General features: G+C 34.8%; 3 protein-coding genes and 1 long non-coding RNA gene across 4 annotated transcripts; 3 read left to right on the top strand and 1 right to left on the bottom strand.

Moving 5' to 3' along the window:
• Positions 1-18,789: 18,789 nt before the first annotated feature.
• On the top strand, positions 18,790-25,448 carry LOC139490963 (basic phospholipase A2-like). Its single transcript, XM_071278130.1, has 5 exons — positions 18,790-18,896; positions 19,321-19,400; positions 22,250-22,412; positions 23,482-23,600; positions 25,041-25,448. Exons 2-5 carry the CDS (start codon positions 19,325-19,327, stop codon positions 25,157-25,159), a joined length of 477 nt encoding a protein of 158 aa, XP_071134231.1. The 5' UTR covers positions 18,790-18,896; positions 19,321-19,324; the 3' UTR covers positions 25,160-25,448.
• Positions 25,449-33,376: 7,928 nt separating this feature from the next.
• On the bottom strand, positions 33,377-40,865 carry LOC139492717 (uncharacterized). Its single transcript, XM_071280869.1, has 2 exons — positions 40,669-40,865; positions 33,377-33,914 (listed from the first exon to the last, which is right to left on the bottom strand). The coding sequence occupies exons 1-2, from the start codon at positions 40,800-40,802 to the stop codon at positions 33,377-33,379; spliced, it is 672 nt and encodes a 223-aa protein (XP_071136970.1). The 5' UTR covers positions 40,803-40,865.
• Positions 40,866-43,140: 2,275 nt separating this feature from the next.
• On the top strand, positions 43,141-47,910 carry LOC139490962 (uncharacterized). The gene is made up of 6 exons (XM_071278128.1): positions 43,141-43,444; positions 43,896-44,907; positions 45,286-45,350; positions 45,829-46,020; positions 46,336-46,539; positions 47,085-47,910. The coding sequence occupies exons 4-6, from the start codon at positions 45,919-45,921 to the stop codon at positions 47,814-47,816; spliced, it is 1,038 nt and encodes a 345-aa protein (XP_071134229.1). The 5' UTR covers positions 43,141-43,444; positions 43,896-44,907; positions 45,286-45,350; positions 45,829-45,918; the 3' UTR covers positions 47,817-47,910.
• Positions 47,911-67,938: 20,028 nt separating this feature from the next.
• LOC139492402 (uncharacterized) lies at positions 67,939-71,327 on the top strand. The gene is made up of 3 exons (XR_011656817.1): positions 67,939-68,152; positions 68,591-68,972; positions 69,764-71,327. It is a non-coding gene; the product is annotated as an uncharacterized lncRNA (long non-coding RNA).
• The last annotated feature ends 762 nt before the right edge of the window (positions 71,328-72,089 follow it).

Genomic DNA, 72,089 nt, shown 5'->3' with positions numbered 1-72,089 from the left:
CCAGATTTTAATCCAGTTTCTTGCTTGAAATGCGGGAAACGAGGCCACACGGAACTTCAATGTGCAAATCCACCCATGCTAGAGAACAATGACAAAAATGAAAATTTAGTGGAAAACAAAATTTCCGATTCAGTGTTTCAGCCAAATCCAAATGTCTTAAACTCTCTGGCTAAATTTGGAAATGGGTTTAACTTTGACTTCACATTGAGTGAAAAGGCGCCAATATCGGGGAAATCTACAAAAACAGATGTGCCTTCAGAGGGTCAAGAAAAACTTGTGACAAAAGATTTAGATAAGGATAAAACAAAGAGCACACCATCCTTTAAAACTAGTAAGGGCGAGAAACATGCAAAATCAGGTGATGAGATTGTTGCCCGAATGTCGTCGTCGAACAAACCTTATTCTGAGGCTGTCAAAGAGGGTTGCGACATAGCGGGTGATAAAACTTCCCTACCAAAACGCAAATCTTTAAGTGCGAAGAGAGTTGATAAAAATAAAGAAAAAGACAAAATAAAAATTTCGGAAAGAGAAAAGAACCAGGAAAAAAAGAGAAACAGAGATAGACTAAGTATTGAGAGTTCTGTTCAAACGGGGAAAGATCAAAAACTAGCTAAGACTCAGACGCAAAAAAAGCAGTAACATTAGTCCTGCAAATTCAAAACCCACTCCCATATAACTCTTAAAATGTCTAATCATAACAATCACTCTCTTATATTGATATTATGTTTACTCTATTTTTTCATATATAATTACATTAATATGCTTCTTTTTACATTGAACATTAGAAATGGTTTTGAAAACATAATTTATGAAATATTAGATGATTATAGACATCATTTGTTTACAGGAAACTGGTTATATGTCGCCAGATGTTATAAAAGATATAAAACAGAAATTTAATAAAAATGTAGACTTTTCAAATGGTGCAAGTCGATCTACAGGTGTCATAACAATAGTAAATAAAGTTTTAAAACTTTTTAAATCTTATAGGGTTAATTCCAACACCGCTAAAAGGTAGACTAATCCACAATAGTTACGTCTATAATGATACTGTCATAAATCTTCTGAACCTTTATGCTCCGCAATGTGGTTTGAGGGAAGAACAACGATTATTTAATGACATTCTGCCCACCTTAGTAGCAATATACCAACTTCACCTGCATATGGGATATATATTTCCCAACTTATTAGATATTCAAGAGCTTGCAGCTCCTACTCAGACTTTGTAAAAACGTCATCAGTGTCTGAGTAGAAAGTTGATGAAACAGGGGTATGTCAAAGAACGTCTCGTTCTTTTTCTAAAAAAGTTCATCGGAAGGTACCAAGACCTTGTTGATAAATATTCCGTATCAACTTCTCAAATAATACACGATGGTCTTGATGTATAGATTCTTCGTACTGATGTTGTTTATCATCTTAACAACGTGTTTTATAGTTCTTTCATTTGTCTTTGTTCTATTATTAATATTACTTTTACTGTTGAATGGTTTCATGTGATATCCGTTTCACGTGGCTCGGGACTTATACATCTCGTCAATGTGTTTGTATTGGCTTTCATTATTTTTTGTGGTTTGTTTTGTATTTGCGACTTTTTGTATTTCTTTTGTTCTTATAACGTGACTCTGTACTTTAAAAGATCCCGTCAGTATGATATTGTTCTATTATATGTCATTATGATATATTTCTATTATGAATTACAATATACGTTGAACCACAAACGTCAAAATCATTCAATCGCGTAGTGACATTAAACTATTTTTGGATTCTTAAAACTTCTATATATAACTTTTGGACTAGTTTAAATCTCGGTCTATTTCTTAAATTTATTCTTACATACTTTTTTTAACCCTGTATGCTAACATTCCCATGAAAATTTTAAAATTGTTTGTACGCACACAACTTCCAAGCAAGGACCGAAGCTCATAAACTCGGCAATCAATCCTTGCCGTCACCGGTATTTTGTATTTTCTGCGTCACTGATCGTTTATGCGGACTTGCTATTTTGTATTGTGACGTCACGATATAGAAACTGCCAGTTTCTATTGTAATCTACAAGCGTTCAAAGGGACACTACTCTTTGTGGTCGGAACTACTTTTTTGGGGTTTACACCAAAGACCCAAAAAGGAAATAGAAATGAATTGACGCTGATAATATACGATTCGATTTATTGAAATTTCAGTTACCTTTTGTAACTTTTCGATAGATTTTCTTCAAGTTTGCATTTTATTAAATGTAGAGTTAAATGAATTGTTAAAATGAAAAGAAAAACATTTACTTTACTAAAGTCGAAACTGCAAGTGGAAACGAAAAGACTGCTTGAAAAAAAATATTGGAAATTTATTATCAATATTTGCCAGAATAGAAATTTACGTATTTTTATCGTTTACTTTACTACATTGCCGTACATGTATATGGGGGGGGGGGGGGGGGGTTCAACCGTTGAGATCTCATAAACATATCAACCCCGCTGCATATTTGCACCTGTCCGAAGTCAGGAGCTTCTGGCCTTTAGTATTCTTGTGTATAATTTGGAGTTAAGTATGGCGTTCATTATCACTGAACTAGTATATATAATTATTATGTGTATGGGGGTCAGCTGAGGGACGCCTCCGGGTGTGGGAATTTCTCGCTGCATTGAAGACCTGCTGTTGTCTGTTCTATGGTCGAGTTGTTGTTTCTTTGACACATTCCCCATTTCTATTCTCAATTTTACTTTTATTTCAAAGCTTTACATATGGGTCATTTAAAAAAAAATGTGGAATTTTGAAATTGAAAAATTCATTAAAAGTTACTTTACATGAGTGGGGCGCTCATATTTGCCGTGGACACAATTTCGCCGTTTTATGATTTTGAGGTGTAAAAACGTCAAAGAATGGTTGAAATGTAAGAATTATGCCGGTAAGTTATATTTTTATAACAAGTATGATTATTTTTGGCAATGAGACCAAATTTCGGCACTTACCGTAAAGGTCCGAAAAACGGACAACGATTTTCAGCAAATTTTCTGAATGACAAAAACGATTTCAAAGAAGTATTTCTTAAAAATTCTTCGACTGATTGCCCTGAATTTCAGTTTTTTACACCTTTCAAATGTCTGCTAGTATTCATCTATAATGGAATTTATTTGATAAATATTGTTTAAAGCTGCAGTTATTTGGTTTTAAAATAGATGTGTAAAAACGGCGAATATGTGTCCGCCATTGACAAAACATCAGGAAATTTCAAACACCCTTAATCTAACTTTTCAGATGATTTTTCTCAAAACAAACACGTTTTAAAGCTAAGAATATTTTGCATTTGAAGTTATCTTCATATAGAAATACCAGTATACTTCAAAAATATAAACTTCGGACCTGAACATAAACTGAAGAAAACATGGAAAGTTATGGCGAAAATGAGCACCCCACTCTAACATTCACACAACCCTTTACATAAGCAAATCAAAACAAACAGTACTTATAGAACAACATATTAAAAGATGCAATCTTAATAATGTCATACAAGAAAATCTTGAAACTGCTTAATTTTATTCAATTAATCTTTTATCATTATTATATAATAAAATGACCTTTAATTGATACCATCTTTTATAATGACACGACAACTAAAATGTTATACTTTATGAAGATTTTAAAAGTATTTACTGTAAACTTGTTAATGATCCCGACTATATGAGTATATAACCATACGGGCATGACCATACTCGTATGAGTATATAACCATACGGTCATGACCATACTCGTATGAGTATATAACCATACTCGTATGGCCCGGAACATATTTATATATACATAGATATATATGTGTAATATTCATCGCTGGACGTTAAACACTTATTATCAATCAATCAAAACTAGTTCAACCAAAAAATCTCAAATTATCTGTCTCAAATGACAGTTCTCGTCCCATATGTTTTGTTCAATGTTCATTATGATAAAAAAAAAATGGTTACTCAACGTCCAACATTCAAGACGAGAACATAATAATGTGAAATGATTATTTACCTTGATTAGCCTCAAACACCTATTTTACAGTCTTTGGTTTGACCCAGACAGCCATGATTTGAACACACGACCCCTAGACAAACACGCTACCAAGTGACCACCGCTACAGTGTTCCATTATAATGAAATAAGTGTCTACATATGGTGAATTTATGTACATATGGCAAAGATGATTGTTCATATCATACGGCAATATTGCTTAGTAGGAAGATGTTGTATGATTGCCACTTTGTCAACTCTTAAAGAGACCAAATGACACAGAAAGTAACAGCTATTTGTCACAATACGGCCTTCAACAATTCTAATTATTTTATATATAAGACTTACCAAAAGATAAAATACTATTGAAATTAACATTTCCCGCAATAAAATTTTAAAACTGCTACTTCTCACATCTCCTGCCTGTCCTGGCACCTCATGTTATGACAGTGTCATGATAATCAGTTACTTAGTATAAGAAACCTAAAAAAAAAAATTATCTATCATCAGAATCAGCACTATATATATTAAAATATACAGTTAGTCAACAAAAGAGGGGTACTGATCATGAATTCCCTCTGCACTCTTCTGTGTCTTTACCTTCAGCCTACAAGTCTTAAAGGGGGAAAATTGAAGACAAGGACACCAATGCAAAATAGCATAAATTCAACAAAAACACAAATATTAAAAATATATAATCATATAATATATGGTTAGTGGACTATAAAAGTATTATATATGCCTGGTTTTCTGTAAACTAGCCATTAGTAGCTAGATCCAACTGATAAATGGAATGAACATGTACATTTTGTGTACATAGTAAAAAATGGGTGATTATGCATTGTACTTGTACATTTGTGTAAATTAAAATACATGATTCTGGCATTTGAACATAACTATTAGTATTTGCAGCCTATTATCTATCTATCTTCCTTTCAAGCAGTGGACACATTCTTGAGTGTTACTGATATATACTCCAGCTTTTAAATGTCATAATTGTTTAGAAATTATAGACACAGAGAAAAATATATAATTAGTTTTCAAAACCTGTGAAGTAGATTTTTTTCTTTTCATGACATACATGACAACATGTACAAATAAATAATGACACCATAATTTCATAGGTAACCTTTGATTGATAGCTCATTTGATTCCTAATCATGCATGCGGCTTCCAATAGCAGATACATGTCTATGCTATTGCTTACAGCTAATTTTTGGTGCTGCTTTTTATAATTTATTTTGCATGCCGCATGTCTTGTTTTATTTTTTATTGCATATGTTTTTATATTCGGTGAAAAGCTCATTAGAGCATATGTTTGTACTGTCAATATGCTGAATCCAAATAAATTTTTACTTACTTAATTACTGATTTACTTACTTACTTACTTACTAAGGATTTGTATAGTACAAATCCTTGATCATGCTAATGCCACACAATAATGATAATGCAGTGGGTTTTTTTTTTGGGGGGGGGAGGGGGTGATCCTACTGTAATCCTACTATCTTTAATATCCAGCAAACACTATTTTCTGTCTATGAGAATAAATTTATGCATGCCACAGTATGGTACTGCAGCTAAAATAAAGTGTGATACCTTTTTTTTTTAAGTACTCCCTCCCCCTTTTTTAAATTTCTGTTATTTCTCCTTCCAAGAAACGGCCAATTTTGTTTAATGTCCACCAGCGATCAGACCTGACACCTATGCATTTGAATTCTGTCATATACATTGATTTAAAATAGTTATATCGTTTAATATAAGTAAAAAATCATACCTGTAGTCCCCTGTATGGTTTGTACGCTGGCGGCCGCCAACTTGGAAACGTAAACAAAGTAGTTCGCATGTACGCACTTTCCACAGAATGGTCAAACGGCTACAAATTGTCGTATGTTTAAAAATGAACCGTTAAAGTTAATACAAAAACATGTTTTAAATATATGTTTATGCAATTAACGAAAAAATGTATGCATGCGCTGCGGATGTTTAATCTCTGCAAGATCTTGCACGGTGTGAGTACGGCTGAAGGCAAGGGTGTTAAACGCAGGACTTCGGGAATGTCCGGAGAGCCGACAACCTTGCTTCGGAAGTTGGTACGCACATTGAACGACAAATTTATGTGACGTATAAAATTTTCTGACGTCAGACACTCAAATCAATAAATGTGTTCGTAGATAGTACATGTTTTTGTGTTCTGTTAGATTGTTCCTTTTAAAATTGTTAAACGATGATGACTGATGTACCCATATTTTGACTATTATATTTATTGTGTCTGTTTATTTAACGCATCAATGTAAAAATATCGGAAATTGATGAGACTGTCATTAAGGCAACAACCATTTTCTTATCTGGGGGGGGGGGGGGGGGGGGGGGGGAGGGGGGGGCCTGGGATTTTTTTGAAAAAAATATTTTGATGGCCTAGCTGACCGAAAAAAAAAATATTTTGCACTGAAGTTGAAAAATTTTTTATGCTGTCACCTGCTTGAAAATTTTTTTTTGCACTGCTGAATTTGAGAATGGTGAAACTAACAACAGACGAGACAGTGAAACAGCAGATTATAAACATCTGTCCAGTATACAGATTAAGCTAAGATTTCTATTTATAGATCTTTATACCTTATCACTTTTTGTATGTTCCTATAATAGTGTTTGATCCAGAAATACTTATAAGAATTCCAAATCTACCGCATATATATGTTAATTACTACGGTAAAACTGCAACTATTATAAACATGAAATTGTCATTTTATAACAGGAATAGATATGGTATCATAAGCAGTCTTTTAAGATAGCCCTGATTGTGTATGACACAGACTTGTATACTGGTAGTATTTTCCGTTTGTATCATTCTTTATACCACTTTTTTTCAATGGAATGTCAATTATCATAGTTGGAAACAGTGGATTTAATAAGTTGGAGCTACTCACGATTTGCCATTACATATGGCAATTGTGGCCACTTCAATTGCAGTATTAAAATTTAAGGATACCTGTATGACGGACTCCGAGGATATCATAATGTAGAAAGTGGGCTAAAAAAACAACTGAGACAACAGCCAATGCCAGGATATAGACAGAGCCATGCACTTTCCATTTTACATCAATCAAAAAATTAAAATTAATTTTATGTTAATTTTATGGTTTTGTGAAAAAAAATTGTATTTCTATTCCACATTATAGGAAAAAAAATTTTGCTTTCCTTCTCATAAGAAAAAAAATATTTTGTCGGAAAAAAAATAATGAACACAATAAAAATCCCAGCCCCCCCCCCCCCCCTCCCCCAGATAAGAAAATGGTTGTTGCCTAAAGTGAGAGGGTTAGCGCTATAGAACCAGGTTTAATCCACCATTTTCTACCTTTGAAAATGCCTGTACCAAGTCAGGAATATGACAGTTCTTGTCCATTCGTTTTTGATGCGTTTTGTTATTTGATTTTGCCATGTGATTATGGACTTTCCCAATTGATCTTCCTCTAAGTTCAGTATTTTTGTGATTTTACTTAACTATGTCTCAAATGTAGAACAATATAGTTAAAAAAATAAGTATCTCTTGCTTGTTATAAGTGTCAAAATTGTTGTCTGTTATGTTTTATTTTTGTTTTGTATATGTTTTTTTATATGTGTTTATGTGTTTCAGCGATGATCTTTTTGTACTGAATTTTATACTGAATAAAATTAGTTAGTTAGTTAGTTAGTTAAAAAAATAAGTATATATTGACTGGAGATTTTAATTTCATAGAAGACAAAATAGATTCAAATAACATGAATTGTAGACTTAATAAATATATACTTGATACATTTAAAAGTATCAAAGATACTTTAAGAATTAAAGATGTTTTTAGAGAAATTCATAAAGACAAGGCAAATTTTACATGCTACAACATCTCCGGTTCACGTACTAGAATTGACAGGTTTTATGCAGATAATGAATTTATTAATAAAATTAGAGAAATTAAACATATTCCATATAAAAAGTCAGATCATAAAATTGTTCAGATTAACATACAATATAAACGGCAAAAATGGGGTCGTGGTTTTTGGAAAATGAATAATAGCCTACTTGAAAATGAATATTATACCGTATTAATATCAAATATTATCAAACAATGGAAAGAAGATAAACTGAAATATGACCCTCTTAAAGGTTGGGACCTCTTAAAAAAACAAATAAAAGAAACAACAATAATTTCTCAAGGGTCCAAGCAAAAATTAGTAAATCGAAGTTGAATAAGTTATATGACTCACTATTAGTTGAAGAATCAAAACGCTCTCAAAACTGCTCTATAATAAATACAATTAAGGACGAAATAATACCAATTGAAACAAAAGAGAAAATAGGAACATTAATCAGATCACGTGAGTGTTTCTATAAAGAAGATATCAAAAATATCGAAATCTTTAAAATAGCAGAAGAAAAAAGAGGCACAAAGAAGGAAATAAAATCATTATTTGATAAAAACAATAAAGCTACTTGTGATAAAAATTCAATAATACAAATAATTCTAGATTTCTATTCTGAGCTATATACTTCCGATGGCTTTAATGATCAAGAGGTTGATGAATATCTAGGGAAAATAGAATTAAATGAATTAAAAGATGAAGATTGGTCAGCTTTAAACCAATTCATAAGCAAAGAAGAATGTCTAAATAATATTAAAGATTTCGAAAACAATAAATCACCAGGTATAGATGGCCTAGGTAAAGAGTTTTATCTAAAATTTTGGAATATAATTGGGGATGAAGTTGTTGAAATTGTCAATAATATATACTTAAAAGGGGAATTAACCGAAACAATGAAAATGGGTATAATCACATTAAATTATAAAAATAAAGGGGATAAAAAAGACCTAAAACAATGGAGACCTATAAGCTTATTATGCTTTGATTATAAATTAATCACAAAAACTTTAGCTAAAAGATTATCTAAAGTAATAAATAAATTAGTTGATATAAAACAAACAGGAGCAGGTGAAGAAAAAAATATTTTTGATAATATTATCTCGATTTCAGACATTTTCGACCATATGAATTTGAACGATATAAAAGGTTTCTTAATAAATTTTGACCAAGAAAAAGCATTTGACAAGATTAAACATGAATTTCTTATTAAAGTTTTAAAGAAAATGAACCTACCAGTAGCATTTATAAGATGGATTAAGATACTATATAAAGATATAAAAAGTAAAATTCAAGTCAATGGTCAGTTAACAGAAGAAATTTTAATTACAAGATCAGTAAGACAAGGCTGCCCGCTCTCTATGAATTTATATGCCTTAGCTATTGAAACACTGGCAAGTTCAATAAGAAAAAATAAAAACATAAAAGGCATTAACATTCCAAATTTAAAAGATCCAATAAAACTTTTCCAACATGCTGATGACTGTACAACAATAACAACAGATATTAAAGATTATTACTTATTTATGAATGAATTCGAAAAATTTGGTAAAGCATCAGGAGCAAAAATAAATAAAAACAAAACTGAAATATTAAATATTTGTAATGCCCCAGAAGAAGACACTTGTTTAAAACTTTTAACAAAGGAGAGCGTAAAAACACTGGGCATTTGGTTTGGTAAGGAGAGTCAAAGTAAAAGTTGGCTACCAATTATCCATAGTATAAAAAAATACAGTAGAAAAATGGGAAAATAGAAAGCTAAATTTTAAACATAAACTTATTGTTATAAATACCTATATCATTAGCAAAATCTTATTTGTTGCTAGAGTTGTGTCCCCTTTACCTGAATATCTCACACAAATAAATAGATATATTTACACTTTCTTTTGGGGAAGGAATAACTCGGAATATATAAATAAAAAGTCTCTATCACAAATGTATAATAGAGGTGGACAACAAATACCATACATAAATCTGAAAATAGATGCCATGCTTATCCAAAGAGCCTCTTTTTTTTTTACAAGGAAATACATCTGTTTGGACATGTTTTATGATATATTACTTAGGTTATACATTAAGGGAGTTTAATTCAGAATTAGGAAATAATAAATACCAACATACTATGATCTTACCAAGAGTTTATACAAAATTAAAAGCTCTCTTAATAAATCACAAGAATAAAATTGATCTACAAAGTATCAACCCCAAAAATATCTATAAGAAAATTCTCGAAATTGATAATCATAAACATAAAATTGAAATAAAGTTTAGCTATGTTGATTTTACAGATATATGGAGTAATATTAGGAATATCAAAAGCAATTACCAGCAAGATTTTATTTACAGAGTTGTGCATAATGCTCTTCCTACTAAAGATAATCAAAAAAGACGAAATTATAGTAACGTTTTTATGATATGCTATTTCTGTAACTCGGAAAATGAAACCCTAAATCATTTACTGCTACATTGTAAAAAATTAAGACAATTCCGAAAATATATAAATGACTTCATTAGAATAGAAGTAAATGATGAAACTTTTGTTTTAAATGAATTAAACTGTTTGTTATTTAATATACCAGAGGAATTATTCCCATCAATGTATGCATATGTTTATTCAATTTATCAAATTAGTTATGTTATCAATTCAGGTGGTTTAATTCATACTCTTAACACCACATTTCATAGAAATAGAGATATATACTTAGATAAAAACAATATTACTTAGTATTATATATGATACTTATTATTATAATTTGTGTGTATATGTTATATATTTTCTTTTTCAATAAAATACTTTTAATGTTCGGAGCACAATGATGACATAATTTTGGCCACATATACCTCTTCCACCAACATCTTGAGGCCTGTATCCCAATATTTTATTTTTGAATAAATTGTTTTCTAATTGGTTAAAATATCTATTATTAACTCACTAGACATCCGTTAATAAGTAAAGCCCAAACCCAGCTTCTTTCTATGCATATATGTTCATCACTCTTTAACAACTATTAATTATTAATATTATATACTAATCATATTACTGTATTTATTAAAAGTTAAGTCATATTGTGATTTTTAAAATTGTCTTCCAAACCCTTCAGTCTGAGTGCTCTTTAGAAAGAAGAAAAACCCAGCTGAACGGACGTGCTGGGCCAGCTCTCCTTTACCCGCTATCTTCGATGAGGGTTTACAGTTAGATGAACAACGACATACTACTTCAGATGACAGAAACCAATCCATGCCGTACAGATAGACGTAGTAGTTGGCGTACCCGCGTTAACATGCACTCCAAAACCATTGTATCATGGGGAGTGTTATGCCGATTAACGTTCGAGGGCTGTATCCTAGGTGTTGGGTGATACGAACTTCATTTCACTGCCTCACGGCTTTGGTCCTGATAACGCTTCCTGTCATCTTTAGAACTACGTCCACCATTCATCTACCAGTACTCACTCATCGAGGTTAGCGGGCTGCCAAGCTGACCAAACTGGCCCTGAAAGCAGCCGTTGTGAAGAAGTAAAATCCAAAATAGTAAACAAACCAAAATCAACTCACCAAAAACAAGATGGCGGCCTCCATTCGGCGTCCTTACATTTGATTTGAATAAAACCGCCGTTGTTTATCTTTATTATTAAGGGCTTACGGGTGTATTATACCCCGATGTCTGAATAAGACACTGCAACTTGGTTTAAATAAAACCGATATGCTTTATTTCTCAGGGTGATTCTTTGTTGCTTTATTTGGTCCGGGTTTAGTCCATAGCGTGTTCTAGTAAGAATTGAGTAAAGTATCTTTTATATTTTGGGGGTTTGAATTTAACATTTAATGAAATTACGATAGAGTTTAATAGTTTAGGGTATTTACGGTAAAATTCCATTTGTTTAGAAGCCGAAACTTAATATTCATTTTACATTTTTCACAAGAGCATTTACATTATTTTACAATGTTATATTTTATGTGACTTTGATACTTTGTATTGTTATTGCAATATTATTTACATCTGTTGATATTTTGAGAGACCTTATTAAATTATATAAACTTACTTATCTCGATCTCTTCAGCCGAGGAGACTCAGGGTCCAGTGGTTCGAACCTTTACATAAGGTTAACAGACGGTTTTATACAATTTATAGTCGGAAATATCAAGTAGACTTGTGTTTCGGGAATTAATTATTTCCGAGCCATAAGATCAATTACGCTTGATTTAATATAATTGTCCGATTACAGGTGTTTCAATTTGTAGTTAAAACTTAGTAATATTGAGGTCAATGTCAAGTATTGATTTGTCGGCGTACTTATAGGTAAAGGTGGGTTCGAAGAGTAGACACACGTATTCACGGTATTGTTGATTTATACACACGATAAAAAGGAACTCGTCATTACAATGTAGAAATACCTGTAGCTTTAGAGGCTGAGTTAACATTATAGCTGACTTTAACAAAGAAAACACACAGATAATAAAAGAAAGATATTTTATACATAGAAAAATACTGAGGTCAAACCGTCTCCTGTTACATAAGATCACCCCGGAGGCCAGAGGGTTATTTAACACTGACACACCAAGTCCGAGTGGGATACCTATTTTACATCCCAGCTGTTTTTAATTAAACGAAAAACCATTTACAATTCATCAAATCTAGTTAAGAACGCCACACAACCATTATAATATACTTTATATATTACTATATGATGTATACCCTTTATGACCCCCGAACACGATGAGTAGATATCAAACAATGTCATCTCGGCCCACATTATATCGCCACTTTAAAAAAAAATCGCCCACTCTTGTTTACCGACTCGCCCTACTTTTGAAAAAGTGTACAATCAAATTGAACAATCAGTCTGACAACTCACTTATTAACGAAAAAGGTTTAAACCCCACTGAATAAAGGTCTGCCAACTCGCCCCACTTATAAAAAGATCTTGCTTCCTTTAAGTATGTTAAATTACAGTTAGTTCGTATCCAGTCGTCCTGGTGTAGTGGTATGTGTCATGGCTTGACATACTCAAGGTCTTGAGTTCGAATCCCAGCATATACACTGGAGTCTTTTCAGTATAATTAATTAGGTTTTATAGTGGATTTGACATTCCCGCCAAAATGTTACAGCTAGAACAAAGGAAAGCATGCATAACAAAGAAACTCAAACTGGGGGTGATCTGGTAGGGATGATCCGGCTCAGATCACCCCTGTTAGAACAAAGGAGCTGGGAAGTAACACTAAAGATTTTTGAAGGCGAGTCCAGGGACTCGTCTTTATTGCCCACGGTGAGTCCAGCAATGAGAAGATGAAATTTTATTGATATATGATATAATTTCAGTCTCCATGAAAATAGAGCAAGGAAATAACATCAAATTTAGATTATCTTTTAACTTTTGTTATATAATGATGATATATGTGCTGATACAACATTTTATTATTTTCATGCATCTTTGGCAGACAGATTTTGATGAGTCCAGGACTCAGGGACTCGCCCTAGTGAGAACCATGTATATGTAAGTGTTCGGTAAACAGGAAGTTGTTGAGGGATGAATCTGAAAACACATCACACGGTATAGCTGACTTGTATAAACCATGAAACCAAATTTCAGAAATCCTTGTATTTTAGTTCCTGAGAAAAATGTGACGAAAATTTTCAAATTGGCTATCATGTGTAAAATGATACAAGTGTTCGGTTAACAGGAAGTTGTCAATTGATGAATATGAAATGCATCACACAGTATAGCTGACATCCTCAGTGAAAGAATGTATCCAACATATCTCCATCCTTCCATATAAGTTATGTACTGAAATGAAACAGGTGTTCGTTTGTGGCACGAACTGGCCAAGAGAAGCACTGTGTCCTGGGATGCTAATGGATCTGTCATTCGAAAGGAAAGAGAAGAAGTTTCTGTATTATGAACTCACTGTTGCTTATCCTGTCAAAGGAGAATCACCAATCCATGTGTCGGCCATGATCAGCTCAAGTCATGACACTCTGCAAATATATAGCTGGTTGAATAGGTAAATTCAGACTTAACAACAAAAAAATAGTCGGTCATTACAATACATCAGTTCCATCTGTTATCATTTCTGATCGATCTCTAGTGTGTCTTATGAGAACTTTGGAAATAATGGGAGACTTTACGACAAGAGTTTTGCAGTTACTGTGTGGAAACGGAAGAGGAGGGGGATGATGAGAAGAAAACGATACCTCATGTATGTTTGGTGCACATGATGGAGATCGATGGAGGACTTCAAAACTCTGTGCAAAAAGACATACCAGTCAAATTTTGAATACGGCTTGTATCTTCTTAGTTTGGTAAATGTAGATAATCTTTTAACAGCCACAAAAACTCTAAAAGCCACATATTTATTCTATTATCTAGTACCTTAACTCCAAAGACAGTATATGCTCCTTCATATGTAGACAACAGAATACAAGCATTGCCGGCCCAAAGTGATACATGTAACGACAATGCCGATGACAGTGAAGAGGAAATAAATCCAAATAGATATACTGTAGAACAATTTATAATGAGAGGACAGAACGAATTTGTCAACTGGGCTACCAATATAAGAAAAGAGGTGTTAAAAGATCTGAATGAAGAAGAAAAGGTATCCGAAAAAACATAAGAGACAATCGGAATCGCTTGCCGACAAACTAATTCAGAACTTCATCTCTGCATTTCCCATTTGCTATAATGTCTTAATATGACATTAGCAGAAGAGCAGTGAAGAATGCTTGCCAAACGATACAGTACAATAAAAAAAAACAAATGCCAGTAGTACTACACAGCAGAACAATGGTTCGGCGTGTTTTAAAAGACGTATCTTTATCTGGAAAGAACATCAATAGGATAGATGTATTTTCCCAGGAATTAAAAACAATACCGAGGAAATTTAAAAGCTAGGTAGCCTAAATATAAAAAGATGTGGTACGATTGCCAATGAGACAACTCACCACAAGAGACCAAAATGACAAAGAAATTAACAGCTATAGGTCACCTTCAACAATGAGCAAAGCCCATACCACATTGTCAGCTATAAAAGGCCCCGAAATGACAATGTATAGCAATTCAAACGAGAAAACTAACCGCCTAATTTATGTTTAAAAAAATAACGAAAAACAAATATGTAACGCACAAACAAACAAAAACCACTGCATTACAGGCACATACATACAGAATGTGGCGGGGTTAAACGTGTTAGCGGGATCCCAACCCTCCCCTAACCTGGAACAGTGGTATAACAGTACAACATAAGAACGAACTATAAAAAATCAGTAGAAAAAGGCCCATCAGATGGATACAAATACAAGTGAACGTGGACGGGTACTTGTACATCCCAACAACAAAAAGACACTAGGTACAGATCTGAGAGTACTTGCAGTTACTGACAGCTAGTTCAAAGTCACTAATAACTTATAAAAAATCATGCATCTAAGACTAAATTGTCAATCAGTACACATCCAACATCCAATGGATTTAGTGTAAAGACGTCATAAACAGTCGGAGGTCTATGAAAAAATCATGCGTCAACCACTAAAAAAGCCTCTGATCAGTACTAGTTGAAGAAAAACTGGACAAGACAACAGATAATAAGGCTATTTCCGGAAAGTATTAGAGTAAACCGAACAAGATTATCCTCTCATTTCAAAACAGACATCAAATAATGTTATAAGACAAAGACGTTTCCCGAAAATAAGAAGCAAGGTTACGAGGAAAATAGTAGTTCATATCCAGACATGAAGACAAATGAAATGATAAATTGAATACTGGTCAAAACAAACAGGAACAAAAGGAAATGACTGATCTTGGGAAACCACCTTAGTGAAGACACGATAAGGTTATACAATGAAGACACTAGCTATTTAGTTACAGCATTCAATTTGGATAATTCACCATATCTTATGGAAATTTATACACAGATGGCCTTACAATCCTGCAAACCGTATATGAAACAGTCTTTTAAAGATTCTCCACTGAAGAATATAAAAAACAACTGTTGGTTTAACTCTGTTGTACAGTTATTGAAAATTAGTTTTTAATTATGGCTATCAATGGCTTGTCTTATAGAAAGGGACAGCGACATATTTTAAAAGTTTTCCATAACGCAGCAATAGGTAACGAGATCACGTGGCACCAGATTGAGAATGCCCTACATGAAGCGAATTTATCCCAAAATTCTTTACCATCCCGTTTGAGTACTATCCAATAGCTATTCATTAGGGCAGCGTCTTTAATCCCTAGCCATAAAGATCTACCGAGACAATGGGTTGGTAAGTGGGTACCCCAAGGCATATTTTATCGAAGTTGGCTTTATTTCTATGTTTCGGTCGCAATTTTCCGCCTTTATGAATGCTTACCCCTGTAATTCTTTGCCCTCTTGTTGTAGTACTCTTTAATAACCATTTATTTGAGCAGAGTCAATAATACCTAAGCCATATAGAACCGACGGGCAATCGGTGGGAAAGTAGGAGACCCTAATGCGTTTTTATCAAATTTTACTGTTTCCCGAGTGTTACGGACGAAGTTTTTGGCCTTTAGGAATGCTAACCCCATAAATTCTTTACCCTCCCGTTTTAGAACTACCGATACCTATTTTATATTAGGGCTGCTTCTACAATCCCATGTAATTCAGAGCTGCCGATGGGTCGGAAAATGGGTCACACAGTTTCAAATAAAAGTTGTATTGTCGGAATACCATGAAAAAAAATATTTTACGTCAAAATTCTATATTTTCAGTCGTTCATATGAGTTTTTAAAATGGCAAATGTGGATTAACCATGCGTTTATACGAATCACATCCTGGACTTAACAGATATTTTTTTATTTGAATCGTCATCATCATTTTTTTAATTGTAAATGCTAATTACAAAACCATAAACATGAGTTAGAAATCTGCAAACTAATTAAAAGTTAAATTTTGTTAATCTGATGTAGAAAACTATATAAAACTTGTGTTTGAACAAAAAAGTAAAAAACTATGACTTTAAAGATAAATAAAATTGTCGTTCAAAGAGTTTTCCAAACGCAATTGCAGGATGACGATTTGTAGGATAGCTTTTTATAAAGAGGACTGCAAGATAAAAATTGCTGGATAGCTTGACACTAGAGAGAGCCGTGGCGTATAGTGGTTAGTGCATCGGACTACTAACACAAAGGTTCCTGGTTCGATTGCTGTTTCGGGAGGAAAATTTCCGGGACTGAATTTTCGGCTCTCCCTTGACACCATTTGCGAGTATGGTCTTGAGGAAACGATGATAGTCCGTCGTAAGGGGACGATAAATGGCTGACCCGTGTTAAGAGAGAGCCATATATCTTGCATGTTAAAGACACCCTTGTATATTTCGATAAAGATCAGGCTAATGCCGCTACAAGGCAGCACTCGCACCCGCAAAGTGAAAAGGGATTAATATAAGTTGCAAAACTTGCTTCCCAATCCACTATAAATAAATCTGTTTAAACTAAACTGTTCTTATTAGATATAAATTTAGCTATAGAGGCAGAAAATACGAAAAGGACAACAAATAAACATAAGATGAAATTAAAAGACAATACGAAGACTTAAAGAGGGAAGAAAGATACTAATAGTACACATGACACAACATAGAAAACTAAAGACTAAGCAAAACGAACCCCACCAAAAACTGGGGGAATATACAAACAAGAGTCTACAAAACAATATACAGAAAACTAAAGAAAAAAAGAAGACCAAAGTTGGTTCCATAGGAATGCGATTATTCGTTAACAATCAATTCCTCAAAGTGTTAAATATGTTAATAAAAAGTTTTAGCATCTTGTAACAATGTATTATGTAGATTATGGAGTGGACACAGACAATGAGAACAACCCGACCAAAGAGCAGAAAACAGCCTCAAGCCGCCAATAGTTAAATAGACCTGTCGATACATTTATTTCTGGCATTGCACAAGTCATGTCTTCTCTGACTGTTCATGACGTTAAAATACTAAATCCCTCGGATGTGTTTTAGTTGATTTTAGTCTCTGATGCATGATTTTTTTATTATTATTATTTTTGGCTTTTAACTAGCTGTCAGAAACTGCGAGTACTCTCAAATCGTATTTTCTTGTTAATTCGACCTGTTGATTCTGTTTATAATGCTTTTTTGGTATCTTATATTTATATGGATCTTGTCTATAAACCAGCTTTGATTATTTGGAATATTTTCTAAGTTTTACTTCTTCTTACTACATTTGTATAAACTTCAAGATTTACCTGTATTTTTTTAAAACCGGTTTTTTTTCTGAAGCGAATTTTTTCGAATGGTTAAATATTTTGCAGTGGTGTCTTGACATGGCTTTGTTTGCTTTTTGGCCTTGAATGTTTGTCCCTAATATTTTATTAACTGTGCATTTGCATTCAGATATCGCAAGTCAAATTTATTCGTTCATTGTGTATTAATGTACGTTTTTTGATTGAGTTAAGCCTGTCAATTGATATTTTATCGTGTGTCTTTCTATGTTGTGATGTTGTGCTATTGTTTCAGAAAAAGGGAGAAGGTTTGGATCCACTAAAACGTTTAATCCCGCTGCAAATGTTTGCACCTGTCCTAAGTCAGGAATCTGATGTACAGTAGTTGTCGTTTGTTTATGTTGTAGTTTATACGTGTTTCTCGTTTTTTTTTTTTAAATTTTATATAAATTAGACCGTTGGTTTTCCTGTTTGAATGGTTTTACACTAGTAATTTTAGGACCTTTTATAGCTTATTGTTCGGTGTGAGCCAAGGCTCCGTGTTGAAGGCCGTATATTGACCTATAATGGTTTACTTTTTTTAAAATTGTTATTTGGATGGAGAGTTGTCTCATTGGGACTCACACCACATCTTCCTATATCTACTTATTTATTTGTTTACTAGTATCTATTTGTTTGTTTGTTTATTTATTTATCGATTGCGTTAAAGTTGAGTTATTGACTATCAAACATCCAGACGTCTACAGGGTTGACTAAAGTCCAGCGAGATAACGGTCTTCTTCATTTTCTTATTTTCATTCATAAACGTGTGAGGAGATTCACTGTAGTAAGTCTGTATATTTCATTTTCATTTTTTTATTTTATTTTTTAAATATAATGATATGTATTTATATATAATGTTATTAATTATATAGATATAAAACAGAAGATTTGGTTATGATTTGCAATTAGACGACTCTCCACAAGAGACCCAATAACACAGAAATTAACAACTATAGGCCACCGAGCGGCCTTCAACAATGAGCAATTCCCAGTTGTCTACTGATAAGTATTTTTCAATGAAAAGTCTTAAGTTAAAGGAGAAAAAGCAATTTATCTTTACAATTTTGTGCCATATAAAAGGAAATTTAATTATTGAAGACTATTTGCTAGAACATTTTCATGTTTCATGCTCTTTTTTTTTTTTTTTTTTTTTTTTTTATCTTATTGCATTTGCAAATTGCATATTATACATTTATTTATTTTCACAGAAAGATGAGGATTAGTGGGAAAATGATAACTGTCTCATCAGCATCTCTTTTATTTGTAATAATTGTATGCAGTAACCTTGGTAAGTTTAATTAACTCGAACACATTTTCGATCTTCCAATTAATATCATACACATTTGATAAACACTTTCAGGATTTTAATTTAACAGGTAATGACATTTTAAAATATTGTTTTTATCGGCACATACATTACTTTTTTTATTTTGAAATGCCGATTTCTCTAGTTTTAAAAAACGTGGGGTCCTATTACTAACATCTATATTTGGCATTGTACAAATTTCAGAACTTTATCAAAACGTGGGGTCCCATCATTTATACCTATATCAGAAGGTCATGCATTTCTCGAACTGTTTATGACATCTTCACATTAAATCCGTTAGATGAGTACACTGATTGATACTTAAGTTTGGAAAAGCATGATTTATCATTTATTATTATTGGCTTTGAACTAGCTTTCAGTAAGTGCGAGTACTCTCAGTTCGGTTCTTGGTGTCTATTGTCTTTATGTTAGTTGATTGTTTTTGTTTGCCTCATCTCAAAGGTTTTTTTACGTTATCTCATTGGCAGTCATACCTCATCTTTTTAATTAACATGAAAGATTTATCGGGTGACGGACTCTATATATGTTTTAAAAACATCAAACATTAACCTAGCTCATTTCAACTTATTATAATCAAGTTAAGACCGGAGTTGAACGCGGAAAACCCGAAGATTAACCGAAACAAACACAAATTAAAAATAAATGAAATAATTAAAATCTCTTCATAGTACATTTGGGTTAACCTTTATTTTCTTTATTGAAACGTTAAATTGAGACTATCATGACAATTATGGTTTCCGTCAAAGTCCGCGCTTGTTGTTTGTGTGTGTTTCTTGGTTGCTTTCTCACATGTACCCACATCTCATTTTTTCAAAGCCAAATAAAACTGAGAAACATAAACTTTCCAATATTATTCAAAGTACTGAAGTACTGAAATTCGGATGACCGCGAGTTCTAGTGAATTAGTGGTTAAAAACGGAAGGGCCGTGTGCAGAATGTATGCTTCAGGATACCACAGGAAAGACATATCAAGGTTATGTGCTGTAAAAAAGCAGTTAACATTATAACAATCCTTCAGTTCAAACAATTGTTAGATAATACACCAGATATGTACGGACTGGAGAAATGATTTAACAAACATACTGAAGGCTAACAATATATACGATGTCATCAATTGTTTAATTGAAATCTGTTTCTTACACATGACTTATATAAGCATTGAAGAATATTTGCATCATCTGTGATAATTATTTTTATGGTAATAAGATATAGAAAGGTCAGCAGTGATTTTTTTTTATTGAAAAAAATTCTTACAAAAGAAGTGTAACTGTAAAGGCTAACCTTTTCTCTTTTAAAAAAATACAAAACAAGGGAAAGGAATAGACCGAAAGCTTTTAAGAAAAACGAAAGACTAGTTGGGTGCATATGCAGTTGTACTAATGTTATAGTTTTTGGACGCTAATCACAAATACACTAAATTAAAAGAAACAAAGGTCAATAACCTTTATTTATGAAATCTGTGTCAGTAGTTTATATGAACCCTGAATTTTACTGATAAATAATGTCCATATCTTGAATGCATGATCATTGTGTATGTATTAGATGAGGGTGTTAGTCCGATTGCGTGAATCTTAATAATTTACACCATGATAGTAGGGTTCAGATGCATTCAATGACATCTTGGTGTACGTGGTAGATGTAGTCTTTTCATATCTGAGTGGAGTCAGCATCGAAGATATAAGACGACTACTTCTTATTACGAAATAATATAAACTAGTTATGGTATCTTTGCCCTTGTTCCAAAAAAAAAAAAAAGAACAATTGGTGATGATAACACTGTGAAAGTGTCAGTATCTCAAAATTTGCCAGATGCAGTAAAGCTTTTGATTTGAAATTTGATCAATTTGTTTTATGTTTTCTATGGCAATATAAATCGTTGTACTTGTTATATATGGTGATAAATGAGAACAGTTCTATGTAAACAATGTTTATATATGGAGCCGTTCTAGCCGAGTTCTACAATTATTTAAAATAAAATTTTATATTGGATTCCATGTTCGTAATTAATGCATCACTTCTTTCATCTTTATCGTTATTCCAACTTTAGTAAGTTTTTTCGTTTTTGATATACTGATTAGAACTTTCCTGATAACTATATTTATCACTGTTATCAAATTGAACTCTGATTTGAATAGACGGATTTATCCTGCTTATTTCAAACTTAAATTTATAGCCGACATATATTTTACAGAAGATAACCTATAATCCCGTGCGGAAGCTTATAATTGTTAATTGTTATTAACACCAACTTGATTTGAACTTGGGAGGATAGTTGTCTAATTGGCAATCATACTATATCTACTTATTCTTATATTTGATGCAAGATTATTTTTTTATTTGCTGATATTGGCTTTGAACTAGCTGCCATGCAGTAACTGCGAGTGCTCTCAGATCTATTCTTTGTGTCTTTTTTTTGTTAATTGTGGGGATGTATAAATACCATGCCACGTGTTGTTGTTTTATGTGTTTTTTCTGCTTAAAGCCCTTGTCAACTATTTTCTTATGTTGCACTGTTACACCCTTGTCCCAAGTCCCTGACTGCGTACATGAATATATTTTTTTCGGGTAGAAGAGATGACACCACAATAACTTCCCACAAACATTATATCACTGTTAATTCAGAAATAATTTCGTGCAACATAGAAAACAAAAGACAAAAACAACACGGAACCCACCAAAAACCGAGGGGATGATCTCCTGGCAGTGCCCCGGGAGGGTTTAATAGCAGATTCTTCTCTACATGTGTCATCTATCAATACGAGCTATACCCCTTTGCATAGATTTAATAATATTTAAATTGTAAATTTCAGTCACAAATGTTGACTCGCGGTCTATTCGCCAGAAGAGAACTATCTTCCAGTTATGTACGCTGATCAACTATTACACAAACCGGACATGTACTGATTATAACGACTATGGCTGCTATTGTGGTTATGGACAAGCTGTTGGCAAACCACGGGATTATGCTGATGCGTAAGTACTATATCTTTACAATTGAAAAGGTTAGTAAGTGCTTACAATGATTAAATGACCATAACACAGAAACAGAATGGATTATTAATAAGCATAATTATATGTGATCGAAAAAAGTTCGAACGCTAGATTGGTGTATAACGTTAGTTCCAATGTCCCCCACGTTACTTAATTTTTAGGGCAATAACTAAATAGAACACTTTTTTGTGGGCCATTTTCCATAAATTTAATATTTCCAAGGGGCATTAGTCTTTTAAAAAAAAAGTCGGTCTGACAAACTTGTCAGAGATATTGCTGATATTACCCTATAGTTTAAGATTTATAAGACGCCCTGTGTTTCCATGTCTCCTACAACGCCTTACGCGGGGGATAACTAGGAACGCAATTTCAATATCAGTGACATATGTGACTGAAAACAGAATATGGAACACTGATATAAGTGGTTATACACGTAGATATAAACCTATATGTTGGTTATACACCAAGAAGAAAACTGATATGTTGGTTATACGCCAATGAGACAACTGATATTATGTTGATTATACACCAAGGAGAAAACTAATTTGGTTATACACCAATGAGACAACCGGTATTTTGGTTATACGCAAAGGAGACAAAAAACATAAAAACAGCTGAAATATAAAAAAAAACGCAAACAACAAAAAAAAAGCACAAAACATAAATAAAAAAGCACGCGAATGGCATTCCAAAATAGAACAGACTTCTGACAAAATAAAAGTTTTGTGTGATTTCAGATACAATTTTTGACTGCCTCTTTTTAACATTGAATTTAAATGTTGCCTTTCATGCCATTGTGTGGACCACACACTTCATTTACACATTACCCCCGCCACCCCCGCCCCCCCCCCCCCCCCAAAAAAAAAAAATGTAAAGGAGAACTTTTTATACTTTTGGGAAATTTCATTACGAAGCAGCACTATAGGTCATAAAAAACAAACATCAAGTAAAAATGTTCATACATGCATCATTCCTCATGGTGTTGTTCAAATTTTAAATTTAGTGCTCTTATTTAAGAAGATAGGAATATAAAAAAAAGTTATTTTTGTAGATGTTGCCGAAAACATGATAATTGCTACGGAAGGGCCGTGGAAAGTTGTTATCTGTTTCCACAGATAGTTTCGATAGGATATACATGTGATGATAACACGAGACAGTGTCGCTGTACAGGTATACACATTTTACTAGTTTTCGGTTAAACGTTCACTTAAGGTTCATCATAACAAACGGACAAATATGGCTGTATTTACATGCCAAAAATTACTCCGAGTACAGACTTACCTGTGAAGTTGGAAAAGTTTTAATGCCTGGCATCCACTAGATATAAGAAAGTTAAATGCATTTTGTGTTTCAGAAAGATAAAATCTCTTTTGGAATTTGATGGGCATTTTTTCCTTCATGCAAAAGGTGTGAAAATCAACTAAGTTGTGGTATAACTATGAGATGCTCCCTCAGGTAAAAAACTGGTTTGTATTGTTTTGATTGTCCTTCATTGACATGAACAAGAGGTATCTTCACAACTAATGGTGAGTTAAAGAGTTTATCTGAGTCGGTGAGTGGACAGTATCAAAGTAATTTTGGTGTTTGATTATTTTTTCACCTCCTGCAGAAAGGAAAAACAATGACCATCAAAAACCAAGAAAGATTTCTTAAACACAAAATGCATTTAACTTTTATATATCTAGTGGATGCTAGGCATTAAAACTTCACAAACAGCACAGGTAAGTCTGTACACAGAGTAGTTTTTGAGGTGAAAATACGGCCATATTTGTCCATTTGTTGTGATGAACCTTATTGCCCATTTCTAGGATTAAAACGAAAATCAGGTACTTGCAAAGCGTTTTGTGTCCGTACTGGCTCACAAGGCAGCAACCAATTTGGTAGTGGTAAGATGTAAATACTACATGTATGTCCCAAAGAATGACATTATACAATCAACTACATTCAGACCGTACGTTCTGCAGAGAGTCCAAACGTAAATAATCATAACACAATCACAGCTCAGCTTAAGGCCTCTACTGAACGTTTGATGGTTCTCACTACGTATTGGTAAGCTAAACTCTATAAAAAGTATCGTAAAATATCGTTTCATCTCAGCCTGTATAAAGATATTGTTACAGTGTTGGATTAGTAACCTTTTAGAAAAGTTTATTTAAAAGATCGATGAGTGTGCCCGGATCTCTTCTAAATATACCAGCTCGGTAAACAACATCGCTGAAAAAAATTGGACAAGCTACCCCGTTTGAAATGAATTATTTTCAGGTACAACCAAAAAATCCAAACGAAAGCTCTTATGAAATCATTTGTAAAATGTTTTAAGTAATTTGTGGTAACGAAATCCTTGACTTAGCAATTTACCAGTAATAGGTTACATTTCGTTGTATATATTTTTTAATAAAATGTCTTGTTCCAAGTCAGGAAAATGGGCATTGTTACATTATAGTTCGTTTCTGTGTGTGTTACATTTCTGTGATGGGTCTCTGTTGTGTCGTAGTTCTCTTATATTTGAGACGTTTCCCTCAGTTTTAGTTTGTAACCCGGATTTGTTTTTTCTTTATCGATTTATGGATTTTTGAACAGCGGTATACTACTGTTGCCTTTATTTTTCAGATGCAGTGAACACCTGTGAACGTACTGTGTGTGAATGTGAAACCAGTCTAGCTCATTGTTTGTCCAGAGCACCGTATCATAATACATATTACCACATGGACCGTTCCGAGTGTAACTAAAGACAACCATGCATAGTGTCATTATAATATCATCCAGTTGCATTTCCAAGAACAAATCTGTCTGTTTTGTTATCTTTTTTGGCTTTGTATTTTAATCCATATTTCAGTCAGGTGGACACATTTGTATATTTTATTTTTTTCGGTAGGGACAAATCATACAAAGATCGGATCTAAAATATATGATTTGGAACAAAATTTACAAAAGTACAACAAAATGTTTGAACAAATAAACCCATATTAGACCAAAAAATGTATCTCTGGGTTGTCAAACAAGTCTGATGGTGTTGCCTTCTGTTGTTTTGTCTATTTGTTTGACTAGTATTAAAAAAAAAACATGAACAAGGTTGTTGGATGAGTACTCATTGATAATTTAGTTTTAGATGCATGATTATTTGATTAGTTGTAATTGGTTTTTAAACTAGCTGTCAGTAACTGTGAGTGCATATATCTGTCCTTAGTGACTTATTCTCGAATATGACGGTTTTGCCTAATGTGAATTTGCATTCCTATACGACGTGTCTTGATATTAATACATTCAACATTCATGCGTGTTTTGTAGGATACAGTTATGGCATATCGTTTGTGGTTTGAATTCTGTATTTTCGGTACATTTTCCTTTTGGCTTATTAGTCAATAGTCAACTTAATTTCCATTTTCCGTGGATAATTAGTATATATTACTTTAAAAAATAATGACGTCGTCACAGCATTTATATAAAATAAAATTAACTTTCTATACGTTCTTTATCATGATAATTGTAATTGCCTGTACCAAGTCAGGAATAATACAGTTGTTGTCAATTCGTTTGACGTGTTTTGTCATTTGATTTTGCCATGTGATTAGGGACTTTCCGATTGACCTTTACTCGGCGTTCAGTATTTTTGTGATTTTACTTTTTGCACAAGTATTGTGAAAGTAATTGTAAGAATCGTCACAAAAATACATCACTGTTTGTTTTGTCCTATGCTGTCGTTAATGGCATATGTTCGTTGTTATTCTGCGGTTTACATGGTGTAACGACTTTTATATCATTCAATTTTGCGTTTCTCTGCGCTAAGTGTTCTTGTGTTTGTCTGTGCTGTGTTCCTGTCACACTGTACGTGTTGTCATTTTAGCAATATTTTTTTTAACATTGCCATATAAGCGGGAGATATTGCTAGCCATAAATCCAGGTTCAACCCAACATATTTTCTTATAATGTTCTATAATAAGACAGGAATTTGGCAGTTATCAAATAGTTCGTTTCTATGTTTGACGGTGTTAGTTTTTGTTGCACCCTTGAGTTTCTGTTGTTCTGTTCTTTTCCTCTTTGAATTAATGAGGGTCTATCGGTTTAAGTTTGTAACCCGTATTTGTTTTCCCTCAATCCATTATGACTTTTAAACATATGTCCCACATAGGGCGTTATTTAGTTCGTCCGTTCGTCTGTCCTGCTTCAGCTTTTTGGTCATGGTAGTTTGTTCATATGATGAAATCATAATCTTTCAGTCAGTTTAATTGAAGTCTGGAGCTGGCATGTCAGTTAACTGCTAGTAGTCTGTTGTTCTTTATGTATTATTGTCATTTTGTTTATTTTCTTTGGTTACATCTTCTGACATCAGACTCGGACTTCTCTTGGACTGAATTTTAATGTGCGTATTGTTATGCGTTTACTTTTCTACATTGGCTAGAGGTATAGGGGGAGGGTTTGAGATCTCACAAACATGTTTAACCCCGCCGCAATTTTGCGCCTGTCCCAAGTCAGGAGCCTCTGGCCTTTGTTAGTCTTGTATTATTTTATTTTTAGTTTCTTGTGTACAATTTGGAAATTAGTATGGCGTTCATTATCACTGAACTGGTATATATTTGTTTAGGGGCCGGCTGAGGGACGCCTATGGGTGCGGGAATTTCTCGCTACATTGAAGACCTGTTGGTGACCTTCTGCTGTTGTTTTTTTTTTCAATGGTCGGGTTGTTGTCTCTTTGGCACATTCCCCATTTCCATTCTCAATTTTATTTGTTGAGGTTGAAGTCAAGTCAACTAGAGACGTAGTACACTTGTTCCCTATGGAATGATCTTTCTAATGTTAATGCCTAATTAGAGTTTTGACCCCAATTTTACGGTCCACAGATACAAAAATACTATTGGTTATATTTAGGATGGATAATTTCATCGCATTGAGTTTCAAAAACGCGGCTTTCCAGATTCCCATTGTCTTTTTTGGAATAACGATGCACCATTGCCGGACACACTTGACAACAAAAGATTAAAAGACTTTTTGGACAGAACTGAACTAGTGATCTACCTGGTAATACTGTTTATCCTAAATTACATGAAAAAGTTAGCAGTGTACTTAAATACCATAGGAATTTTCCGAAACAATTCCAAACTAGAGGCTCTAAAGAGCCGGTGTCGCTCACCTTGGTTTATGCGCATATTAACAAAAAAAACAACATTATAGACAAAAATAGAATTCATGATAAAAAAATATGATTTGGTGATGGTGATTTGTTTGTAGATCTTACTTAACTGAACATTCTTGCCGTTAACAAATATCTCCATCTATAATTAACTTGGCCAAGTCGTTTCAGAGGATAAGATTTTTATAAACACTTACAAAAATTAGTTATAAATAGGACTTCCAAGGCAATAACTCTCGAGTGATGGGCGGTATCATCAGATATGAATTTTTAACTAGATACCCATAGTATGATTTAGGTCAAATTTGGTTTTATTTGGCCCAGTAATTTCAGAGAGATTTTGTTTAAAAGTTAACGGACGACGTCAGATGCAAAGTGATAAGAAAAGCTCACTTTGCCCTATTGGGCCAGGTGAGCTAAAAAGGGGCTAACTCAGATTTTATTGCAAACGATCACCTTCAGAAAACACGTTTAATTCTCGCCCTCTAAGCAAACCATTGCTATCTGATGTTCAGTGGTTGACGTCTGTTTATGTGGTTCATAAGTGTTTCTCGTTTTTCGTTTTTATAAAGATTAGACTGTTGGTTTTCCCGTTTGAATGGTTTTACACTAGTAATTTTAGGGCCATTTATAGCTTGTTGTTAGGTGTTAGCCAAAGCTCCGTGTTGAAGGCCGTATATTGACCTATAATGGTTAACTTTTAAAAAGTGTTATTTGGATGGAGATTTGTCTCATTGGCACTCATACCACATCTTCCTATATCTATCAGTACAAAGATCACCAAATCAAATACATTCTTTTGCAAGACATATAACTAAAGCTAAGTGATACTATCAACCCATAGCTAAACCTCTCAAATGTATGGCAGTCGTTTAAAATTCAATAATATTGACAAGGATGTGTGAACAAAACAAACAGACATAATAGGTAAAAATGTTTAAAAAAATAGCGATACAACAGTCAAACAGATATATAAACAAAAATTTAACATGTCACAATGACGGGATGTATCAAAACAGAGATACGTCACATGCAAGAAAAACTACAAAAAGGCAAACAAACAAATCACATAAGCAAAAACAAATGACAAGAATACAGAAATTATCATAAAACACTAACGGGATATATAAGTACAGAGCCACGTCATATGTAATCAAGAAACACAAAAAGGCATACAGAAAAAGCATAACAAAAATGAAAGACCAGAATACAAACAATATCAGAACAATAACACAATGACGGGATATATATACAACGTTAATATGATAAACAAGGTCAGTACCAATAATCTATATTTCAAGACCGTCATGTATTATTAGTGAAGTTGATACGGAATATTTATCCATAAGGTCTTGGTACCTTCCAATGAATTTTTTTTAGAAAACAGAAATAGTAATGTTATTAGCTTTTATCCAAAAAAAAATAATTTTTGGCTCATCATATTGAAAATGACAAAGTAGTGACTCTTAACGTATGTATTATGTAAGTTGAAACGTCAGTTTTTTCTATAGTTTTAATTCTTTTTTACCATAATTTATTTTGCCCGACACCCAAGTCCGAAAAATGCTCAAATTCGCCAAAAATGTACTCTTTTGAAAAGATATCTTTTGACAAAAGATGTAAATCTTTTAAAATAAATCCATATAAGAATGAAATTATGGTTATTTTGATTTTTTTTTTTATCAAAGTTGAAATTCAAGGCCATACTTGGCCTAAAGTGAACCTTGAAAAAAACTAACGAATTTTGAGACTTTAACCACTTGACATGGATAAATCAGTACAATAGTTATAAATAGTTATCAAAGGTACGAGGATTATAATTTAGTACGCCAGACGCGCGTTTCGTCTACATCGGACTCATCAGTGACGCTCATATTAAAATATTCATAAAGCCAAACAAGTACAATGTTGAAGAGCATTGAGGATGCAAACTTCCAAAAAGTTATGCCAAATACGGCTACGTAATAAAAGGTACAAGGCTTATAATTTTATACACCAGACGCGCCTTACTTCTACACAAGACTCGTCAGTGACTTTCAGATCAAAATAGTTAAAAAAAGCCAAAACAAGTACAAAGTTGAAGATCACTGAGGACCCTTAATTCCCAAAAGTTGTACCAAATAAGGTAAGCTATGCATGGGAAAAGAAAATCTATAGTATTTCGAATAATTCATACTTTTGCAAACACTAAACTTATAAAAATGACAATATGCTTGATATTCATGTCAACACCGAAATGTGACTACTGGGATGGTGATAACCTACGTGACGAAACGTCAACCAGCAGTGGCATCGACCCAGTAGTGTAAATATGTCCGTAAAGGTACAAAAGTTTACTGCGTTGTTGAAATGCAACCATGGATCTCCAGTACATCCATGTTGCTTCAGCATATGTTATTAACAACATCTCATTTATTTCTAAAGCAGAAAGAGAAACGGAAATGACAGAAAAGAAGCAGCAGGATGCAACTGTAATGCTTCATATGCCATGAAGAGAAACGAAGTCCGCCGTTGAAGCATTGTCAAGATTTTTTTTCAAAGAAGACGAATGCAAGATATCGAAATATCAAAGGGTTACTGGGCTATAGAAATATGGTCACTACAATTTTACTTTTGACCGGCGGTAAACACTTTCCAAAGTAGAACGTCCGCCATGGCTGTACGAAATGCACAAGTACGCAATCACATCCGGTCAGAATCGGGACGTTAAATCCCATGCCTCGTATAGAGAAAGTGCCACGCTCTCTCCAGTTTCTTGACCTGTTGCAAGACAAAATGTCTGTCCCTTTCCAGTTCAACATTATTTACCAGTGGCAGTCTATATTTTACGGAACCTCTTCACCTGGTCGGCCCCTATTACAGTACCTACCTACTGTATTTACCTATTGTATTTATTGTTATTATTTATGTTTTGGTTTTGATTATGTTTGAAACTGGAGAAAAACTTCATGTCGGAGGCAAATGGGTAGTTCTGTGTCTTCCCAAAAGACAACAGGAGACAGGTCGTCAAGGTGACGTCAAATGGAAGTTCTGCTGCGGTCCAGGTCCGGAGCAACGTTACCAGTTGGCTGGGTAAATGTAAATCCATTCGGAGATTGAGACAGAACTGGGTAAAAAAATTGGCAAACCATTTGGACGAGGTGGTAACACATAGGCAGGGAACCATCTGTGGAGTCCTCGGTGAGCGGGTGGGAGCAAGACGGGTCCACCATAAGCATGGAAGAAAACATACCGATGGAGGGTATGACCTCAATCTCCACAGCATCATGAACGCAGATGGACACAGGATTGTCCTCTTTAGTTCATTGTTAAATCAAAGGAAAGTGTATGGTATAGAATAAAGATTGACCCGTGGATAAAAATGGTGAAGAAGTAATATATTGCTGCTTAGAATAGGAAGGTCAATACGTTCAGGCCCAACATACATTTCCACCATGTTCATAAGCGGTGCACCAATTTTGGGGGAAGCATTTTACATGACGCTACAACTGTGTGTTGACACACTTAACTTATCCCCTGCTTTGATCACCAGGATTGAAAGAAGACCAGACAACTCAGTTAGATACCTAAAATAACTAGGGTAGTCTTGAAGAGTAAAAAATAAGGCATTGTATTAATAATTTTATTAAAGATTCATTGTTCATAGCTGTAAAAGAATAGTTTATAGGAATTATATTGTCAAGTTAAGATAAAAAGACCGGCAATTTTGTTTATTTTTTCTAGCATGTTAAATTTTTTAATGTGCCTGTTTCTTGTCGGGCTCATAATTTGTCCGACAATTTCCTTGGTTCGCATTGGCCCTCATTTCCAGACCAATTGAAAACAGAGTAGCCAAGCAGGTTAATATACTTTAATTTCATATAATATAAAGGACCGGTCATTTTTTTATCTTCAGGGGGGGGGGGGGGGGGGGTACGATTTTGTACTAAAATCTGATACCCACTTTCAAAGTAATTTGGCCGCCAAAAGTTACAATACACACAGTCATGATAAACGGTATTGAATGTACTAATGTGGTGTTCGTCTTGGGGAAAGACTATTTCCCTTGAAAGGACCCGACCTGGACTGTATGCATATAAGAAGGACTTAGGCTTAAGTACTGTGTAATTACCTATTACTCGGGCGTTGTAAACTGTATCTTCGTATGCGTCTAGCTTGTAGTTGACCATTGGCTGAAGAGGGCGCTGCAGGCGTGCGCAGGCTCTGACATCCGCTGTATCCAACCAGAGGCCCATTGGTGTCCATCGTCTACTCCTGGCAGGGAGAATGGTATCAGTTGTCTACTCCTAATAGGGAGAACCCGGGGCTTAGGGTAAAGATACAACACCCCCCTCCTTCCTAAAAAGGAGGAACTGTAAGTTCCGACAAAGGCCTGACAACTGAAGACGCCCCATATGCCTTAAAATGAAAATACTAACTTAATTACCTAACCAACGAATGGGTTATTTCTAAAATCCACCCCCCTGTTCCCTGGCTATTGGGTCTCTATCTAAATTTTATCTTTTCCCTAAAAACATGGCATTTAAAAAAAATAAATCACTGAACTATTTGCCTAAGACAAGGAAAAAAAAAAATTTTCACATCCGTTACTCGGAGCCACAACTCAGAATTGTCCTAATTCTGAATCACATATCTCTAAAATACACAAAAACTAAATCTACTACAAATAATCAAAAATTTACAAAGATCTCTATTTCTGTCAGTTCATTAAGCTCCCCTTGAATTTCCAATTAATCTAAACTACCTGCTATTCTACTAAATCCCCCTTACAAATTAAGCACCAGTTCCAGCATGGAACAAAAAGTGAAAACCATGACCATAAAAAAAAATTGTATACACCAATACCGTTCTTCAATATGGCGATATGTAAAAATGTCTAACACTAGTCTACTATTTACAATTTTTACACTGGCCTGGTTTTCAAATCCTGGGGAGTCAGCTTCCAGACAGGAAGCGGAGGCTAAGCCAAAACCAAAAAGAGTCCAGAATTACATTCACGTTATTGTCACTTCTGGGTAGCTCATTTGACTGTTACCGTGAGTTCTGCCATGGCTGGCAGCAACTCCATCCTGACGGATCTGGTTAACTCGGCTCCCAGGTAGGTCAGCACGACCTCCTGGTCTTCCAGATCGAACAGTTCCCTGGCCTGAGCCACAGCGCTGGCAACAGATGTTACTGCCACTAACTTTCTAGTGTTGTGGTACACTAGAACCACCAAGGATTCGTCTGGCTTGGTGGCCACGGCTGCTGGCTCCTCCACTGGTGGAGTGACCCTCTCTTCCTCCTCCTTCTGGGGTACCGCCGCACTGTCTGTGTCACTGGTGGGGCATCCACAGAGCTAGAGCTTGCCTGAACAGTAGTCTCCGGCACTGACACACTGGTTGTGGACTGAGCCACGACGGGCTCTGCCACCTGGCAGAATCTGGAATTGGCCTGACATAGAAGGTCATATGTCGGACCGTTAACTCCCTGATACTCCTCTAGAGCGACGCAGGCTCTGTGTGCTGGGCTTAGGTACCGAAGCACACCTAGGATCACCCTCCAATATAATATCACTACTGGGCTGGTGATGGGATGCAGGGAATACACACTGCGTTTCTGCCAGTTCATCTCCAGGCAAACGGCTCTCAGTGGTGGCATGTCCACTCCTTGGATCTTACAACCGCTTGGGATGGCTGCTCTCTCCTGCAACCAGGAGACAAACTCTGAAGAGGTCACGTCTTCTCGGCCAGTGAGCCACCTGGCTAACAGGATGACCATATGGCCCCTGAACTGGTGGAAGCCTTGATTGGACATCACTTCCCTGTTGAAGTTGGACTCAAACATTGGGGACACATGATCCCCCAGGCACTGAAGCAGACTGCTCCCCACCTTGTGTTGTAGGCACTTCCCCCTGCACCTCTGACTCTTCTGTCTCCTCTGGAGTGTTAAGAGTCTCTCCTGAGATGGCAAGTGTCTGCAGGCTATCAACCAGAACAGGTACCTCCTGTTCTCCTGAGACACTTACCTTGGCTGCTACTGGAGCTGACTGCTCCACAGCCTCGACCACCAGTTCCCGTGGCACCTCATCCTGTGTCTCCTCTGGAGTACCCTGTACTCGAACAGGTACCTCCTGTCCCCCTGACACACTTACTTCTGGTATTGCTGGTACCTCCAGCAATACTGTAGGCGTTACCTCAACAGGTCCATCCTGGGCAGGTTCCTCCCTCCTGTCCCTTCTCCTGTTGGTGGCCGTGTCCAGTAACCTCAAATCAAAGGGCTGGATGCCCACTCCCGGCTGGGAGTCACCATCACCACTTCTCTCCTCCTCACTACCCACGCTGGAGCATGATCTGAATGACTCAGAATCCGACATTCTAAAAAATATGAAAAAAAATAAACAAACATTAGTTAAACTGACAATTTACGTATCTAATACACAATAATTAAACTGACTATTTACACAATATGGTTACCTACTCATTTTCTCCCCCTCTTTTATCTTTTGAGGGTGGAGTAGGACGGACAAGTTGGCAGTTTGGGCAAATGTAGGGATCTATCTCATTGGCCTCTTGGATTGACATACCTATGCAGGTTAAATGGAACCATTCCCTACAGTTATCACATTGGACCATTGTCTCACCCGTGTCTGGGCCCCGACACACACAGTACTGAGGGGTAGTAGGCTTGGTCTTATTGCCTGCCAAGACGTCAATACCTTGTTTAAATTTGTCCCTACAAGTCTCCAACCAAGCAGGAATTTTCCTATCCCCACATGGCTTGAGTCGGTCATGATTAGTGTTAAAAACCACTCTTTGGAGTTTCACCTTGTACACGTACCCGGTAACCTTACTAATTACAATGCCTGGCCCTTTCCATGGTGACCCTAATTTTTTACATTTACCCTTAATTTGGGCAGTGTCTAAAACATACACAAGATCCCCCGGCTGGTACGATTTTTCTAAGACCCTAAGGTCATAGTCTCTCTTCATTCTCTCCTGGGAGGTCTTGAGCTTATCCCGAGCAATGGTATGCGCACTTTTAATAGCTTTTTCAAGGTCTATGATATAGCTATCAGCACCCTCATACTTCCTTTCGCTCTGACTGCCGAACATAAGGTCTGCTGGCTGATTGGTTTCCCTGCCCAGCATTAGCTTGTTTGGTGTATACCCTGTACTCCTGTTGACACTAGATCTCATGGCTCCCCCTAGTTGAGCAATATGTTGATCCCAGTTTTCTTGTTGTGAATCAACAAAGCATCTGACTGCATCCATGAGACTGCGGTTCTGTCTCTCAACCTGTCCATTTGACTGAGGACGATATGGGGTCGTTCTCGCCTTATGAATTTGCAGCAAATCACATACTGCTTTAAAGAGTGCGCTCTCAAAGTTACGTCCCTGATCTGAGAATAGCTGGAATGGATAGCCAAATCTTGTAAAAAACTCATTAATAGCTGCCTGAGCAGTTACTTCAGCCGTTTGTGACGGTAGTGGTATACATTCCGTCCACTTGGTGAATTGGTCTGTCATCATTAAAATATGTTCATTGTTTTGTTTCGTCTTTGGCAAAGGGCCCATAAAATCTATGTGGACTCTTTCCATAGGGTACCCAGCATGGTACTTGGTCAGAGGACATTTACTATGTCTGCTGGCTTTCTTGTTCTTGTTACAAGTATCACAACTAAGTACAAACAAGTTAATGTCTTTGGTCATGTTATACCAGTGATATTTGTCCTTTATCTTGGACATGGTCCTTGATACACCTTGATGTCCTGCACTAGGCAGTTCATGACAGAGCTCCATTACTGTTTGTCTTAAAGAAGCGGGTACAACAAGTCTTGTATTGGCTCCCTTTGTTTTGGGTTGACTCTTTAAAATACCATTGTCGTCTAAGAAAAATCTTTCTTTATTAATCCAGTGACTCTTGGCTGCTGGTGGTGCCAGGAACAAATCATTGGATAGTGGTTCACAGCCATCTTTTAAAAACGGGAGGATAAACATCAAGTCTAGATCACTCTCTTGGCCTGTTTTTATATCCTCTTCACTGAAACCTGAGATAGTTATGCCCTCTTCTTGGGCGATTGCTGCCACGACACAATCAGAAGAGTCATCCATTACAATTCTTGCCGTTGATGGAGTAAAAATCAATTCCATACCTGTACTGAATAGTGGTAAATCACATTCCTCAGATGACTGGCTCGCTATTGGCTCAATTGAGTTTAAGCTGCTAGGGTAACAACAGTCGTCAGTAACTGCAGATTCAACTGTTACTGCAGGTTGTTCCAAGGTTGAAACCTTTTCTGGTGTTTCAAATAACATCATCATTGCTGTTGCCACTCTTTTAAGTAATCTTGGCTTTTGCTTCCTTTTTCTAGCCAGTGGGACTGCTTCATCTACATCACATAAAAACTGTGCCCAACTTTGATGTGCTCGCTGGCAGTAATTACAGCCCTTGCAAGGTAAACTTGCCAGTATGGTGTCTGCAGTATAATGTGGACATTCTTTTAACCTATCCGGGAGACGAGACAAGACATCTGCATCAATGTGTTGTTTACCTGGCCTATGCTTTATGACCAGGTCATATTGGCTGAGCTCTTCCAACCATCTAGCTAATTGCCCCTGGGGCTCTTTGAAATTGACAAGCCATGTCAAACTACTATGGTCTGTCCTCACAGTGAATTGTCTTCCCAGAAGGTAGTGTCTGAACTGTCTAGTAAATCTAATTACTGCCAACAACTCCTTTCTAGTTGTGCAATAACGTTTTTGTTCGGCTGTAAGTACAAAGCTACCATATGCTATGGTCCGTTCCTCTCCATCTTGAACCTGAATAAGTTCTGCGCCTATTGCATTTTGGGAGGCGTCCGTGTCCAGGATGAAATAATCCTTGTTGTTAGGCAAAGTAAGTACTGGTGCAGATAGCAAGTTGTCTTTCAACGTCTGAAATGCAAGTTGACGTTCATGGTTCCATGAAAACAAATTTTTTCCTGTCACTTCATACAGTGGCGCAGATATTTTGGCATAGTCCTTGATAAATGAACGGTGGTAGTTCACAAATCCCAGGAATTGTTCAACTTCCTTTGTGCAAGTAGGCACCACCCAACCACTAACTGGTTGCAAATGTTGCTGGCCTATTTGGAGGCCCTGGTTACTGACACTCCTGCCTAAAAATTCTACACTTGTTCTGAACAGAGCACACTTTTTAGGCTTTAATCTAAGTCCATACTCTCGAAATCTAGCAAATACATTTTGTAGGTTAGTGAGATGTTCATCAAAAGATGGTCCTAAAACCAGTATGTCATCAAGGAAGGCCAAAACAGTTTTCCACGTTAAACCTCTGAGGACAAGGTTCATCACTCTGGCATAAGTACCTGGTGCGTTGCAAAGTCCAAAAGCCATCTTGACGCACTCAAACAATCCATACTTGGTGACAAATGCGGTCTTCTTACGGTCCTCTGGCTTGATCTTTATTTGCCAATATGCGCTATTAGCGTCCAGTTTGGAATACCATATGTTTCCAGCCAAAGTATCCAGACATTCGTCTATCAGGGGCAACGGAAATAAATCACGTGATGTGACTGAGTTGAGCCTTCTGAAGTCTATGCACCAGCGTACCCCGCCATCTTTCTTCCTGATAAGCACTGGTGCTGAAGCCCATTCTGATGTTGAAGGTTGTATAACTCCAGCATCTAACATTTTCTTGAGGTGTGCCTCCTCCTCCTGAACAAAACAAGCTGGTGTTCTCCGCATACGGAGCTGAATAGGCCTGGCATCACCAGTATCAATTTCATGTTCTACATGACTAAAATTACCAAGGTCAAACTCTGTCTTTGCAAAGACGTCACTGTACGTGTAAAGCAAAGTTCTCAATTTTGATTTCTGGTCTGTTGTCAAATCCTGACTGGATGTTGTAAATAGTTCTTGAAGGTGATCTGGTAGATCCTCCTGTGGGGGCGGTGTACCTTTTTGACTGTTACCTTTTTTACTGGTTGAACAAGTGCCAACACTGAGCTCCTGAGGATCATCCATAGATTCAATTACTGTCACAGCATGTGCCTCAGCTACTTCTATTCCACCCTGGAGTCGGACAGGGTTGTCCGTCACATTCATAAAACAAACAACTGGACTTTGTCCTTTAGCACAAACTGATCTGGGAATCAAGAGTGTAGTCTTCGAGTTTGGTTCTATCACAAAATCATTATCCTGTACTGGTACTGTACAATTCATTCGCATTACTGAATTAGGTGGGACTACTACCGAGCTTGGTATTGTAATTCTGCTGACTGAGGGTTGAGCAGATGGTGTCTCTCCTCCTAAGACTAGCTTAACTGTCTTGTCGTTGATGGACATGTATCCTTGACCAATGTTGAGTATAACATTATTACTAGCTAGGAAGTCATGGCCCAGTAGCATCTCACAGTCAATTGGAGCGATATATAAGTTGTGATTGAAAAGTAGGTCCTGTATACTAAACAGAGTAGGATTAGTAATTCTGCAGGTCATCTGCATTTCTCGGCCTGCTCCATGCATAAGTGTCTCTCTAATGACATAAGGTTTTTCTTTCAGAGAATCAAAAACTTTGTCCTGCATTATGGTAACCTCTGAGCCCGTATCAATCAATGCAGTTACTAGTTTGTCCTGGATTTTTACCTGTACTCTCAACAGTTGAGCAGTCCCAATTGTTCCTACTACTGTAAACCCATTAGATGGTCCCTCTGTAGCTTGGTCCTCTGGCAATTTCATTGTAACTGATTTGCGTTCTGTTTGCTTGTTCTGAGTTGGCGGTTTGCTGCCAGGTGAGTTATTTAACTTTGGGCAATCTCTTTTGAAATGTCCTAGTTCATGACAATAAAAACATGCCCCGTCTGGGGTTTGTGACCTTCGGTTACCAGCACGATTATTATAACCACCTCTTCTACCTTGACCACGTCCACGTGAGGTATTATCTGATCTATAGTCCCGACTGGGCGAAGTACCACTAGATCTGTTTGAATGTCGCATTTCCTCTGTAAGTGTAGCCATTGAGGACAGTAGGCTTTGCATCTGTTGCATGCTCTGCTGTTGCTCTTCTCGTTGTTGACGAAGCTGTTGCTCCATTTGAGATACTCGTGTGTCTATGTTTGATTTAGACGAGCCTACCCCGTGCACTGATGGTGTGTCACTAACTTGTGCAGTTGGTGTTGGAGCTGACGCCTGGTTGACTTCATGTGTTTTTCCTTGAGCAATGTGGGCTTGCACCGCCTTTCTTGAATGCTGATACCACTTTATTATATCAATTGCATTTTCAACCGATACTGGTTTAAATCCACATGCGTGTTGTCCAGCCTCTGGGTCGTTGCAACCTTGACAAAATTTCATTACTGCTTGTTTTGTCATGTACTCTTCAGCCAATGGTCAACTACAAGCTAGACGCATACGAAGATACAGTTTACAACGCCCGAGTAATAGGTAATTACACAGTACTTAAGCCTAAGTCCTTCTTATATGCATACAGTCCAGGTCGGGTCCTTTCAAGGGAAATAGTCTTTCCCCAAGACGAACACCACATTATTGGTGAAGTTGTTGGTTGAAGTTGACTGTATGTTCAACTGGCAGTTGAACTGTTGGTTGTGGCGGTTGAATATAGTTGACAGAATTTTCTAACAACCTACTGCGCTGATTGATTGGTTCCCTAGTCTGGCTCTGTTGGAACCTGTCGTTGAGGTGGGTGTTCTCGAAATGTTGCTCTTTCATAGCGGTTGACGACTCGTGCTCTGTACAATGTTCACCCACTAACCTTAGTTGTTGATTCAGCTGAACCTCTATCATAGTGGTGCTATCATGCTGAATACTCATAGACCGATCTAGACTTGGCAAATCTGGCTTATCTGACGGTTCATATTCTACATAATGTGGTCCGTATGCTGGGTCAATTACTTCTGGTTGTAAAGTTCGGCTGGGAAGTAACGATTCCTCACTACCGGACAGATTATCGTCAAAAATTCTGCAACGGTCCATCTCTTGGGTTGGATATTCATTTTCCTCGATGCATGAGGGCATGGATCTCATTGACGTGCGATCAACCTGCGAATTCCACACTGTATCCATGGCAATCTCCGAGTCAGAAAAAACCGGTTGATTTAAATAAGGTTTTTGATAAATTTCACCCCCCTGGACAGGTGCCTGTGTGGAACCGTGTTGGTCTATCCACCTCTGTGTATCGGTGTTAAATTCTTGCAAATGAGCAATTTCCCGTCTAATAGTACCCGGGGTGAAGGGTGTGGACACAAAATTTGCTGCCCCTCCCTCGTGTGATTTTACATGTGTATCTGTCTCATAGTCTTGTGACTCATGTGGCTGACCTTGATACCTGACATCAACATTGTCCATGTCATTGAATTCACAAGGAGAAAAATCAATCATATCGGACACAAGGGACATTTTATTTTTCATATATGGTATTTGGGCCAATATTTCTGGTGTAATTGTTATGCCATTATTTCTCATTACTATAATTCTACGAGCAGTAGCCGTACCAATGCCAGGTACATGTAGGAGAACAGACTCCGGACTGGAGTTTATTTTGATTTTAAACCCACTCATTGTGCTGAATATTAACCTATAGTCAGTGATACTTTCACTATAAATAAATGACAAAACAATAACAAAATAATAAACAAGTCTTTATTGATTTAAATCCCGTTTACAAAATAGCAAAGATGTGTATTGCATATGTAAACAAATCACGGAAATCACTTCCGGTATTGATCTCCAGTATCGCTGTTACCTGGTAACACGAAATCACGCGAGACTCAATCTGAAAAAATCAATGACTTGAACAAAGTTTGAAAACTTTCACAGACAGTGAAAAACTTATCATACAACGCTTGGTATCGCTTCTAAAGCTCTTCTTTTAAGCCTAATCCCAATTGCAAAGTCTCAGAATAGCCAAATTAATTCTGCCAATCACGCTTGATTGCACCTGGTCAGAATCCCCTGACCAAAATGGCTAACTAGGTCACACCATGTGTGTTCGAACCACCCGCACTACCAATAATGTGGTGTTCGTCTTGGGGAAAGACTATTTCCCTTGAAAGGACCCGACCTGGACTGTATGCATATAAGAAGGACTTAGGCTTAAGTACTGTGTAATTACCTATTACTCGGGCGTTGTAAACTGTATCTTCGTATGCGTCTAGCTTGTAGTTGACCATTGGCTGAAGAGGGCGCTGCAGGCGTGCGCAGGCTCTGACATCCGCTGTATCCAACCAGAGGCCCATTGGTGTCCATCGTCTACTCCTGGCAGGGAGAATGGTATCAGTTGTCTACTCCTAATAGGGAGAACCCGGGGCTTAGGGTAAAGATACAACAGTACTTTTTGCGGATTGATCTACATCGGGGAAACTCGTCAAAGATTCAATTTAAAAATGAATTATAATAGGTTTCATGTAAATGATTCTTTATTTATAGCATAAACATTCCAATCAGCCTGATCATTCTATTGTTTCATGGAAGTCCGGATTATAGAGAAAACATATCATACAACAAATGACCCCATAAGTCAGAAAAATGGCAATTGTTATATTATAGTTCGTTTTTTTATTTTTTTTTGCAATGTGATTATGGACTTTCCGATTAGATTTTCCTCTAAGTTCAGTATTTTTGTGATTTTACTTTTTTCTGTGTGTGTTACATTTTAGTGTTGTGTTTCTGTTGTGTCGTAGTTTTCTTATATTTGATGTGTTTCTCTCAGTTACATTTTGTAACCCCGATTTTGTTTTTCTCTCAATTGATTTATGAATTTCGAACAGCAGTATACTCCTGTTGCCTTAATATATCCCAAATGTAGGTGAATTTGGTAAATTACTACTTAGGTAAGGGAAATTAATAATTTCAAAATTTAAATCGTCTCCTTTGTCATAGATTATGGTATTGAATTGACTGCTTATGTAAAATTCTAGGTATGATTTTAAAATGAGGAGGAAGAAGCAATGCTTTTGTTTCTTTACATTTCTAATTCTGGAGGATATATTAATGGAACCCAGTCCGAAAAGTTTGAATTGTTAATGGAAAGAACATCATCAATATATCTGAATGTGAAATTAAATGATATGGCTTCTTCGGAATTCTTATTTTTGACAAGTGTCTGAAGGAACTCCGACTCAAATGAAAATAAGAGTTCGGGAAGTAGAGGCGTGCCCATAGGAATGTTGACAATTTGTTAAAAAGTCTACCTCCAAATTCAACAAACACGTTGTAAATAAGAAACTCTAGCATACTTATCAGTTGTTTCTCTGTGAAGCATGCATGTTTTACCTACTGTTCACTATTAACAAAATGTGCCGTTTGGTATCCCAAAGTAAATAGTTATCAAAGGTACTAGGATTATAATTGTATACATTTACAGCGTATGCTACCATTTTTATGTTGAAAACCATTGTGGATTATTTCTTTTAGACAATTTTCAATTTTACATGAAATATGCCGGATTCGTTTGAAAGAGTGACGAAAGATACCAGAGGGACAGTCAACCTCATAGATCGAAAATAAACTGACAACGTAATGGCTAAAAAATAAAAAGACAAACAGTCAAATTATAGTACACAAGACACAACATAGATAACTAAAAACTAAGTAACACAAAACCCCACCCAAACTGGGGGTTATCTCAGGTGCTCCGGAAGGGTAAGCAGATCCTGCTCCACATGTGACACCCGTCGCCTCTAAACTAACTAACGACAATTTTACCACGTATTAAGATTGTGGTTTCAAATCTATGTCGTCTGACTGCTTGAAGCCGAACGTGACTTGTTCCTGTTTTGTAGAGGGTTAATTTGCATTTCTTTACGACGTGTCTAGGTATTAATACATCCAACATTCATGCATTTAGTTATGTTTTGTGTGGGTTTGGTTGAATATTACATCTGATGTCTTATCGTTTGAGGATATAATTCTGTATTTTCTCTACATTTTACACATGTCTTATTTGTCAGTATCTCAGTATATGCGAACTAATTTCCATGTTTCATGGATAAGGTTTTATATTGTGTTAGTCCAAAATAAGTATGACGTCGTCACATTTTTAAATAGCTTTTAGAGACCGCCATAATAATAATTATCAAGACGAGTATTATCATGATTTAACAAACTTTTCTAAAATTGTCCGTTTATAAATTTTGAAATTATTATGAAACTAAGGTTTCAACTCCCTCAGGCAAAGTTGACTAAGGTTTCAAAGTTGACTTTAGATGATTTTTTTTGGCTATTTATTTTAGGTATTTTTCATCTTTATCTCTTCAACGGTTTCGGTACTTATACATCCTCGGATTTCAAATGTTGGCCTTTGAGCTTTCCTAATGAAGGTAAATCTAAAAAAGCGCTTCGGACGCATGCAATTATTCAGACCTGATTTTCTTCCGTTTTTTAGCGGAATTCCGCTTTCCGCTCGACTTCTTTCCGATTTCTTGCTTTGAATTCCGTTTTTCTATTTATCACGGCAAAACCGGATATTTTTCCGCTCTTCTCCGAATCCGATAAAAATTATATAAAAAAACTTCCAAAAGCGGACATAAGCTCATTTTTGATTGGCCATAGCTATGTTTTAATAAAAGGACGAACGTGATTGGTCGAGATTTCAAAGTCAAGATGAAAGATGGTTTCCCGTGTTGTACTTCAGAGGGACTCATACAATTTGGAAGTTGACAAAGGTGTCAAAAACTGTTGGAAATGGGATTGGGTTGAACGTTCGGTTTATGGCAACCCAGTAGGCCAGTTTATTAGGAAAATTAACTCAAGAGGAATTGCCAGATGTGAGTTATGTCAAAAAGACATCAATTACGCTGGAAGAGGCTGGAAAAGTTTGGAGCAACACTTAACCAAAAAACTTCACCTGGACAATTTGAAAATGAGAAAAACAAACCACAGCCTGTCTGGTACGTTGAAATTTCTTTATTTATTTGTCTAAATGTTGTGTATCTATCTTTTAAGCAATGAGGTATGTTCTTTTAGGATAAGGAGAACTGTCCTACTCTCTTTGCTTTTCTTTCTTTGACCAAACTTTAAGGCCTGGGAAATTGGGGATAGGGGGGTATAAATTCTTAATTTCTAGGGGCTACTATGCCCAAATTTTTTGTAGGTCTGGACTTTTTTCTGCAAATATTTCTTCAAATGATGTACAAGTCAAAGGGATGAACACCAACACACAGGTTGGGAACAATCCCTAAAGAGCGATATCCCTTAAATGTCCCAACCTGACAAAAGCAATCATTACCACTTAATCTACAATATAAAAACATTTTAATGCTGTAGTCGGACATTTTTTCAAAATGTCTCTTTTAACTAGATTGGCTTGTTGTTGTAATACTTAACTTGTTTTATTTTTAGGTGCATTTGGAGCAAAATTAGATACTCACCAAGGTATATATGGATTACATCCAATGTTCAAGTCATCTGCAGAACTAAAACAACCTGCACCAGCTTCACTTACATCATTTCAGGATAGGGTAACAAATATGGAATCTATGGTAGTGGCATTTACTTCCGAAAACTCTCTATCTTTTTCCCTTGTGCCAAAAATGCTTGAATTGGCAAAAACTTTATCTGATGATAAAAAGGCTTTGGACTCCATCACTATGAACAGAACCACTGCTTCATATAAGACCCGTTTTGGCGTTGGAAAAACTTTTGAAGAAGATCTTATAAGATGTTTGAAGACAAGTTGCTTTTCCTTGAATATGGATGAAAGCACAAGTTCTAACTATCAAAAGGTGCTAACTATACTTGCTAGTTACTTCTGTAAAATCTCAAACAAAGTAGTGGTCAGGCATTTATCTTCCCTGACATGTGTTACTGTAAACAGTGAAGCTCTGTATACAAAAGTTGTGGATGTATTTGAAAAAAATGACATACCATGGAAAAACTTGACATCAATCTTAATGGATTCATGCAACGTCATGCGTGGTTCGAAATCTGGACTTGAGACCCGTATTAGAAGTCAGAAGGCTCCACACTTATTGGATGTTGATGGCGATACTTGTCATCATGTTCATAACTCAGCCAAAGCATTCTGCAAGCCATTTGATGGATTTATAGAACAGCTATACAATGACTTGTTTAATGATTTCAAGTGGTCTCCAGATTTAGAGAGTTTTTTCAAGAAATTTGTACATTGCTCAACATTAAGTTTACCATGCCTCAAAGATATGTAGGTCACAGATGGCTTTCAGTTTACGATGTCACAGTAGATACTCTTAGACTTTTTGATGGATACACTGTGTTTTATGTGCCATGGATAGATGAAAAGATTCGTCACAAATACCTGATATCTGTTGTGGAAGTGTACCACAGGTTAGGTGTATCAGAGTCATCCAGAGCCAGGATTTTAGAAATAAGAAAGGTGGGTTTTTGATTTTATTTTTATTTAAATATTTTCAAGTTATTGTTATTTTTGTTAATTAATATTTGTAATTATTATCAAAAATGCCATTCACAAATTACCTGTATTCTTTATAGAAATTAAAGTACTTAATGTTTATTATATTGTTCATTTTATCAATGGGCTGTTATATAAATTATATAATGTCCCATGGATAAAATGGACTTCACATAAATTATTTATTGAATGACAAGCAGACAGAATTCTATAATACTATTGTTGACATATTGTAATTGAATACAGGAATACTTATATTTCTTTCTTTTGTTTGTTATAATGTTTCAAGTGTTTTGATTTAATTATTTTTTGTTTGTTTTTAGTTTTGTTTTATTTTTACAGTGGATAATGTGGAGTCAATGTCCATTAAAGTAATGAAAGCAACACCAAACAACTTCTAGTATTAAGTAAGCAAATAAAGGTTTCAGTACAGCATCCAGTTCATGATAATTTTCAATAAATGTGTGGAAGGGTATTTATTTCTTAATTAAAAGTCCAAGTATTGGGTTCATTCTTAAACTGATTCTTTATCATGTTTGTAAATTATTGAATTTTTTTTTCAGCATTTAATTTTGACCCACTTAGATGCTTAGAATTTTAAATGGAGAGGAAAAAAAATAAACAATGTAAATTTTGTACATTTTTCATTTCTTAAAGAGAAAACAATCTGAAAATTCAACTGACTGACAACACAAAAAAATCACATGCATAACAACACATATTGGGAATGACAAAGAGTCAATATATGTAAGCTCAATTTAACTATTGCCATTGCCTTGTTATTAATACTAAGACATATATTAATTAAAAGTATTAATACTAAGACATATATTAATTAAAAGTATTAATACTAAGACATATATTAATTAAAAGTATCATTTACAGTGTCTTCTGAAGAAAAATCTGACAAAAGATGGTCTTGAAAGAAAGAAGAGAATTGTTGGAAAAGTATTTTACGAGAGAAGTTATGCAAAAATGATAATGGGCCTGTATTCCTCAGTATTGCCTCTTTTGAAGCAGTTTGTCTTAACCTTTGAAATGAAAGAGCCAATGATTCATGAGCTGCATGAGCAATTAGTAAGTGCAAATGCAAAAAACAATGTCCCATATATACAGCAAAAAAAAAAAACACCAAAAAATATGAAGCTCAGCATGGTCTTCAACATTGACATATTTTTAAATTAATAATTTTACTTTTACAGATTTCTGACTTGGATGGAGAGTTGTCTCATTCACGCTCATACCACACATATCACAAAATACCACATCTTAGATATTCCTGACTATATATAACTATTTGTTGTTAATATATTTCTTGATGAACACAAATTTCCCAGTGTAGCATACAGAGACAAATTTGTTATATTTTAATATGATAATAATTCTTTACAGGTCAAGTTATTTAGAGAGTTTCTTGCTTGTTATGTGAAACCTGAAATTTTGAAGTCAGCAACAACATCAGCAAAATTAAAGAGATTAGACATTTCAACAACAGCAAACTTCTTGAAAGCAGATAAAATGTTCATTGGGATAAAATCATCACAAGTAATACAGAAGAATCAAAAAGATGTGACAGTAAAAACATTTTTGCATAATGTAAGTTTTTTTTATATGAAATAGAAAGGATATAGGGTATTCATCAAAAAGAGAACATCACAATAAAATAAAGCATTGCAAAAATGCCGTCACAAAGGGGTCCCTTTTGTGGCCTTCAACAGTGAGCAAGAGCCCATACCACACAACAAGCACTAAATATACCCTAGATAAATCTCAATCATTAAATTAAAGTCACCCGAAGTCTCAGAACAAAGTATCCAATATCAAAAACTAATAACAAATAACAATGAGTTGACAAGTGTAAATTTCAAACATAACAAGCTACAAGAACATTTCAAATTTGATAATGATCTCAGTTTGTCAAAGAAAAACATACAAAAAAATTAATCGACTAACATGATTGACCATTAACATATACATCAAGAAATCATAATTTTGCATTTTTTAAATTAAATCACATGTGTATATGGAAATATTAGGTTATAGAAGGAATTATATACAAAATAACAAGTGCAGTAATGTAAGTTTTGGTTGTTCAATTTATTTGAGCAATTGTTATATTTTTTTTATACAATATTTTTCAGGTTCAAGATGCCTATAAAAATTGTGGACTCACCCTTCAGAATAAGCTTCCAATTACAAATGTTTTCTTGAAAGCAGTTTCAGCTATTCACCCAGATGCAAAAGGCCATACCTGTACATTGATTTACTTACAAAAATTGCCAAGTCTTGCGACAAATGTGCTTGAAGAAGATGAAATAGAAAACTATGATTTGGAAATAAGAAAATTTCAGACAGATGAATCAATTGTGGAGTTGGAAGATGATGAAAGAATTGATGTATGGTGGGGCAAAGATGGTATTGTAAAGAAGTATCCACTTCTTTCAAAAATGGCTCAATCACTGCTTAGTTGTTTTCATGGACCACAAGTAGAATCTAGTTTCAACATAATGAATGACATTATAGATTGTAAATCTGGAAGTATTAACATTTCAACATACAATGCTATTCAGAATATAAAATACAGTTTGAAAGCAACTGAGAAAACAGCTGTAGAGTACTACAAGAAAAAAGATGTATTACATGAAAAGATAGATCCTCACCTGTGTAAAAATATGAAAACTGCTTGTAAGCAGTACAAGGAAGAACTGCTCAAAAAGAAATTAATCAATGAGGAAAAAAAAGCAAACTTACAAATCAAATCGCAGGAAAAAACAGTTTCCAAGAGAAAAGCAAAAGAATTGATTGAAAAAGCAGCCAAAAGAGCAAGATTAGGACACATTACCTCAGCTTCTCAAAAGACAAAAGGACACTAGTGACAATGAAATCAATGAATTATGGAAATGAAATTGCCATTATATATTATTTATACACCATAAATGTTTACCCTTATTAAATATTAATTATTTCCTTTTCCTATTTATTATCAGAAGTTGTCAGCAATTGAGAAAGTATAAATTTTCTCTTCTTAAAATCTAAAAATGATAGAAGTTATATCATATTGAACATTTTTTTGAAAAATGGGGAAAAATCTTATATAAAAACAATGTTTTTTAAAACTAAATTTAAGTGCCAGGAATAGCCCAGATTGCATAATTTTGCACCATTTATCCCAAAATTTTCTGGGGGCCTTGAGCGGACCCCAGACCCCCGGCCGTGAAGGCGACCTCGCTGCGCGAGGTGGTTTGGGTCGCTTCGCGACCCAGTCGGTCTCAATATAATTATAATTCAGCTTTTTTTTTTCTTACATCAAAATCAGGTCTGATTATTAAACGTGTTGTTTTCAATTATTTTAAATCACTGGGTCGATACCTCTGCCAGTGGACTATCAGTCCCCAGGGTATCATCAGCTCAATGGTCCGTATTATGGTACTGACATGATTTAAGAAACTTTTCTAAAATTGTCCGTTTGTAAATTTAGAAATTATTAAAAAAAACTGAAGGTTTCAACTCCCTCAGGCAAAGTGGACTTTAAATGAATTTGGCTATTTATTTTAGGTATTTTTCACATATAGCTCTTCAACGGTTTCGGTACTTATACATCCTCGGATTTCAAATGTTTGGCTTTGAGCGTTCCTGATGAGGGTAAATCCAGAAAAGCGCTTCGGACGCATGAAATTATCAAACGTGTCATGTTCAGTATATTTGTATGAATTACATTATATGAATTCGTGTTGCTTACTCCTTAGTTTTCTATGTTGTCATGTGTACTATTGTTTGTCCGTTTGTCTTTTTCATTTTTAGCCATGGCGTTGTCAGTTTATTTTCGATTGATGAGTTTGACTGTCCCTCTGGTATCTTTCGTCCCTCTTTCCTTTGAAGTATTACGAAATATTTTGACTATTCAGGTTTAATCCACCATTTTCTACATTTGAAAATGCCTGTACCAAGTCAGGAGGAATATGACAGTTCTTGTCCATTCGTTTTTTATGTGTTTTGTCATTTGAATTTGCCATGTGATTATGGACTTTCCGATTGGATTTTCCTCTGAGCTCAGTATTTTTGTGATTTTACTTTTTTCAAGATTATATACACGTCACTAAAATACGTCGCTGTTGTGAATAAAAGATGTCTGATTCTGCGGTTCACATCTTTTAATTTGCTGAGTGTTCTTGTGTTCGTTTGCATTGTTTTCTTCTCACGTAGCATAGTCATTTTAGCGATATTTTTTTTATATTGCCATACAGTATGAGCGAAAGGTTGGCTTTTAAAATGGGCTGTATCAAGTTAAATATGGCAGTTGTTATTAAATATTGTCCTTTTCTTTGTATGTTGACGTTTGTTTTTGTTGTGCTTCAATGTTTCTGCTTCGTTGTTTTCCTATTATAGTTGATGTGTTCCCTCGCTTTAGTTAGTATCCCAGATTTGTTTTCTTTCAATCGTTTTATGAATTTTGAACAGCAGTATACTACGGTTTTATTTCGAGAGAATAAACAAATTATTACATATACTGACAAATTGAGGTACATATTTTGCTGCCTTCGTTTATATAAAATCTGTTTCGAACATATAGTAAAAATCAGCCTATCTTCTTAATAAGGAATTCGAATTACCTGTACCAAGTCATTTGATCTTCAGGGTTTCCTGTTTTGTAGTCTGCCAGGAACAAACATTCTTCATCTGGAGTCAGGTTAATTGATGTCATGTCTCTATATACCGGGGTTGGACTTCTGCCCAGTGTCATCTGAGAGTGTTACTGTCGAACTCTGTGTCCTAAAAAAACTAAGGATTTTTTTTATCTCAGGCATAGATTACCTTAGCCGTATTTGGAACAACTTTTTGGAATTTTGGATCCTCAATGCTCTTTAACTTTGAACTTGTTTGGCTTTATAAATATTTTGATATGAGCGTCACTGATGAGTCTTATGTAAACGAAACACGCGTCTGGCGAACTAAATTATAATCCTGGGTCGGTGCCACTGCTGGTGGACGTTTCGTCCCCGAGGGTATCACCAGCCCAGTAGTCCAACAATTTGGTGTTTACATGAATATCAATAATGTGGTCATTTTTATAAATTCCCTGTTTACAAAACTTTTAATATTTCGAAAAAAAAATAGGATTTTCTTATCCCAGGCATAGATTACCATAGACGTATATGGCACAACTTTTTGGAATTTGGGATCCTTAATGCTCTTCAACTGTGTACTTGTTTGGCTTTATAAATATTTTGATATGAGCGTCACTGATGAGTCTCATGTAGACGAAACGCGCGTCTGGCGTACTAAATTATAATACTGGTACCTTTGATAACTATCTGCAGTTGGTTGTCATTTTCTTGACAACTGACTTTCTCTTTTCTTAATCATCAGACTTCTTTCTTCTTGAAATTTTATACGATGCGTTATATTTACTTGTACTTCATACGAACAGAACCAGCACTGAACAAACTGTGATCCGTGCAGATATATAATATGTCTACTCAGGGCAGGTTCTTATATGTTTTAAAACACCTCTCAAGGCAAGCCTTCATCTGCAGAAAAAGATTAACAATCATATATACTTTGGACTAATCATCAATTTGGACCTCGGGGAATTGAATTAGACCCACATTGTCAGCATTTTTCAGGAAAATTATAATTTAACACAAATAAGTAAATCAGTAACATCTGGACATATTCTATATAAACAGCTCTCTGTTATTCACCTTAAACAGCAAAACAATTAATTCACCTTAAACCGGCAAAACAAATAGTTCAATTTCAATATTTACAAATAAAACCAATTTGTGCTTTATATACAACATAACTTATTGTTACAATTTTATTATATGGACATTCACGTTTGGTATTCAAGAAATAATTGATGCAAGCTATACTTTATTGTAGTTTTAACATGGGTAGGCATTATATTCGTGATTACTTTTGCCCGAGCGATAGTGAGTTTTACTTCAATTCAACAATTTACAAAAATCATTCACGCTTGAGTGTCCCTCTTCATGTTCTAGGTTGCATTTCTGTTTAATCTTCATCCTCTGTTTTCTTTTCTTTTTCGGGAAGCACTTTTGGTTGTCCCTCTTGCGGTGCTAGGTTTTGGAATGGATTATCTTTCTTGTTCATCTTCATCCTCAACTATTAAGCAAATCAATTGTTATCAGGTAAATAAAAAATGACTTTACCACAGTTGTGATAAATAAAGGCAACAGTAGTTTACCGATGTTCAAAACTCATAAATGGATAGAAAAAAAATCCGGGTCACAAACGATTACCGAGGGAAACGCATTAAATATAAGAGGAGAATGACGACACAACATTAAAATGAAACACACACTTTCATTTGACAATTGCCATGTTTTTAAAGTGTTCATAGGCTTGTATCTTCTCAGTATACGCAATGTATTAAGATAGGTCTAACTTGACTATTCATCTTATAAAAAATTGCTTCATTTCTTTTATGTCAGAATTTGTTTTAAGTGGGTCATATTAAGATAAAAGAAAATTTAATTTTTTAGCTACATTGTAGTTACCAATGATAACTCAAATGAGGGATTGTTACTCATTTGGGGAACAGTTCCCTATTTTGCCAGTTTCCCCACCCTGATTAACTTCACCAACAGTACCTTAAAAGAAATGAGGTTATGTATAAGTTAATCCCCATTAAAATTTGACAAATTGTCACCAACTTGTTAATTAAAAACAATGAATATCAGATGCGACAGGGTGTAATTTTAAATGCCCTTTCATATCAGTCCCAGAGTTTCAGCTTGCATTCTTATTCAGGTACTATATAAAAGCATTAGTCTAATCAATTCAATTTAATTCAAAGCTAACACTTTATACTTTTAGCATGTGACACAACATAACAAATTAAAAGTAATATGTGCGATAATTTTGCCTGTAAAATGTATTTTCAATTTCAAATTTAAATCTGTGGTTGTCCCACATGAAGATACTTTAATGTCAGTATTGAGCTTTAAATTCTATAAACAGATTGAAATCTACGGTTAAAAATTACTTATTTATTGAGAGAGTAGATAATTTAATTGATCTATTGAATACATGAAGAGAATTTATGTCCTTCTTTAATCACAGTTCTTTATCCATATGAAATATATATGTATGTAATATGTTTTTTTTAAAACTTTATGTCTAAATATAGATCTCTCCAGCATCTTTACATGAAGTTCAAGACAATGGGGATGGTATACAGTGCAAAAGAACTGACGGTGTGTAAGTATAAATTATTCTGATACATGCATTTATCTCTAAATGATTTATAATCATATACACTTTGAAATTTTCCTATAAGTAAATATAAGAAGATGTGGTATGAAGTCTGATGTGATAAAGGCTTCCACAGTTTTTGATGAAATAACTTCAACTGGTAGGTTATTCCAATCATTAATAATTCGTTGTGAGAAATGTCTTAATCGAAAAGAAGTGTTACATCTAAGTTTTGCTAATTTCCAATTATGCCCACGGGTATTTGTACTGATGACAGTAAAAAATCTTTCATAAGATACATCTTCGATTCCTTTTAATATTTTGAAAGCTTGTATCATATCACCTCTTCGCCTTCTTTGAGTTAGGGAAGGTAGTTTAAGTACTTTTAATCTGTCTTCATAGCTTAAATGTCGTATATCAGGAATTATTTAGTTGCTCTCATCTGCACTTTTTCTACAGCATTAATATCTTTCTTTAAATGCGGATACCATATTGTATTTCCATATCCACGTGTGGTCGTACCAACGCAACGTATAGTCTTAAAAATGTATATTGATCTTTAAAGTTAAAAGTTCGGTTAATCAGCCCAAGTATACTATTGGCTTTATTTATTTTACTTGATATATGTTGAGAAAATTTAAGATCATTTTGTAAAATAATTCCAAGATCCTTTTCTTGTTCATCTTTATGCCCGCGTCACACTGTCCCGATTTTTATATACGATGGACACCCGAATGCGAAAATTGTAAGTTCGTACGAAGTTGGTCCCGATCTCGTTAAAATACCAAAAAGTGACCGGAGCAAGTACGATAAATAACGAAGTCTATACGATGGTTCCGAAATTATATACGATAGCAAATGATGGACACACGAAGGTTAACCGAAGACGGGTATTTAAGCTTCATATCTCAGCCGAAGCCTACACGATGGATCACGAAGGCTACACGATGGGTTACGAAGGCTACACGATGGATTACGATGATGGCGCGATGGCCATACGATGTCTAAAAGATACGAACAGAATTTCGACAACATATCGTTTCTGTACAAGTCTGCCATGCATGGCGGGAATTCGATCTTTTTGTCTAATTCTTATAAAACTAAGTTTATTATTCCCTCGCCTACTACATGTAAGTTGCGTGTAGATAAAATTGTTATGGACACTCTAGAACCAAAATGCTCAAAACTTGGTATGGTGTTACTCGTTAAGAATATCTTAAGCGCTATTGACTTTAAAGTTCAAAGGTTAAGGTCACAGTCAGAGGCGGATTTAGGGGGAGGGGCAGGGGGCCCGCCCCCCCTTTTTGGGAAAAAATTGGTTGCTAATATAGGGAATCACTGGAGCGGGCCCCCTCTTAGGTCAGTCAGTGGGCCCCCACTTATGAAAATTTCTGGATCCGCCACTGACAGTGGCAGTTGTAATACAAGGCAATATCACCCTTGTGGACACTCTAAAACCAATATGCTTCAAAAGATTTTAACCACGTTTGGTATATTGTTCATCCTTGAAATGATCTGACATTTTTAACGTTCAACGTCATGCAGATGGACTTGTTTTTTCTCCTTGAAATAGCATAATACACAGGAAATTGGTTGCTCATTTTTTTTACCTGCTGGTTCTAAAGACAATATTAAAGGTATTTCCAGTTACTGAATGTTTTGGTTGATTTCTAAAAAAAATAGTTTATGTATCAAATATGCATATTCAATTTACCATTTTCTGCATGTGTCATATACAAATATAGTGTCCATATTTGTCCCCAATATGTTACATACGAGGGGATGCCACGCTCGGCCTTGTTTTAACTATAAAATGTATGCACTAGTCTGAATAATCACCCATAATTATGCCCATGTTTACTGATATATCTTAAAGGCAAGGTAATGGGTTTGTTGATCCCTTTTATTCAAATAGAGCTCTTTCCAGGAGAATATCATAATAATATAGACAAAAGGAAGGATGTGGGGAAAGCAACAAATGCGGCAAAATATGACATATAGAGACATATAGAAAACAAAATGGTTATGGAGTAAACATTCGTGTGACAACAACTCAGACGATACATAAAAAATCAGAATAATGGAGAAAAAGTTGGTTTCCCTATGTACGTGTACCTGCAGTGTTGGTGTTCGAGGCGCGTTTATGATTTTCATTATGTTACTTGATATGAAAAATTGACAAAAAATAATATTTTACTTGTAAAAGTAAATCCTGAGCCTGTAATAGCTGCTCTTCTTGTTCCATTTGAATTAATAGAAACAACGCTGTCGCCTTTCTTGTTCTCATAGAATCATATGATATGAGCTGCATGTTTTGTGAACGTCTTTCTTAACTTTCGTATTAGACTGACCAGTGCATATCGCGCATGGCACTTTAAATGTATTTTAGCGCGAAAATTAACTTACATTAAGCTGGATTTATTGCCGTCGTAGTTCCATCTTGTCGCCTTCGTACTTTTATTCGATGGCAACACGACGGGATTACGAGGTCTTCATGAAGTCGTGTTGCCATCGTAAGACCTTCGGGTATCTTCGTGATTCATTCGTGTAGACATCTTAATGTCAAAACTGCCCGATGGAAACGATGGAAAAACGAATGCAATACGATGTGCAAAGATGCGTTCCCGGTGACATTACGATGGTGAGGATGGTGATACGAACTCAATACGAACCCGCAACATCGGACGCAACTTCGGGGATTTTTTTAACATGTTAAAAAATTAAGAAACCCTTCCCGAAGTTGTCCCCGAAGGCTAGAAAAAGTGGCCGATGATTCTAAGATGGTTAAAGATGGCACTACGAATAGCCCGATCTGGATACGATCAGTCCCGAATTTGAAAATTTCCATTTTCGTGATGCCATCGGGGTAAAAATCGGGACAGTGTGACGCGGGCATTAATGATATCAATATTGCTCATGGTATAAACATTTTCAGGATTATTTCTTCCATAGTGGATTTGTTTACATTTGTTTACATTAAATTTCAGTCCCATAACTTGGACCAATTGTAGAGTGCATCTAGATCATTCTGTAAGACATCAGATTTAGAAGTAGGTGCATAAATTTTAGTATCGTCTGCGAAAATTTTTACTATAGACTCCACAACATCTGGTAAATCATTTATGAATATAATAAAAAGAACAGGTCCAAGTACACTGCCTTGGGGCACTCGACTAATTACATTTTGCCATTCAGATTTTCCCCCTTTCACCGCAACTTGTTGTCGACGTCCAGTTAAAAAGTCAGTTATCCATTTTAATATAGATCAACGAATACCGTATGAATACAGTTTCTTTAATAATCTTTTATGTGGCACTTTATCGAAAGCTTTGGCAAAATCTAGATATAATGTGTCCCAGGATATATTATTATCCATATATAATGACCAGTCTTCCATGACATCAAGTAATTGTAATATACATGATCTTCCAGAGCGAAAACCAAACTGTGAGTCTGATAACAAATTATTGGTTATTAAATGATCAATCATTTCCTTCCGTATAACCTTTTCCAAAGTGGTGCAATTTCATAAATCAAACTTTTTCCATATCCAGTGGGTAAAATTCTAACTATTTCTTTCTTTCCCTTCAGTAACATATCCAATATTTCTATTTGCTTTTCTTTTAAATCAAAACTTTTTTTGTTCAGTACACGAAGGTGCGATTTGTAGTCGGCCATCTTTATGAACTAGATTTTATGTAATCTTGAGCGTTGTAAATCGGTTTGGAGACAAATTCCACACAACGTGTGGCAGAGGTCATATTTTGTGTAGTGATACAAAGTAAGTACGAAACGGATGTGAGCTCTGCACCGGAGATTGACCAACATCAGGGAAGTCACATTTACGAGCAATGTTTAACGCATAAATTCAACTCGATGAAATAGTAGATGGTTCTAATGAAGTATATCTGGTATTCATGCGAACGCTTACCACAATAAGACAGACGATTAAAAAGAAGCGGTACTTATGAGACGGCAAAATAAACTTTTTGGTGATCAATGCTCCTCATCTTTGTATGGCTTTCTTAACTATTTTGACCTGAGCATCACTGATTAGTCTTATGTAGACGAAACACTCGTCTGGCGTATTAAATAATAAGCCTGTAACTATTGATAACTATTATCATGTCGAAATGGTCTATTGTATTGTTTAATTTCTCTGTCCGGCATGTTCTTTAATCTATTAGTATTGTAGTCCTGTCATTTTAGTGTTATATTTAACAATGACATAAAAGCGCGAGGTTTGGTTAGCCACAAAATCATGTTCAACTCTCCATTTGTTCAAAAAATTGTTCTTTACCAAGTCAGGAAAATGAAAGTTGTTATCCTGTAATTCGAGTGTGAGTGTTGCATTTGTTTTTTGTTGCACTTCAATGTTTCTGTCGTATCGTTGTTTTCCTCTTATAGATGTGATTTGGAAGATTCAGATGACGATGTAATATATGTTATAACATCAGGACCGCCAAAATATAGCAGAAACAGCTACGGATATCTAGTTGAAGAACAAACTTACTCAACTACAAACAGTAATAAAACATACAACAAACAGTAATTAGAGATGAACGCACAGAAAACAACTGGATGACACAAGTAGCACTTCGAGGAAAATACATTTACACCAGTGACAAACAGTACACAATAACATTTTCTTTTTTAAATTATTTTATTATTTTTCTAAAAAACTGTATAACTTTATTAACATATTTCATTCTATTTAACTAAATACATTTATTACATAAGTAACCAATAACAACATAGACAATAATAGAACACTATAACGTAAAAAACTTGATGCCGCTTTTAGTACTACAGAGATTACTTTTTATGCCCCACCTACAATATTAGTGGGGCATTATGTTTTCTGGTCTGTGGGTCCGTTCGTTTGTTCGCCCCACTTGAGGTTAAAGTTTTTGGTCAAGGTAGTTTTTGATGAAGTTGAAGTCCAATCAACTTGAAACTTAGTACACATGATCCCAATTATATGATCTTTCAAATTTTTATGCCTTATTAAAGTTTTAATCCCAATTTCACGGTCCACTGAACATAGAAAATGATAGTACAAAGTTCAGGTTTAAGTTTTTGGTTAAAGTTTTTAGTCAAGGTAGTTTTTGATGAAGTTGAAGTCACATCAACTTGAAACTTAGTACACATGTTCCCTATGATATAAGATCTTTCTAATTTTAATTCCAAAGTAAAGTTTTGACCCACATTTCACGGTCCACTAAACATGGAAAATGGTAGTGTGAGTGGAGCATCCGTGTACTATGGACACATTCTTGTTATTTGTACCTTGTCCTGATGACGCCGATTTAATCGGCAAAACATTCTGACTTAATAAATTTGAAGATTACTTACGACATAAGGAACACACGATATATTATCTGTGAAACGGATATACCATAACGGTTGACCGACCCGTAATGGCGTCCGTAATATTTACGCAGTGATGATTTCCACTTCACCATTAGGAACTCTTGGTTTAAAAATGAAAAAGTTACAATTGGGAAGTAAAAATCATCACTTTTGTCGGAAAGTTTAGTTTTCAACAGACCCTCATGGTCAGTTATAAGATATTAGTCATAATTAAATGGCAAAAATCAAAAGCCCAAACACGTCAAACGAATGGATAACAACTGTCATATTCCTGACTGGGTACAGGCGTTTTCTTATGTAGAAAATAGTGGATTGAACCTGCTTTTATAGTTAGCTAAAACTTACACTTGTATGACAGTCGAATCGAATTATTGACGGTATGGGCTTTGTTCATTGTTGAAGGCCGTACGGTGACCTATGGTTGTTTATTTCTGTGTCATTTTGGTCTCATGTGAAAAGTTGTCTCATTGGCAATCATACCACACCTCCTTTTTAGCTCACCTGGCCCACTTGGCGTCGTCCGTCGTCAATCTTCTTCTCTGAAACTTCTGGGCCAAATTTAACCAAACTTGGACACAATCATCATTTGGGTTTTTAGTTTAAAAATTGTGTCCGATGACCCGGCCTACCAACTAAGATGGCCGCCATGGCTAAAAATAGAACATAGGGGTAAAATGTAAATTTTGGCTTATAACTCTGAAACCAAAGCATTAAGAGCAAATCTGATATGGATTAATTGTTTATCAACTCAATATCGATCTGCCCGTAAATTTTAAGATGAATCGGACAACTGGTTGTTGGGTTGCTGCCCCTGAATTGGTAATTTTGAGGAAATTTTGCCGTTTTTGGTTATTATCTTGAATATAATTATAGATAGAGATAAACTGTAAACAGCAATAATGTTCAGCAAAGTAGGATCTACAAATATGTCAACATGACCAAAAATAGTCAGTTGACCCCTTAAGGAGTTATTGACCTTTATGGTAATTTTTAACCATTTTTTCGTAAATTTTTGTTATCTTTTACAAAAACCTTTTAAAACTACTGGCCCAAATTTAACCAAACTCGGCCACAATCATCATTTGGGTATCGTGTTTTAAAAATGTGTCCGGCAACCCGGCCAACCAATCAAGATGGCCGACATGGCTAAAAATAGAACATAGGAGTAAAATGTAGATTTTGGCTTATATCTCTGAAACCAAAGCATTTAGAGCAAATCTGACACGGTGTAAAATTGTTTATCAAGTCAATATCTATCTGATGTGAAATTTTCAGATGAATTGGTCAACTGGTTTTTGGGTTGCTTTTAAAGAATTTTTGCCGTTTTTTGTTATTATCTTGATTACTATTAGTAACCATCAATAATGTTCAGAACAGCAAGATCTACAAACAAGTAAACATGACCAAAATGGTCAGTTGACCCCTTAAGGAGTTATTGCCCTTTATAGTCACCCAAACACAATTTTGTCATGAATCCATCTGTGTCCTTTGTTTAATATGCACATAGACCCAGGTTAGCGACACAGGCTCTTAAGAGCCTCTAGTTTATGTGTCCAATGGACCGTAAATAAAGGCAACAGATACCGATGTTCAAACTCATAAATCCATGGACAAAAAACAAAATCGGGGTAACAAACTAAAACTGAGGGAATAAAAACTCTAGTTTGGCATTTGTTTGTTTTTGTTCTGATTGAGATTGTGACACGTTGATGACTGCTGTACCCTACTTTTACAATTTTACCTATTATGTCTTTTGTTCACGTTACGTTGTAAATATAATGAAATTTGATGCGACTGTCCTACAAGTGAGAGGTTTAGCGCTATAGTACCAGGTTTCAATCCAACATTTTGTACATTTGAAAATGCCTGTATCAAGTCATGATTATGACAGTTGTTGTCCATTCGTTTGATGTGTTTAACAATTGATTTTTCCATTTGATTAGGGACTTTTCGTTTTGAATTTTCCTGGGAGTTCAGTATTTTTGTGATTTCACTATTTTTTTTAACCAAAATTCCTTTTAAAAAATTGCCAAATACGGCTTAGGGTTTCTATGCCTGGGATAAGAATGTCCTTAGTATTTCGAATATTTCAACATGACCATACAATTGATATTCATGTCAACACCGTAGTGTTGACTCCTGGGCTGATGATACCCTCGGGGACGAAACTTTCACCAGCAGTGCTATCTACTCAATGGTGCAAATAGTTATCTAAGGTACCAGGCATATAAGACAATAACAATCAAAACCAAGGAGTAAACAAAGAATCATAAAACCAGACGTATAATTAAATATGTAAGATACCTTCGGGTACTAAATTTCTACCAGCAGTGGTATCGACCCAGTGGTGTAAATAGTTATCAAAGGTTACAGGCTTATAACATTCTTCTTGAAGAATCAACTATTTTCTCATTAGTATTAAAGTGAGTAAATAGGTAATGTGTATCTCTTAATTACTTAAACCTATCATATACTAGTATATACAAATTCAAATTTTCCTTTGTACATGGCACAAAAAAATATGTCAACATAGTAAAACAAACCAAGGTAGTAATTTGAACAATAATATTACAACCTGATCCACTCACTCAACACCTAGCAAACACAACATTCTTGCCTCATTTGGTTAAGTCTAAATTTTGGCTAAAATTTAAACACAACATGATGGAGCTGTTAACGATTTGTCATATATTGACAAAAAAAGAGTAAAATTCATAATTGAACTACATCAAAAGTTACCCAGTCTTAATAGATATTAAATTTTACAAGTTTCAAAATTAATGTCTTAACTTAATTACACTTTTTTTGTTATAAAGATAACCCATTACTCATTAATACAATCTACAAGAAGGCTAAATCATTTTTTTCTCCTTAACAAAAGTTCATCTTTTCTCTATCGGTGACTGGGGTCTTCTGCCTCTGCTAAAGGATATCGAGTATGGTCTCCTCCCGAAACTGGCGTTTCTTTGATACACTTGCGGCCGGATTTAAGTTACTTTATCTCTTCTCTGCTGCCTTATTACGGTCCTTTATCCCTGCAACTAATACAACACTGGTGTATGAGGATTGGTTCAACCCACCATTTGTTCTCTTGAAATGTCCTGTACCAAGTCATTGTTATATTATAGTTCGTTTCGGTGTGTGTTTCATTTTAGTGTTGTGTCGTAGTTCTCTTATATTTGATGTCTTTCCCTCAGTTTTATTTAACCCGGATATGTTTTTTTTCAATCGATTTATGAATTTCGAACAGCAGTATACTACTGTTGCCTTTATTTATTGTACATTGCCCTTGGACTGAAGGCCAAACACTGACCCAGATATGTTCTTAGTATGTGGACCATGTTAAAAGGAAATTGAGCTCTTCTACAGTTGTCCTTGATGGGTGTGATAACCACTCGACCAATGGTATAACTCACATGAAGCGAAGTATAAATATTTTGTCTAATATAGTCACCTTTACAAAAGATATTACACTACGGGAGAAGAAAAAAACGATCCTTGCAAACAACAGCGCTTTGTAACTCTACTTGAAGATACGTTGATTGAAAAGGCGAACGATGAGGCCGATTTATTAATAGTGAAGACAGCTGTCACAAAGACTCAGTAGTTGTATTCTTAGAAGACACTGATTTACTAGTTTGACTTTGTCGTCATGCTAAACAAAATCAAAATACAAAATATTTTACATCAGATAAACAAGCTACGTTCCCCATTTCCATTCTCAATTTTACTACAAAGACCAACAACATGTGATATATCCATAACACAAATAATAATCGGCGTTGGATAGTGTAACCAGCTTCCATTTTGTTCATGCCATGACTGGATGTGATACAAGTAGGTTACATTCGCGCTACAGAAAATCAAGACTGATGTGTATCTTCAGAAACAAGCCAAAGTTTTCTGACTAAAAACGTGACGAAATGACACAATTACTAAAACTGGAGGAGGCAATTGTTATACTGTATGGCGGAATTTAATTACAGGGACTTGATGTGTTATGTTGTGAGTACCAACACATCAAAAACAGTGTCTACGTCGTGTTGTTAGTGTCCAAGTTCAATCTCTTCCACTCCTTTAATGTTAATCTTCAGTGCCAATATTGGTTGAATAAGACTTGATATAGACATGAATACAATGGAATTGGTTTAGCTTTACGAAACAAAAACGTATTGCCAATTGAAATGTCACAACAGTCTGCCCCAGATTTTTCTGCTAAAAATCATTCACTGCAACTACAAAACAGATTATGTGGTGAAAAAACGATGCAAGTTTTTCTGGTGGATGTTGCGGCTGTATGGGTATAAATTGTTCTAATTAAACGCCAATGACAGAAGCAGATCTTAACGGTGATGAATGAAAATATGTGTGACTATTGTGAGATGAACGTCAAAATTAGTTTTAGTGACATATGTGGCAAATTTATCAATAAAATGATTAAAATAAGATAGGAATTCATTTAAATATAACTAATTACACAGATCATACTAATCAGTTTTTAAGTTTCCTATCTATTTGTGTATCTGAAAATATACATAAAATGCTTCTTAAAAGAGACCAGATTAAAAAAATTACATATGTATTTAAAGGATGTGTTGCTCAATGTTATATGTCTTGTCACTTAAAAATGAAAAACAGCAATGAAGAATGGTTTTGCAGTTGCTTTGTCTGTTATTGTCCTTTATTGGTGTACTATTCTGTACATATCATGTCAACAAATTTCACTTCCAACAGGTGAAGGTGCCACCTATAGAAGACTTAAAAATGACAAGGATTGAGAAAAATAGACCCCCCCCCCCCGGTTGACGGTTAATTCAATTATATGGGAGGGGTAGACAGGAACAATCCGCTCCGTGCTAAAACACCTGTAGGCAAACCAGCGAAATATTTTATCTTTTATATTATTATCTTATGCATAACTAATGCATTCATTGTAATGAATGAATCTGTTGGTTATTAACCAAGGAAAAAGCGTTATTCCATGTTGGATTTCCGCATCGACATTGTTAAGCAAATGATTGGGAATTTCACAAAAAGTAACAGGAGAATTGTAAATCAACAACCAAACAATAGTTATGTTGGTGTTCGTTTGACCAGGAAAAACATAGATGCAAATTGTGCACCAAGCAGGGTGAAAAGAAACTGTATACAGCTGCTCTAATTGTAACATTCGTTCATGCATTTAATCCTACTTTGAACACTATCATGAGAAACATGGACTGCCACTCGACTTTGATAATTAAATTATTAGATTACAAAACAAGGATGATTTTTCATTTCCTATCGTTAATTATCCGTTTTTAGATGGTGACGTTCCCTTGTCACCATCTTACGGTATTTATATATCTCAAATTGTACGATTCGCTCGTGTATGTAACAATGTTTTAGATTTTAACGAGAGAAATTTATGTATTACTGAAAAATTATTACACCAGGGTTTTCGATATCACAAACTAGTCAAAACATTTACTAAATTTTATCATCGGTATAAAGACATCATTCGTAAATATAGCTCAACATGCAGACTTCTAATACGTTCAGGTATTTCACATCCAATTTGTTATGGTAATATTCTTTATAAAGCACAAAGGTGTCAGTATTCACCTCAGAAACTTACAAAACCTTTGAATAGACTTATTAAGAAGGGATATAATTACGATACTGTTGTCAAGTCATTAAAGATTGCATATTTTGGCGTTAATATTGAGTCACTGATAAGGTCTTTGCATCGGAACTAAACACATTATTCTAAAAACAGTTGTTGGCATGACACGGGTTATGTTCTTCTCATATATGTTATGATGGTATGATACTAAACCCCTAACGGGAAGGATTGTGCCTGATGTTCATATGATGAAATCATAATCTTTCAGTCAGTTTAATTGAAGTCTGGAGCTGGCATGTCAGTTAACTGCTAGTAGTCTGTTGTTATTTATGTATTATTGTCATTTTGTTTATTTTCTTTGGTTACATCTTCTGACATCAGACTCGGATTTCTCTTGAACTGAATTTTAATGTGCGTATTGTTATGCGTTTACTTTACTACATTGGTTAGAGGTATAGGGGGAGGGTTGAGATCTCACAAACATGTTTAACCCCGTCGCATTTTTGCGCCTGTCCCAAGCCTCTGGCCTTTGTTAGTCTTGTATTATTTTAATTTTAGTTTCTTGTGTACAATTTGGAAATTAGTATGGCGTTCATTATCACTGGACTAGTATATATTTGTTTAGGGACCAGCTGAAGGACGCCTCCGGGTGCGGGGATTACTCGCTACATTGAAGACTTGTTGGTGACCCTCTGCTGTTGTTTTTTATTTGGTCGGGTTGTTGTCTCTTTGACACATTCCCCATTTCCATTCTCAATTTTATTGTATTGAACTCACTTATTATATTGTGCTATATCATAGCAGTTAAATTTAATTGGTGGAGTAAGCCAGAGTACTAACAGAGAACCACCAAAAAAACTAACAATCTTAGTCAATTAAGATTTGAGACGAGCGCACCGGCCTCATCCATGATTTAAATTCACAACCTCAGTGCTGACAGAATATTGTAACAGATGTTCAACTACTTAAACCTTAAGTCACTGCTTTGGTAGAAGCTTATTCTTTAATCTGGTACTAAAGGCATTCGGTTGCAAGAAGTAAAGGTTTTTTTTCCAATGGCAACCAAGAACAAACAAAAAAAGAAAATATGGAACATACAACAGACTAAAGGATTATTTTGGGAGAATGCTTGTAATTTGTTGCCTTTTTTGCATTCTATGTAAGGTTGGGACTTATTAAACATCTAGGCTTTAAAGAAGCGCTCACATCTTTATATGGAGGACTTCAACTTGAAGGACTTAAAATCCTTCGCTGGAGAAAATTCACATTAAGAGTAATTACTGGAAACACCTCGGTTCAGATGAAAAATTAACCACAAACACCCAATTCAGGGCAATTTCATAGTCTTCGAGTGTATTAGCAGTGCCAAAAATGGATGACAGAAGAAATTGGGAAATCTTAACACTATTAGATGCAACTGTAAGCAAAACTGCGACACCAAACGATGTGTCTGTAGAAAAAAAATGGTCTTCAGTGTTCGTTAGGATGTGGTGAATGTCATGGTTTGAATTGTTATAATTCTATTTCTATTGCTGAATCTGAATTTACTGATTAATAAATACTTGTTGTAATACAGAAAACTATCGAATAATCTGAAAAACTGTTTTGCCATCAACTTTTTTAATTAGCATTTGGTCAATTAGATTTTTACCTCTCATTATGGTCAACACAGCTTTGATCTTTGCTTAAAATCTCTTGTTGGCTAAAATAGTATGAATTAAAGCCTTGTACTCTTTCATATATAAAGAGTTTTTGATGCTTGGTCCGTTTCTGTTTGTGTTACATTGTAGTGTTGTGTCGTTGTTCTCCTCTTATATTTATGCGTTTCCCTCAGTTTTAGTTTGTTACCCCGATTTTGTTTTTTGTCCATGGATTTATGAGTTTGAACAGCGGTATACTACTGTTGCCTTTATTTGACGACTGTAGGCAAATTTTACCTTTTTTCATCCAAAATCTGTTATTTGGAATATATTGAAAAGTAAAATAAAATCACAAAAAATACTTACAAAACTTCGAGAAAAATTCAAAAAGGAAAGTCCTTCATCAAATGGCAAATCAATAGCTCAAACACATAACTATCATATTCCTTATAGTTACAGGCAGTTTCTAATGTTGAAAATGGTGGATTGAACCTGTTTTTATAGCTAGGTAAACCTTTGAATTATGTTGACAACAATGCTTGATTAAACAAACTGTCGGACACAATAGGTAAAAATGTCAAATATAGGGGTACAGCATTCAAAATTGTGTTTTTATCTGAATCACTACATCAAATTTAACAACCCCATTTTTTTTTATATATGTTAATCCACTGATAAAGAATTGAAAGATTTTATGTCCCGGGACCGAATCCTTACCCTGACAGATACATGATCAACGTGAGGGTACCCAAATTGCACCTAATGTGACAGTTTTTAAACCTACGTTTATTAATGCTTCAGACAAAAGTTTTCATTATGTGTTTATTTTGTAGATGTATCATTATTTACGATATAGTTTCACTAATTTTATTTTGAAGTCATATAGAAACGTAGATAAATTGGTCTGAACTGACCGCCAAACAATCAATTTTTCTACCCAAATTGCATCCATGTGTAGCGGGCAAAGGCTTGAAATGATTAATCCAAAAGTTATCAAAAGAATAAAATACTTTAAGCAAATGATCAAAATTACACTGACCAGATTATATCTTGTCATACTGTCTTAGCAATTTACAAACTTCTCAATACATTTGAGTGAAACTTTTGGGTAAAGCATTTCAAGCCCCTCACCGCTACATAATTTTGGCATCCATGGTGCGATTCATTAAACTTTATTGGATCCTATGATACGAATCTTTTTGAAGTGTTATAGATTTTCAGTGTAATGGGTTAACCAAGGTCTGTTCGGTCAAGAAAGACCGACACATATAATAGGGGACATAATAGCCAATATGAATCAGAAACAGAAGACAGTGAAATCAATACTCTCACACTGATGACGAAACATGTCATTCTAGAAGTGATCAAGTTTATGAAGCTTCTCATGACTTGTCTAACATAGAGACTGAGGAAGAAGAAACAATAATTTTAAGACCCAGATCCAAATTAGGTAAGATGCCAAGTCCTAGAAAACTTGGCTCTCCAGAAGGTCCTCCAGATATATAAGGCAAAATCAAGGTGATATTGGGATATATGATATTATTAAAGTAGCTATACAAGATATGACTAGTCAGGTGGTATCAGGCATTTTAAAATGCTTTTACCGGCATTACAAAACAAAATTGACATACTAATGCTTCAAGTGAGCAACAAAAACATGCTAAAAGCATTTACCAAATGCTAATAAAAGTCATTCATTTTCTAAAGTTAGAAAAATTAAACAATTTATTATTCCAAATTTAGATACATGTATTACACCAGCATCTGAGTGTGATAGAACTGATGACGTATTAAGTGATGTATGCTCTGATATTGAAACTAATAGTATTGACAAAGCTGTAACATAACTCAAAGTAAACAATAAAAAGCGAAAATCGGGTTTTCTAATGCTAAACTTCCATCCTTTACAGCAAAAGAAAATGGGAAATCTGAATTAATAGGTTTGAAGCAGTAGCAAATCTACAAAATTTGGATAACATTAAATTGAGTGAATTGCTAACCAGGCTTTTAGGGGAAGCTTGTGATTTTGTGTTTGACCAATTGAACAGTAAAACCTTACGAAATTACTCAAAATTAGCCACAGAAGTTAAAAATAGATTTGGGGTCTTTGAAAATAAAAGAACATATAAGGTACAAATTAACAGACGTACCCAAAAATCAAATCAAGACACTGCGGAATTAAAACGTATATATGACAAGGCTTATTCAAACAGTCATGCTTAAATTAGACAGGAAGACCTGCTTCAAAGATTCTTAATAGGATTGTCAGATAATGAAGCAAAAATTCTTATTGAACTGGATAAAGACCCCCAAAACTGAAGAAGCAGGAAAGGAGGATATTACCTATATGGAGACAACTTCAGAAACACAGGAGGGTAATTCAGGAAAAAATACCAAAGTGAGGCAACTAAAGAAACAGAATAATCAAAGCTCTCAAAATAAGATCAGACAGTAGAAAAGAAACAGATAACCAATTGTAACAAACAAGGTTCTACAAATACAGAAAATGATGTAATTTCGGTAACCAAAGATGATTTACAGAAAATATTTCACCAAATGTACCAGGACATGAAAAGAATTGATGAAACACAGACATCAGTAAAAGGACATAATTATCATGATGAAAGACAGTTTGACCGACAGCCCTTCAATGTCAATGCACCATACTATGGTCCAAATGCGAATTGTCGGAGGAACAATTCAGATAGAAATACTAACCAGGAAAATATCCCAAAATGTTATTATTGTGGTCAACCCGGTCTCCTTGCCAGAAAATGCTATAGTAATTCTAATAGACAAACAGATTAATAATAAGGCTACTCCTCCAAGACTGATGAATAAGCCTTACACTCCCCCAAACAGTAATATTAGCATGTCACAAGGTGCCGTATACGGTGCAGGAAATGCTTACCCTTCCGGAGCACCTGATTTCACTCCCGGGTTTTAGTGGAGTTCGTGTTGTTTCTTATTTATTATTTATAACTGTTGATGTAAATGTCCTTTGGTTCTGTGAGTCTTTGTTTACTCCTTGGTTGTTATTGTCTTAAACAGACGGGTATGCATTAAACTAGAACGGGTTAACACAGCTGACCAGGAGTCAATCTCCGGCGCAGAGATCAAATATCCGTTCCGTTCAATACTTTGTAACACTACACTCAATATAAGCAAGAATCCTTAGGACAGTGTGGGACTTTGTTCCATTTGAAAACTAGAACGAATGCAAATGGCAACGTGAAGTCTAATTACAAAGCACATGAAGAGTTGCTGTTGCTAATTGTTAAAGCGTTGATTCACATAGCGGCAGATGACCTACCTCACAGCACAGAACAAAATAGAGATACTGTGCTGAGCCACATATTCTCCAAGATTTACGGTTAATTTTAGAATATAATGAATATAATTTCCATTTCTAAAAGACATTAAACATTGTCATAACAGTATAAGGAGTATCGAAAAGAATGTAATACCTCACAGCGAAGGGTGTAAGATCAACAAATTAACAAAAAAGTAACCGATCAAAGACTTTATTGAAAGTGAATGAAATCAAATTCCTGTATATAAACTCTCTTTTTCCATAACAATCACCAATTTGCATAGGAGGAATATTATTCCTATTAACTGTCAATAAATTTTTGTTACTCACTGACACATGTCAAAGGCAACAGCCTATGATGTCATTCATTTTTTAACTTTGCTACTATAAACTATAACACTTAGATGTGAATGAGTTAAAAAAAATGTCACATAGAAGAAGAAATATTTGAAATGTATAAAATTAATGTCTTTAAAAAGTATTTTGTTTTCTTATTAGGTCTAAGATGCAGTAATCATGATTTCATCTACAACTATTATTGCAATTTAATAACATGGGGACTGCAAATCATCAATATGAGTGATACAGCAAAGGAAGGGGATACAGAAAGACTAATACTGAGTATGAAAGAAAATGCAGAATTTTTCTATTCAAACTCAACAATGAGTAAATATTTCACGGAATGTGTCAACACCATCCTGCAGGTTAATTTTTTGTTGTCTCAACACACAAAAATGAAAGTTCTAGAAGGAGCATTTGTCAACACAAAAGGTGGAATAAAATAAACGGTACCAAAATGGTGGAAATGGTAAAAACAATGAGGCAGACGTGGTTCAGGAGCATGCTATCAGGAACCAGAAAAACATCACAGGAGGTCTAAGTAAGAGTAGTTGAATTAATTCACTATAAAAAGAAATGAGTTGTCATAATGAGTGTAAACAGAATATTTTGTCATCAGTAACAACAAGTAACATACTAAAATTTGAAAAGCTTTGGAAGAATGGTTTAATTGTTAAGGAAGTGTGTCAACTGGCAATGCAATTTTTTAATCTTCAAGAACCATAACTCCAGAACGGTGAGTGTGGAATTTATCTACTTGATCTCCAAAATCATCATAAAAGATAAAATTTAGGTCTCATTTAAATAATTTAATATGAACTTAGAAATTTTGATAAAAATTATTAACTGAAAAGAGTAGACACAATGATATGTCTAGCCTATTATCGTGTATCTTGTTTCTTGTGGTTAGTACTTCGCTTTAGGGTTAGTAATGAAAGGCGTTGTGTTCATATCAAATTGTATTCAAGTTGTGAGACGTTGCGCACAAGGCAACGTTACGTAAACAATAGGCAACGTAAACAATAGGTAACGTTAGTGACGTTAGTTACTTAGTAAATGTACAGCGGCTAATACTTGACACCTATATTGTTTCTCATAATTGAATGTATGTTAAAAATATAAAAAAAAAAAATCATACCATAAGCATCACATAAAATTAACATTTAAGTCATTATTGAACCATGCAAATGAGGTCAGAGTTTGATGAGAACTGCACTACAGACATGTGCAAATTACAAACTACACCAAATATTATCGATTCAATGCTTATAGTATCTGCTCAGATATTATTGTTACAAGGGAATTGCATCATAATTTTATTTTTATTTATAGGTACCAACAAAACAGAGACTGCAACTAGAAGGGCAAGCGGGTCAGCAAACATCATTTACAAAATCAGAGATAATGTAGACAAACTTTTGAATATTCCAAAACCGACAATAAGCCATACTAAGAAAACTTCATCGAAAGACCTTGATCTTGCAATAAACATTTTGAGGAAGGTTGATCCTTTTAATTATGTGAAAGGGCGAAAATTGGACAGTTTTAAAGAAATCCCAAAAAATCCGAAAAGAATTGTTAAAAGAAAAGATCTTGTGGGTGGGATCCACAAAAAAATGTTGTTTTTGAACTGTTGATTTAATTAACATTGTTGTCTTTTTATTAAAAATGTAAGAAATATATCTTATTCATGTGTGTTACTTCCTTTGATTATTTTTGAAACTATGATGGATTTTTGTAATTTTGTATATGTTTTTATTTGGCTAAACATAGGCCTTGTACATCAAAATAACTAGAAATGGATATTCATCATTGTGTAGTTGTACCTGTATATTTAATTTAAACTTTTAATTTGAAGGACAAAATGAATGATAGCATTATAACATATATTAGAAATGTATAAAAACAGATATTCCTAGTTATATATTATTTACTGGCATTTTAAAAGAGAGGTCATTTTTATAAAGTATATATATACCGTTTTTTATATGAAAAACCTATAATCTGATTTAAGTTATTTAAACCAGGAACATACACTGTTACAAGTTTAACCAATTTTTTAATTAGTCTTGTTAAAAATAAAATTGCACATTATAAATGTGCATTAGTTTCTGACACTTTTTTATATATTCTTTTATACCACATGTAGTCTGGTACTATTTTGTTGTTTGTTATCAGTTAATATTTTATTCAAAGTTAACAATAAGCACTGACTGTGGTAATTTTTTTTATTTCATTACTAATGTATGAAACATATTATTTTACTTTAAATTCCTTCTTTGTATATTAAATTAACTCATTCAACATATATTGCAATCGTGTTTATACTCCCAAAACACTGGAAGCACTTTGGAATAATTTTTATATACCAGCAGACAAAATAGCAACTGTACTCAATGTAAAAACAATGAACTCGGGGATGAATTTCACTGTCTTTTTGAATGTCAATTTTGTGAACAGGAGAGTGAAAATTACATACAAAAATATAGTTACATCAAAACAAATAATTTAAAGTATAAATTATTAATGTCATCGAAAAAGAAAGTAAAGATTATTAAACTCTGCTAATTAATCAAAATTATAAATTAATCTATTTGTACACCAGGCTTCATCTAGTATGAAGCCACCCCTGTTAATTTTTGTAACATGTCTTGTACTAATTGTACTTTTCAAATATTGTATATATTGTAAATATTGTATATATTGTACATATGTGTTTCTCTATACCTTGTCAAAATAATTGATTATTGAGAATAAAGATATATATGATGTAGACACTATTGTATGCAAAAATATGTCATAAAATTTCACACTACCATAAACAATTCAAATATTTGGAAGCATTAGCATTCATATCAGTTAAATAAAAAAAAAAAGTGTCTTTGCAAACAAAAAATAGAGCAGGAGAAAAAAGTTTTAACGAGAAAATAAATCTTTAGAAGATGTAAAATTTCATGACATTGTATGAATATTTTTCTGTATTCACATCTTCAAAAAAATCGATTTTATTTTTGAAACACAATTTTGAACAGTTAAAAGTATAGCTGAAGAATTTGAACAAAATAATACCATTAGACAATAAAAGATATATTTCAGACAAATATATATACTTACATCAACAATTATAAATAATAAATAAGAAACAACACGAACTCCACTAAAACCCGGAAGTGAAATCAGGTGCTCCGGAAGGGTAAGCATGTCCTGCACCGTATACAGCACTTTGTGACATGCTACTATTACTGTTTGGGGGAATGTAAGGCTTATTCATCTGTCTTGGAGGAGTAGCCTTATTATTAATCTGTTTGTCTATTAGGACTACTATAGCATTTTCTGGTAAAAAGACCGGGTTGACCACAATAATAACAGTTTGGGATAGTTCGTTTCTGTGTGTGTTACATTTAAACGTTGTGTTTCTGTTGTGTCGTTTGTTTCCTCTTATATTTGAATGTGAATTCATATTACTATAAGACGTGTCACGGTACTTTTCTATCCCAAATTGATGTATTTAGTTTTGGTGTTATATTTATTATTCTCATCGGATTTTGTCAAATGCTTAGTTCGTTTCTGTGCACATGTGTGTTACATTTTAATGTTGTGTCGTTGTTCTCTTATATTTAATGCGTTTCTCTCAGTTTTAGTTTTTAACCACGGGATG

This window comes from Mytilus edulis, chromosome 10, assembly GCF_963676685.1.
Source record: "Mytilus edulis chromosome 10, xbMytEdul2.2, whole genome shotgun sequence".
NCBI lineage: Eukaryota > Metazoa > Mollusca > Bivalvia > Mytilida > Mytilidae > Mytilus > Mytilus edulis.
The sequence above is the reverse complement of the archived record's forward strand: the minus strand, read 5'-3'. Positions and strand labels throughout refer to the sequence as shown.

Coding starts and splice junctions, on each gene's coding strand:
- LOC139490962 (XM_071278128.1), top strand. CDS start 45,919: ATGATAATGGGCCTGTATTCCTCAGTATTGCCTCTTTTGAAGCAGTTT. Junction 46,021..46,335: donor ATGAGCTGCATGAGCAATTA/GTAAGTGCAAAT, acceptor AATTCTTTACAG/GTCAAGTTATTTAGAGAGTT. Junction 46,540..47,084: donor TAAAAACATTTTTGCATAAT/GTAAGTTTTTTT, acceptor AATATTTTTCAG/GTTCAAGATGCCTATAAAAA.
- LOC139490963 (XM_071278130.1), top strand. CDS start 19,325: ATGAGGATTAGTGGGAAAATGATAACTGTCTCATCAGCATCTCTTTTA. Junction 19,401..22,249: donor AATTGTATGCAGTAACCTTG/GTAAGTTTAATT, acceptor TGTAAATTTCAG/TCACAAATGTTGACTCGCGG. Junction 22,413..23,481: donor CCACGGGATTATGCTGATGC/GTAAGTACTATA, acceptor TTATTTTTGTAG/ATGTTGCCGAAAACATGATA.
- LOC139492717 (XM_071280869.1), bottom strand. CDS start 40,802: ATGGACACCAATGGGCCTCTGGTTGGATACAGCGGATGTCAGAGCCTG. Junction 33,915..40,668: donor TTACAACGCCCGAGTAATAG/GTAATTACACAG, acceptor CATATTTTTTAG/AATGTCGGATTCTGAGTCAT.